The sequence below is a fragment of the Populus alba genome, chromosome 1 (assembly GCF_005239225.2).
Source record: "Populus alba chromosome 1, ASM523922v2, whole genome shotgun sequence".
NCBI classification, from domain to species: Eukaryota; Viridiplantae; Streptophyta; class Magnoliopsida; order Malpighiales; family Salicaceae; genus Populus; species Populus alba.
In genome coordinates, this window is record NC_133284.1 from 27976586 (window position 1) to 28048674 (window position 72089).

The 72089-nt window shown below is 32.2% G+C and overlaps 6 protein-coding genes across 9 annotated transcripts; all 6 read right to left on the reverse strand.

Annotated features, from left to right (window-relative positions):
- Positions 1 to 5127: 5127 nt before the first annotated feature.
- LOC118045657 (BTB/POZ domain-containing protein At5g60050) lies at positions 5128 to 7315 on the reverse strand. The gene is made up of 2 exons (XM_035054348.2): positions 6554 to 7315; positions 5128 to 6351 (listed from the first exon to the last, which is right to left on the reverse strand). The coding sequence occupies exons 1-2, from the start codon at positions 7109 to 7111 to the stop codon at positions 5398 to 5400; spliced, it is 1512 nt and encodes a 503-aa protein (XP_034910239.1). The 5' UTR covers positions 7112 to 7315; the 3' UTR covers positions 5128 to 5397.
- Positions 7316 to 13076: 5761 nt separating this feature from the next.
- On the reverse strand, positions 13077 to 16680 carry LOC118045659 (probable serine/threonine-protein kinase PBL5). The gene is made up of 5 exons (XM_035054349.2): positions 16409 to 16680; positions 15676 to 15932; positions 15319 to 15508; positions 14821 to 15212; positions 13077 to 13632 (listed from the first exon to the last, which is right to left on the reverse strand). The coding sequence occupies exons 1-5, from the start codon at positions 16515 to 16517 to the stop codon at positions 13360 to 13362; spliced, it is 1221 nt and encodes a 406-aa protein (XP_034910240.1). The 5' UTR covers positions 16518 to 16680; the 3' UTR covers positions 13077 to 13359.
- A 6452-nt stretch (positions 16681 to 23132) lies between these two features.
- LOC118045660 (receptor-like protein kinase HERK 1) lies at positions 23133 to 26996 on the reverse strand. The gene has a single exon (XM_035054350.2). It carries the CDS (start codon positions 26174 to 26176, stop codon positions 23678 to 23680), a length of 2499 nt encoding a protein of 832 aa, XP_034910241.1. The 5' UTR covers positions 26177 to 26996; the 3' UTR covers positions 23133 to 23677.
- A 4230-nt stretch (positions 26997 to 31226) lies between these two features.
- LOC118045661 (E3 UFM1-protein ligase 1 homolog) lies at positions 31227 to 40603 on the reverse strand. Of its 4 annotated transcripts, none has more exons than XM_035054351.2 (20): positions 40316 to 40602; positions 39912 to 40226; positions 39556 to 39822; positions 39019 to 39066; positions 38684 to 38749; positions 38441 to 38544; positions 37647 to 37740; positions 37505 to 37561; positions 36398 to 36785; positions 36140 to 36306; positions 35918 to 35983; positions 35724 to 35792; positions 35528 to 35620; positions 35360 to 35425; positions 34508 to 34554; positions 34337 to 34400; positions 33884 to 33961; positions 33743 to 33805; positions 32028 to 32120; positions 31227 to 31704 (listed from the first exon to the last, which is right to left on the reverse strand). In XM_035054351.2, the coding sequence occupies exons 1-20, from the start codon at positions 40487 to 40489 to the stop codon at positions 31603 to 31605; spliced, it is 2421 nt and encodes an 806-aa protein (XP_034910242.1). In that variant the 5' UTR covers positions 40490 to 40602; the 3' UTR covers positions 31227 to 31602. The 4 variants fall into 4 exon arrangements, 2 of the variants coding, with proteins under 2 accessions (XP_034910242.1, XP_034910243.1); XM_035054352.2 differs by having other exon boundaries at positions 31266 to 31704; positions 36140 to 36294; positions 40316 to 40601; XR_012167930.1 differs by lacking the exon at positions 31227 to 31704 and adding an exon at positions 32587 to 32666 and having other exon boundaries at positions 32038 to 32120; positions 40316 to 40603.
- Positions 40604 to 50585: 9982 nt separating this feature from the next.
- Positions 50586 to 52689, reverse strand: LOC118045662 (3-ketoacyl-CoA synthase 3). The gene has a single exon (XM_035054353.2). It carries the CDS (start codon positions 52584 to 52586, stop codon positions 51168 to 51170), a length of 1419 nt encoding a protein of 472 aa, XP_034910244.1. The 5' UTR covers positions 52587 to 52689; the 3' UTR covers positions 50586 to 51167.
- Positions 52690 to 56946: 4257 nt separating this feature from the next.
- Positions 56947 to 58879, reverse strand: LOC118045663 (3-ketoacyl-CoA synthase 3). Its single transcript, XM_035054354.2, has one exon. It carries the CDS (start codon positions 58772 to 58774, stop codon positions 57362 to 57364), a length of 1413 nt encoding a protein of 470 aa, XP_034910245.1. The 5' UTR covers positions 58775 to 58879; the 3' UTR covers positions 56947 to 57361.
- Between the last annotated feature and the right edge of the window lie 13210 nt (positions 58880 to 72089).

Here is a 72089-nt window from a genome sequence, read left to right on the forward strand (position 1 = left end):
ATAAGAAAACCATTGAGTATATCAAACTAGGCACGTGGTGCCTGTTTGAGCCCCTATAAGGCACATTGAAGCTTACACACATCCATAAGATACTGTTAATCAGCCATACCTAGTGGTTATGTCATATATATATCTTTCATGATGTTGCCATGTAAAAACACATTCTTGACGTCAAGTTGATGAATGGGCCAGTGTTTCACAAGAGCAAAGTTAAAATTATTCGAATTGTACCTGGTTTTATTATAGGAGAAAATGTCTATATATAGTCAATACCATCAATCTAATGATAGCCTTTGGCAACTAATCGTGCTTTTAGGCGATCCAATGTTCCATCTGGTTTTAGTTTGGTCTTAAAAACCCATTTAGACCCAATCGCATGCATATCTGGAGTGTGGGGAACTAATCGTCATGTATCACTGTGATGAAGTGTTGTAAATTCATCATCCATTCCAGCTTTCCAACCAGGATGCAACAGGGCTGCTTTAATGTTGTTTGGTTCACGAGGTATCATTGGAGATGATGTTATTGTCAAGGCATATTTAGGATTTGGCTTCACTACTCCATGTTGGGACCTGGTTAGCATAGAATGACGTGTTGTTGCTTCATGAGGAGGATAGGGCGAATGAGGCTATGCAGTTTGTGTATCATTAATTAGAGGGAAGAGTGCAGGTTGTATTTTATTGTTTAATACTGGTATTGAGGTCTGCATGGGGAAAGCTGTTGAAAGCTAAGTATTAAAATCAGTTCCATCATTTTCGAATGCAGTTGTTTCATGTGTTGAATTTGATGCGGACTGCCAAAAATATGGATCAACAGGTGGAAAAAGAAATAAGATTTATTGACGCAGACTGTTGTGGAAGAGCTTCTGTTTCTGCATCTGTTTCTAGAAAAGTGTTAGGCTCCGTTTGTTTGCTGGAAAGTAGTTTTCTTTTGGAAAGTGAATTCCGAGAAAGTATTTTTCGATGTTTGGTAGTGTAATGGAAAATGAGTTGAAAACACTTTTCAGTGTTTGATTATGTCATGGAAAATGAGTTGGAAAATAACTTATTAATATTTTATTGTTCTCAAGTTTATTAAAATAATGAGGAACAAATCTTACAAATTAAAAAGTTGGATAAGAATGAAATTGAAAAAAAAATAATTTCATAAATTATCTCAAATAAAATAAATAATAATCAATATAATAGAGATCAAATCTAAAAAATTAAAAAAAATGAAAGATGAAGAAATTAAAATAATAATAATCAACATTTCATAAATTATTTCAAATAAAATAAGTAACAATCAAAAGAATGAGGATCAAATTTGATAGATAAAAAATTTCAATAAAGATATGATAAGGAAAAAGCAAATAGCAATTATAAAAATAAGGACCAAAGTTAATATAAAAATAAAATTTTAAGAGATGAAATTAAAAAAATAAATATTCAAAACAAAATGTATATAGCAATCAAAAGTTTGAGAATCAAATTTGATATAATCAGCAAATAATGACATTTCTAAATTTTTCACAATTTCCGGAAAGTGTTTTCTCCCCAAATTTTTCAGGAAAACACTTTCCTGAAAACCAAGCCAAATTTTTCTTTTATTGGAAAGTGTTTTCCATTGACCAACTTTTCTACTGGCAAACAAACACAAGAAAGTTTGGAAAGTGATTTCCTGGAAACCACTTTCCAGAAAACAAACACAGCTAAAGGGAAAACACTTTTCTAAAAACCAAGTTAAATTTTTCTTTAACTGAAATTGACTGGAAGGTGTTTTCCATTGACTAGAAAGTGTTTTCCGTTGACTGGAAAGTGTTTTCCGTTGACCAACTTTTCTAATGATAAACAAACACAGGAAAGTTTGGAAAATGGTTTCTTGAAAACTACTTTCCAAGAAACAAACATGGCCTTAGAAAATGGCATCCAGAAATCCTGAAGTGACGTGTAATCAGGTTGTGTTTCATGTAGCATGAAATATGGAGTGTCAAAATGTAGGGATGATGATGGTATTCGATTAATAAGAAACACTGCTGTGGTGAAGGCTTCCACCCATAATGAAAGAGGTGCACTGCTATGAAACAACATTATCATACTTAATTTGCGTATAATTATGTGTCTTCTCTCAACCATACATGTTTGCTCTAGGGTATAAGGGCATGAGATCTGATGAAGAATACATATGGCCATAAAGTGTGATGACAATCTAGAGTTAACAAACTCTCCTCCTCCATCGAAGTGAAAGATTTTTATTTTTTTATTGAACTGTCTTTTAGCATGCTGTTCAAATGCTAGATAGGTAGTAAAAAAAATATGATTTGTGCTTCAAATGTATAATCCAAGTATATATTTAGAAATCGTCAACTAAACATGCATAAAACTTAAACTTGCCAATATATAAAACTGGTGCAGGTCCCCACAAATCGCAGTGAATCTTATAAAAAATGCTGGAGATAGAATGTTCAAAATGAGCAAAATAAAGTTTACTAAGTTTTTCTAATTGACAACTATCACATAAATGTTCTGTCTGTGAAGGACCTATAACGTCAATTAACCCTTTATTCTTTAATAATGGAACAACTGAAGCTTGAGGATGTCCTAAGTATTGGTGCCAAATAACTGCAATGCCAGATTTGAATTGATAAGAGAAGTGTGCTTCTGGTACATTGGATAAAACATACAAGTCACCCTTCTTTTTCCTTGTTATTAGCCGATGTCTTGTCTTACGTTCCTTTACACAAAAATCAACATTAGAAAATTCACAATTGACAGGAAATTGAGAGGTTAGTTGACTTATCGAAAGCAAGTTTTTTTTTATATCTGGAACTAAAAGAACATCATAAAGAGGCAATGTCTTATCTTTTTGTTTAATGCACGAATCACCAATAGTTGTGATAGGTATATAAGAACCATCTCTAATTATGACAGAATCAGATCCAGAGTATTTATGGATATTAGTCAACATACCTTGCATTGCTTTCATGTGATTTGAAGCTCCTGTGTCAGAAGTCCATTCTATTTCAGTAATGGAATTATCTAAAGTGAGTGCAGCAAGAACTTGTGGAATCACATCATTCTGAGTTGTTTTTTTGTGTATCCACCAGCAAATTTTGGCAATGTAGCCTAGTTTCTCATAATATTGACATGTCTCATTATGATATAGATCTTGTTCTGTTGCTGTCATGCGTCGTTCTTCCAGCGGTGGTGGTTGTCATTGTTGTGTAGCTGATGTTGAATTGTCTTAATAGCTATGTTGTTGGTTCCGAAATTGTTATGCTTAGAATCCACGACCAGCAGAAGTAAATGTGTTGTTGCGATTCCTTGGCATATTGCTTTGAAACTATTTATGTTATTGTTCATAGAAAGCTAAATGTGGGGTGAGTTGAGAAAAAGGTGCATCTAATTAGTTTGAAAACCAACTACAATGTTGATCCAGACTTTGCAACTGTGAAATCAGTTCTATGTATGTTGGTCTTGGTGGTTTCAATATTGTTGTTGTAAAGGTTTCATACTACGGTCCTAGACTTGTGAGAAAGCAAAAAACCTTTTCTTTATCTGGTAGGTGTTTTCCAATACCAACAAGATTGTCACATAAACCTTTAAAAATATATATGTGATCTACAATGGTCATGTTGTCATCCTTACGAAGATAGGTCAGTTGTTGTCGTAATGTAAACTCGCGCTTTTGAGAGTCTTGTGCATGAGCATCTTTTAGTTCTTCCCAGACTGTAAGTGTTGTGTCTAAGCCGATGACAAGTCCAAGTGCTTCTTCAGAGAGGGTTCCAATGATCTAGCCCCTGAGAAGACGATTAGACTTTTGCCAAGCAATGAATTCTCTTGTCAGCTATAGTGTAGTATTTCCTGCTTCTGTGGTGTTTGAATCTAAAGTGGTATATTTTGTTAGGATTGGCGTTTCTCTTGTGAGATGATCAACCAAGTCTTGACTCTCTACTAAACCTAAAACTTGTTCTCTTCATAGTGGGTAATTGGATTGTATGAGTTTAAGTGTGACAAAATTTCTGACATTTAAAGATAAAGAAGTCATGGTGTTTAGAATAAGAGGCAAAATTGTTCCTGCTCTGATACCAAAAGGAAAAATAGAATTGCTATAGAAAAAAGTCTGTTTTTATTATCACACACACAATACTTTACTACATTGACAGAGAAGCTATATATAAACTTATACATTCTTAGTTGTTAGACGAAATAAAAAAAAGAAAAGATTGCTATTCTATCTCTATAATTTCAACAGCTAAATACTGAGAGGATTATCAAGTGTAACTGTCATCTTGCTGGAGTTTCCTTTATCTGTTGAACTACCATTTACATAGGAATTTGTAACTCCTAGGAATTCTTATCACCAACCATATTTTCTTTGATATATCTATGAGTATAATCATCTTTATTACTCCATAATTCTTCATTGTCACTTCATGATTTGTGGAATGGACTCACACGATTATTGCTAACAAGAGACTGTAAGTTGCTAATATTTCCGAGTAAAAAATATTTTAAAAAACAATAGCAACCACATTCCCAAACAAGCTAAAAGAACATTATTCTTTGTTTTTTTTTTTTTTCATTTAGTTTTTTAAAAAATCTAGAATATTTCATCCTACAACAAAGTTTACAACCCAAACCTTTTTAATATTGTTCTAACACAAGCAATCTAAAATAAATACATCAAAAGAAATTTGCCTCTGAAATCTTATTTTAAAACTCCATTATCTTAGATATTCAAAAAATGTTTTTTCACATGCTAGACAAATCTAGAGAGGCCTTCAATTCTATAGAAAAAATTGTAAAGCCAAGGTGAAAGTGAGTACCTCTCGATCTTCACGAAGGACATGATTTTATTGTGATCATGCTATTAAGAATTGCTATGCAAGTTTATGTGCTATATAAGTCCTAAATTTGTTCGAGGTTATAGAATTATTATTATTATTATTATTAATTAAACTATTCCAGAAACTATGCTCGTTCTACGAGCGAACACCATACGTAATGTTGAACACCATGTTAACTGGGTTTTATTGAGACATTAGCTTCAACGCTCTTAAGTACATGGATAAAAGAGAAATTCCAAATAGTGGAGGGTAAAAATTTGGCGCTAATTTGGTCGTTGATAAATTTAATTTCAAACAAAAACAAATTAAGTATGACCTCTTTATAGATACAAAGAAAAGGCTAGTATCAGCAAGTCAAATGCCACAGCTTTCACTTCTCAATGCTCGTGCATTGTTTCATATTACACAGCCTTTGAATCCTTAGAGACAGCTCCAAAGAATATATTCGTGTCCAAGCAGATTTGAGGATCAAAAAATGAAATTACTGATATAAACCAGCAAAAAAGACTTCTTCGCGTCATTGGCACATATTGTGGCTTCGACTTCGTTCGATCTTGTTGACGTGTCTTTCAGTCTGGATGATCACAGACAGTTATTTGCAGGTGGGAATTATCCTGTTCAGCCGCATATTGTCTGATGAAAGCTCGTCTCCACCAGACCTCAAATGCTTTCTGGATATCGGGGCAGTCATCCCCCTTGCTAAGAAAACGGTCAAACCAAGTAAGCAAAATGGTCTGTTGTTGAAGCAATGGAAGGGTAAGAATTGTCTGGCTAAGTCCATCCTCCACCAGTTTCTTATCCACAGATCTACAAGACCTTGTCATCCACGCAAAGTCTTCGTAAAGAGCTTCCAACCAGGTAGACAGCAAAGAGAACCTGCAATCTTTTGGCACCAAGAGATGTCCTCTCCCAATTGCAATGCATAGTTGTGCAGTGATCTTGCTGATTTCATGTCGGTACATGGTTGGAATTCTAGAATGGAGAAGTGCAAGCTCCTTCTGATCTGCCCATAATTTCACAAATTCATCGCCAAGTTTTCTATCAATTAGAATGTCAACAATCCAGCGCATATTCTCAGCTTCTCGAGCTACTTGGGCCATTAAAACCCCTCTATCAACCCGGCAGTCATCTATGCCAGTAACTTCAGATAAGCATAGAATAAGAGAGCTAAGACATCTGTGGCAGAGAGAATAAAGGGAATCTTTAGAAACATCAAGCCTATTGCTGTGATCAGATGAATTTTCTCTAAAAAAGCGAGAAATCAGAGTTCTCATTTCTCGGCGGGCTTTGTCGTCTTTGGCCTGCATAACACCACTCAACAGTCTCAAGAAGATGTCATCAGCCCTAGTAGATGTAGATGGTTCGGATGACACTCTCTGGAGAACTTCAGATGCCAAGTCACAGAGCTGAAGTTGACTGAGTTGAGTTACAACCTTTTCCTCTTCATCCTCAGACCATGGAATAGCTTCCAAGCATTCCAAGCATGACTCAATCCCTGTTTCAAACATGATATCTGCAGATACCTAGAACAGAACACTAGTATTACCAATGCTTAAAGTTCAGCAAGCAAAAAAAGTAACATCATTATTCCACATACAAATCTCTCCCTTGAAAATTAAAAAAAAAAAAAAAAAAAGGACAAGATGCATCGAAAATCAAAACCCAGGAAAGACGAGATCTTGAGGACAGAAAGAAAACAAGAAAAGACAGAGAATTTAAGTATACCTTGAGGAAAGCCAAGACCCTGGAGACGTCCTCATCCATCAATCTCCTCTTCAGATCATGAGAATACATCAAAACTAAAGTCTCCAAATAAACCTCAACATCATCACAGTCACTGATCTCCACAGATTGCATAACAACCCCTTGTTCTCTCCCTCTCAAAGTATCCCTAAAGAAGCCACTCTTTTCCAACAGAACCCTTTTATGCACATCCATTGAAATCCGTGTATGCCCATCTTTCCCAATTACTGTCAGCCTCACATCGCCCCTTCCATAGCAATTCAAGTCCTCAAATTCTTTCATTATTTTTGAGATTTTACTTTGTTGGTTCTGTTCCTCTGACATCATCTGGAACAAAGTTTGGTTTTGGTGATCTGGATATGCTGGAGTAGTAGTATATGGTGGAGAGAGATTGTTAAGGCTCCTATTACTCCTACCATTATTTGAGACCATCTTCATCTGAGGTGGAGTTGTTGATGATGGCAAGTTAAAAGAAAGAGTTGGGTCTGAGGATAAAAATCCTTGCTTTATCATTCTTGACACTTGTCTTTCTGAAGCCATCTATTCGATCTACTTGGGTTTTCCGGCGAATGAATGGATACGGGGAGCAACAATTTTACTGCCTGGATTTGGTTAAAATGTGGGAAAGTTGAGGAGAAAGAAAGAAACGGAGAATCCAAGAAAGAAGGGGAGGTGTGGGGCTGTTATGTTTCTGTAATTATCACTTAATTTATTTTCTCTGCTGTGAGGTATATGATTATAAAATAATTCTGTATTTTTGATCCCTTGGATCGGATATGATCCATTTCATATACATCATTGGATCAAAATATATTAAAATCCCTGTATCTGCATTTTTCAAAAAGACAGTGAATCTAAATGCATAAAAACCAGCCCTAATAATGAGATTTAAGACTCAAAGGGGTTTTCTGTTATCTCTTACGAATTATCACTAGGGATTCAGTAAATATGTTGCTGAATTTGAAATAATTACTTCCTCAAATTACTGATCGCAACAATTATGTGCTTGGCATACCATGAGAATTACTTTGACCATGAAAGTTACTTTGACAAGGTTAATGCCATTTCAGATCCTCCTATACAGCTGCAGCTGGCAAGCTGGAGAAGCTTCAGACGGTAGATCACTCTAACCATACATTTTGTGGAGAACCCTCTCCTTTGGGGTATCTCAAGAACCTGAATACCTGTCAGTTTCAAACTTTTTTATACTTTGGTATTATTATTATTATTATTATTTTGGTTTCTTAGCCTTGAATAAGATATCAATTTTTTAGGACTCTAATTATGTATCTGTTGATTTTTTATCTAGTTCCAACAATCTGCTAGTTTATGAGAGAAAGTGAATCATCGTGTTCAAGTGATTGTACCTAGATAACCAGCTGCTGCAAATGTAAGTTCTTTTTTAACACCTCAGTTTGTGTTTTTCTGTATTTAGTGAATGATCACTAGATCTTAGCTAAACTCATTCTTGCTTTATGCGTGATAAATTCAACACTCGTTAGTTTATGAGAGAGAATGGAATCACTTTGTTCCAAGTTCCAGATAGCTAGAAAGAAAATGAAGCAGAAAAGAAAGGTTTTAAGGAAAAGATAATAGAAAGCAGCTTGAAGAGCAAATGAAGCAGCGAAAGAAAGGTTTTAAGGAGACCCAGGAGCGGACTCATAAGATCACGGTCACCCTTTCCTTCAAGAGTGTTGAAAACCTACGAAAGATTTCATCTTTAAATCATATTTTTACATGCTTGAAAGCTGAAACACTATCTGGCTATGGTTCTTTGTTATATGCACGTCGAAGTAAATCCATGGCGATTTGGAAATTCTCACTGCTTTCACTAATGATTTGTTTCCAAGGTTTGGTTTGTGCTTTCTTGTACATCTGTCACTTCATAATACTTAAAAAGTGTTTGTTATTTTCTTTCTTTATAGCTATTTCCACCTCAAATTTAGTTTTGAAATAAGACACTGTTATTTTTTAAATTATTTTTTGTTTTGAAAAATATTAAAATAATATTTTATTATTTTTTAAAAAAATTTATTTTTAATATTAATATATCAAAATAATTTAAAAATATTAAAAAATTAATTTAAAATAAAATAAAATTCAAAAACACTTTTACCCTGCAAAAGCATCGAAATAAATGCACATGCAACTTTTTGACCGCATTTTACTTGCTTTTTGAGGTGAGCTCGGTTTTTATTAAAAAGAATCGATCCAAATATATATATTGCTTTCGTGTTCTAGCGTGGATGTAGAGTTGAATCTTTAACAAGCATCCTTTTTTGAATAACTAGATTGTAGCATAGCTTTTTTCTCTTCTCCAGTTATCAGTGAAGCGCATTCATGAACCTTTTTTTATTTTTTTATTTGAAAAAACTATATTTTTTAAAAAGTGTATCTTATAAGTTCAGGTGAGTGAGTAAAATCCTAACTGTTCTACATTTATATAAAAAATACATACCCTGACTTGAACTGAAAACCTACTATATAAATTTCAATTTCTTTATGATCACACCACACCTTCATGCATTCATAAACTTGCTACCGCATAAGCCATGCAATGCAAATTGGCTAGCAGCTCAATGGATCGATCATGGAGGAAATTCGACCAGCAAAATTATAGACTCTTGACATAATAAAAGGTTCAAGTAATAAAGCTCCACTTTTCGATTAAAAAAATAACTTTTTGGGGTTATCCGAAACAATTCAATCAAATCTTGATCAAAATTTTAAATTTCAATTATTTTTATGAACATGCCTATTCAATTCAATACCAGAATTATTAGACTAGGCCCGGTCCATGATCCAGGCCATGGCTAAATTACAGGTTGGGCAATGGTCCATCTCAGTTTCATGGGGCCATGTTATTCAAATCTGGAGGAGAGTAATCTCTCCTAGAGAGACAAGAACCTTTCTTAACTGGTATCGAAAAGTTGATTATACTGCAGATGCATTCTGCACAAGGCCTGTGACTAAGCACCCTTGTCAGAAGCCCTTTGTTTTCTACATGAGCAGTTCTAAATATGATCGAGCTAGGAAGCAAGTGATCGGGGTACACGCTCGCAGTTATTTTTGGAATTGTGTAGCTTTTGTTACTGTAATTTAAAAAAAAATATTTTATAAAAAATATTTTTAGTTAGTATTGGTTTGAAAAAATACATGTATAATTAAAATTATGGTTGAAATTGAAATTAAACAAAAATAATTTAATATATTTGATTAAAAACGTTTCCATGACTTTCTGACTGTGCAACAATATCAAGTAAAATATTAACAGGAATATAATTGGGATTACAATCAAATTCTACAAATACTACTTTATTATATAATATTTTTTTTAATATAATTATGTAGTGTTATTGAATAATGTTAAATACTAATTTTTCGAATAAAACATAATGCCTGAAAAATTTTGTTAGATTTTTTTTATTTTACTGGTGGGATCCAGTCCAATACATTTAGATTAGAATCGGAACCCATCTAAATCATGAACAGTAAAGATGTTTTCCACTATTCATGTAAACAGTTGAGAGTGAATTACTCTCCCCTCCTCTATTATTTACATAAACAATAAAAAAATGAATTAATTCAAGTGAATAGCGAAACAAAAGCATAAAAAATTTGTTTTTGTTAAACCACGCCGTAATAAGTAAGTCCCACCAAAACAAAACTTAGTTTTTAACTTAATCAAAGATTAATATTTGTGATTGACTGTCAATCTTAGCCACGGTTTCAATGCCAAATGGACACTAAATCACGAACACCTCATTGCCGGTGAAAAATGGCATCCCCAGAAAGAATTTACTCTGTTGTAGTATTGTAGAGGCCCGATCACCTTCGATGGCTCAAGGTAATTATAAAGTTGCTTTTGAAAGAGTATGGTTTTCTTTAATAAAGCATTAATGTTATTCCATGGGCGCTAATTACACTGCTGTTATGCACACAGTCCGAGTCCTGACTCCAAAAAGAGTTGATTCAACTCACCTAATCGATAATTATATTCTGTTCTCCTTTCGGCAGCAACACTATGAGAAAGGAAGGTCCTCTAAGTAAACCTGCAACTGTAGCAAAAGATTCGTACCTCTACAAATTTCGAAGGAGACGACGGGAGGAAAAGGAAACATAAACTGCAGTCGTTTTGGTTAATACATACGGTCAAAAGCTACCGAGTGTTTCCATGATACTGATCCTTCTCTGCTTGCATGTGCAAAAGAAGCGGATGCCATTTCAATGAATGCTGAAGGCATATGGGAATAAGATTAATAGAAGGGGTAGTATAGAACAGAGATAGAGCTCATAACAATGTTTAAAATAGATTGAGCTGCTGCACCAAAGAACTCAGACTCTGGTTTTCAGAAGCCATTTGTTTGCTTCATTTGGTGAATAATTTCATACAAGATCATGATTGTCAACCATAGTTTTAAGACCCGGCCCGGTACAAGGCCCGGGTTCCTGGTCTTAACCGGGTCGCTGGGTCAATTTTTTTTAAAAAAATCAAAATAATGTCGTTTCAGTAAAAAAAAAAAAAAAAAGTTAACGGATTTGCAAACGGGTCTTGCTGGGTCATATTGGATTTTTCATTTATTTTTTTTTCAATCCCGATCTTATTTCAGTTCCGAATCGATTGAGTTCTAAATTGGGTTTCAAAACTATGTTATCAACGTTTAGATTTCTCTACAGCCATCTAGTTGAAACGTGTTTTCTCTTCTTCGAGATGAAAGCAAAAGCAAAGGATAAAAAATTTGTTATATGTTAAAACCTTCAAGGATAAAAAATATTATACTGGAAAGATTTTAAAAAAAAAAACTTAATTTCATTCAATAATATCTACACTTATCAAAAATTTATTACAATTATATATATATATATATATATATATATATATATATATATATAAAAACCTAGAAAACCCTTGAATAAGACAAAATAAGGTAGTTAAAAATATTCCCTTCAAATAGAAAAAAAAAACACTAGAAAAGTATCATAATAAAAAATAAAATATTTATTTTCCTAAAAAAACTCTTGCATCGGTATTCACATGTTAGAAGAAATTCATCATCAAATTTAGTTTTTAGTTAAAAATTATCTTTCATCAAAAACAATTTGTATGTGAGTCACTTCATTATGGTCTCTACCATCTCTGTGCTGGCTATCCTATTATGAATCCCTAGTATAATACTTTTATGTGGGTTATCTTATTATGAGTTTCAACGCCAAGATTTTATCATTTTGAATGATAAAACTGACATAGACAAAAATAACATAACTGAACATCTTTTTTTAAAAAAGGAAACTTTTTCATCCTCTCCTATATAAACACATCTTGTTGAGAAACTTTTTTAAGCTATGGTTGTTCTGTAATACACAACAAAGCAAAATAACTACTAAAAATTTATTAGGTTTTAATACTAATTGAAGCAGGTAAAAGCGAAGGATGAAGATGTTTGTTACACGGAAAAATCCTCACAAAGTAAAAACATATTAAGTATAGAGAGACTCTTAAAATACATAGTTTTATTTATGTATTTCTACTTGTTAAAAGACTATTATAACTTTTTATACAGGAAAATTAGAAAATCTTAATAATATTGAATAAAAAAAATAAACTAAGAAAAATTAGATAAATAACTTAATAAAAAATAGAAACAGAATAATATCTATTTCCCTAAAAAAAAATTATTGTATCATTTTATCTTATCAAAGTGCTCATAGAAAAGAATCCTTTAACCTTTAATCATATTTTGGAACCTTCTGCAACTAAAAGAAAATTTTGTGTGATAGTTTCCACCGTCTTATTAATTATTCTTGATTTACTTTGAAGAAAAAGACACGTATGAAAAACATATTCTTAACCCACAAAAAAATAATAATTTAACCATTTAGTTAATTATTAGTTACTCTTGATTACCATAAAAATTCTTAATTTTCTTTTCCAAACTAATCCAGGTCTTAATTTTTAATTTTATTTTGTGAGATTGAATGGTGCGCATGCACTCCAGACTAATCTTATGGGTCTTAATTTTTAATTTTATTTTGTGAGATTAGATGGTGCGCATGCACGCCACCAATTGCACTTGGATTGGATTCTGATAAATCTAAATTTCCATTTCATTGCATGGAATGGAGTGTTCGCGTCTCAGCAAAGCATCATCTTCCTCCAAGTTCATGGGTGCTCATCATCTTCCTCCAAGTTCTTGGGTGCTCTCCAACAGTCATACAGCTGAAATTTTTGGCCGTTACCTTCTGGTTAAAACTCCCACCAGCACCCAGCCTTATTGTGAAGGCTTCCTTAGGAGAATCTGATAAGAGATGCCTTTGCAACTTTGAAAATGTCTTCGTATTGTTGCCTTAGACATGGAATATACCATGCCAGTGCAACTTATGGCCAGAGGAAGAAGAAGATGATCAGTGTTCCTGGTAAAGCTTTCCCAATTCAACTTTCCATTTCTAGGTGCTAGGTCCAATTACACAGGAAAACAAATATATAGAGGTGTGCCAAAAAGAACACTTTGAGCCTGAAATTAGATGAGCGCACTTATTACTGTGGTTATTAAGGCTAGTCTATACAGAATGCGAAAATAATTCCTAATGAGAGGCATCTTACATACAAAAACCCAGCTCTCATGTACAAGGATGATAATTTCTGTAAGAGGATGAAAATGTAACTATTGCCTGCTATCTCCCATGTAACAAAAACCGATACCAGGCACTAGGAATATTAACACTGCAAAAATGTGTTGGCCGCTTCATTCCTAATTTTTGGTTCTCCAGATTGGTCATTTATGAGCAATTTATGTTCTACCATTGTCCTTATCCAATCCGGGATGAGATGGTTTCCTCCGAGGGTCTTGTAAAGGATGGATTCGGGGATCATATTTGTGAGAAGCTAGATAGTTCAGAGCCAAAACCACATCAGATACAGCAGGGCGCATATTGGGCTGCTCCTGCACACACATTGCAGCAATGGCGAGAGCTTGGTATAATCCTTTTATTGGATATTGACCTTGAAGGAAAGGGTCAACCATGCATGAGAAGTTCCTCCGGTCTTTGAACATGGGTCGCGCCTGCAAGAAAATCCAACAGATTTCATAAGCCTGTCACTGGTACTACTCTTGGGTTAACAAAATTCCATTTTCTACTTCAATTTGCAAAATACAATCATGCAAATCTACAATGATCACATTGGTACAAGAGTTCTTCCATTTGCTAAAAAAATTAATTATCAGGAAATAAGATTAAGAATTTGCTCAGGCATAAGATCAAGCCAACGCTTAATGAAAGCCAAGGGTGTAAAGTTTCTGCTTGTACCCTATTTGAAAACTTAAAAACAACTTGAAGATATTGATGTGGGACTAGACACTTCCTGAAAACTATCAAGAAGTTTCATCATTCATAATACTGCAATCTACACATGAAGTCTTGCTAACTGGAGGCAAGGCTACAGTAAAGCCATCTAAAGGACTATTGTTACCGACAGCAGGAAGGTTCAAGATATGAATTTTATAGGAGCAGCAAGAGAAGTGAAAACAAACAGTTTTGTGCAAGTTACAACAAAATTAGGGAGGAAAGGACTACAAAGGGAAGCTGAGTTTATTATGCAGTGCATTTAATTGATATCTTTTATCTAACATATAGAAAGGTATTCATGCTTTAGGAAAAGTTTCTACTTGCTGATACATATTGCATTTGCAGCGTGCTTAGTTTAATTAAAAATTGAATATGGAGTGCATAGCCATGCCCTTCTAAACATTTTCTCATGGTTAAGCATTGTTGAAGCAAGCCATGCGCCAATTATTTATCGTTACATTATGAAATTGAAGATCTTACATTCAAAATGCTTTTTCTGCACTGCAAGTTATCAAGATATTCCAGTTATAGTCAACTTGAATTGTAAACAAATGATTTCAAGACTAGTTAATTGTTCTACAGATCTTGATTCTATAAGCACCGGAAGCAATCTAGAGAGAGAGAACCATAAAATGATCATCTATATTTCACAACAATGGTGTCATCAGAACCAATTAAACATGCAGAGCCAGTTTGTTCAGACAACTTCCAAATGACATCAAAACATTAGGTTCTTCTTAATTTTATCATAACCAGTAAAGGTGCCATTTCAGTTTAAAGAACTAATACTTTAAGAGTGGACCAACAAGAACATGTTTCCTTGAAAGCACAGTTAAACTGAATTAAAAAAGCAAAGACCTTAGCAGCAATGCAAAAACAAAGACATCCATCAGATATTGTCTTACCCATGCAACCAGATTTTGCTCACTGCGGTCTTTTGTTTGATCAATTGCTTTCCTGCCTGTGATGAGCTCCAAAAGAACAACCCCAAAGCTATAAACATCTGATTTAAACGTCAGCTGACCTGTCATTGCATAATCTGGTGCACAGTACCCATATGTGCCCATAACCCTTGTAGAAACATGAGTATGGTCACCGCTGGGTCCCACTTTTGCCAGCCCAAAATCAGATAGCTTAGGATGATAGCCCTCGCCAAGCAAAATATTGGAGCATTTTAGATCACGATATATAACAGGGGGTGTCATTTCATTGTGCAAATACTCTAAACCCTTTGCTGCACCAGCAGCTATTTTCATTCTTGCATTCCAATCAAGCGGTTGCCTATTGGGCGGAATATCTGAACACAGAAATGAGAAAAACAAAAGTGTTAACATTTAAGAGAACAGTAATTGGTAAAACACAAATGTAAACAATGAGAATGAGATGCCAGGAGACTTAAATACCATGCAAATGATTTTCCAGAGATCCTAATGGCATGTACTCATAAACCAATAACCTCTGATCTCCCTCAGCACAAAATCCAATCAACTTGACAAGATTTGGATTGTCTGCTAGACTTAGTGTCAGTACTTCAACTACAAACTCCCTTATCCCTTGAAGTCCATTTTGATCAAGTTGCTTGATAGCGACAACCTATAACAAAAACAACAAAACACAATTTAAGTCTAACCAACTACTGAACAGTGAACATAAGCAAACTATAAAGGAGACGCTTTGCAAGGAAGGTACCCTGTAATGAAACATAAATCTATTGGCAGACAACATTTCTGTATGCAGTAAATGACTTATTTTGTACCTACCTGGCTGATTTTTTCCAGGTACCCTTTGTAAACTTTGCCAAAACCTCCTTCACCCAAAAAACAATCAGACCTAAAATTGTCAGTTGCGGCCACGAGTTCCTCAAAAGTAAATGTTTGAGCCGGATTTCCATTGTTTCTTATATCCTTAGAAATCTCATCCTTCAAATTTAAACTCTTTACATCCAACGACAGTTGATCATCCTTGGACGCCCCTTCTTCCCTTGAATCGTTCACATATGGCTTCACTTTCATCGACCCTAAAAAGAAAAGAATAACAAACAATCAAAAGGGACGGCCATGAAAGCTGAAAGCAAACACAAACGACAAGGAAAAAAAAATAGTGTACACCAAAGAAGGGTTTTGTGCTATGTATGCAAAACATAAACCCCAACAACAACGAAGAACTACCTCTCTTCATTTAGAGAAACGTTTCAAATTAAACGATTAGACATTTTACCAACCCATTTTAGCAAATAAATAAACAAAATCGAAAATTCTTCTTTTTTTTCAAATTAAAGCGAAAGAAAAAAAAATGATCAAAAATTTAAAAACATAAGAAACCCTTTGCGTTCCAGTCCATTGTGATTGATTTTCAAGAGAAAAGAAACCCTATAACATATCAATTGACTGAAAACAAGAATTAAAACGATAGTAGCAAAACAGGAAAACAAAGGGGGGGTTACATTTCAAAATTAAAAACGATAAAAACTTTGGTCATGCAAACTTTAGCTACCTGAAGTTAGTTGTGTTTGATCTTTGCGTTTAATGTTACTGTTATTTTCATCGATGCTGCTGTTCTCTGATCGCTTACTCGATTTTCCGGAAAAGCAAAGAAAACCCATATAGTATACAATTCCTCCTCCTCCTCCTTTTCCTATCCTCCGTTCTTCTCTTACTTTCTCTCGGTTTTGTTTGAACAGATGGAACAACAGACACAAAGAAAAACTAAGAATTAATAGGGTTTACAAATAAAAGAAGAGCTTGCTTGGCTTGGCTTGGCTTGGATTGGCTTCTAGGAGAGAAGTTTCTATTTAATTTATTTATTATATCAGGACATTTTTCAAGCTTCGATTAATTGCATATTGGTCCCTCTACGAGTAAGATTCTCTTAATATAATCTTCTATTCTGCTTTTGATTTATGTAATCTCCTCATCCAAGAAGCACTCTTTGTAATGCGGTCCCTTCATCAATTTTCTGTCGGATTCACCATTAATTTTTTATGCGTGACCTAACGTGTAAGCTAAAGCAGATACGCATAAAAAGTTTGTTGATTAAAAAAAAAAACTTATAAAATCATTAAAAAAGATGCACATTTTGAAAATAGAAATTAGATTGGAAAAATGAAGAAAAATATATTGCTTAAAAACTATTTGGAACATTATACCTAAGAATTCGGGATTCTTATTTTCATCTCCAAAAACCCTAAACTCACAAATCTCGCAAGATCTCTCAAATTAGCTGCAATTTAACTTCTCCTTGCTATATTAAATTACCTTGCCTTGTTATCTCATGACTGACAAGTCATATTTATCTTAAATACTTTGGCATGCGTTGGAAACAAAGTATAAATTTGGCAAAGGCACTATATTAAGAATTTTTCTTGAATAAAGGGACCATATAAATTAAGAGGAGGGTAAAAGGACCGCATTACTAAATTGCGAGGACTACCCTCGTAACCGGAGACAAAGTACATGAGATGATTAACCACTTCCCAGTTACGTCACTTAGACTCGTAGTTACCTTGTAAAAGAACACGTACCAGCAATACCAGGGGCTGTTTAGTAAAACCAGGTGTTATTGGTGCTGTCTTCTTACCGGATAGTTATTACAGTGATTTGGTGTTCCAAGTTGCAACAGAACAGATCTTCGTTTTTTTATTATTATTATTTTTCCTTCTAGAAGGAAATAAGCAAAGCAGTTTCACTGTTTTTATTTTTATTTTCTTGTATTACCTGCCCGTGACGTACGTATCACACCGACAGCGGTCTGGCTGGTCTTTTCTCGAGGCGAGAGAGCAAAGTCAAAGGCCATTTTTTTATATTGAAAACTTAATTTGGTGGCAACCGTTCGAGATTTGTTTCCTCTTCGAAGCGGGACCCGAAGATCCATCTTACGCGCTTTCCCATTTTCGTAACAGTAATTTGAACGGTGGTGATACCACCGCATTGAACATTAAATTAAAGTAAAAATCTTAAGGGCTTGGGATTTTAAATGTGGAACCAGTACTGTTCACACGCATAAAATACGATGGATCTGTTGTGTATTTTTTTAATAATTTATTTTGTTCTTTAAAATTTAATTCTAATTAAAAATCATTACTTTTAACTTTCTAGTTAATGGTGGAACTACATGAACAAAAATCAGAATAAAAAAGATATTAAACATAGATGACGTGCTGGAAATTTCAAGAAATATACATTTTAGTTCTCGTATTTTAAAAAAAAATATAAATTATATAATTTTGGTACATTAATACTTTTCCAATTCATTTTTTACATGAAAGTTCAATTTTATTATTTTTTTTAACCCTGATTAGAAAAGAAGAGAGAGAGTTTGCTGGATTCCAACATTAAAAAATATATATATATTGTTGACACCAATTTAAATAACCAAAACAGTTGATATTTGTGTTAACTATTTTTATTTGATTATAAGAGTTCATATTAGGTATTTTTTACCCTAAAAATTCATGAAAAAACATTTATAAACTCGGGTTGATTTTGATTTTTGAGATTTTATTTTATTTTTTTTTTAGGCCATAGATAGGTTTATCATGGTTCTTAAGGTATTTTTTAGGTGTTTTGAGTCAAACATGGGTTGAAAAACGAGTTTTTGAGTCAAAAAAATTAAATCCTAATTTTTTGGGCATCAGAATACCTAAAATTTGGACAAAACCAAAGAATACGTTGTTTGTCTCAACAAGCTACACACCATTTGATTTTTTTTTTTCAAAAACAATTGGAGCAGATAACATATCATCCACCTCAAATGTAAAAAAAATATAATAATAAGAATTCAGTCATACGGGCCTAAAAGTACAAACCCGTACTTGGGCCATAACAAATGGGTCAAGCGAGCTGGGCTAGCTTGGCTTTCTAGGCCCAACAACGCCTAACATTTTTTTTATTGTTTTTTAAATTAATGCTTATTTTTAATGTTTTTTTCTTCAAATTTTTTTATTATTTAGATTTAAATTAATACACACTCTCTTTTTTATTTTATTTATAGAGTCTCTTTTAATTGACAATTATTATTTTTTATCTATTCAAATTTTAAGAGGATTTTTTTTATTCATATATATATATATATATATATTTTTGTCGATGCACTTTAATTTTTAAATGAAAACTTTTTATTTTCAGATAATATTTCTAATAAATGCAGTTTTACATAATATTTTTTTATTCTTCTTCTTTTATTCAATCAATTCAATGTGTGTGTTTATTTATATTATTATTGTGATTGAATAAAAAAATATTTTAATAGACAAACTTAGTAAACATAATTAGATAATATATTTTATTTTACGAGATTAAATATCTTAATCAATATTTGTCTCTTGATTTTTCTATTTTTATTTTTGAGTTATCGTTTATGTTTTTTTTTTACATTTATTAACACACATGGTTCTTGATTTATTTAATTATATATATGCATATGATTTTTTTTATTTTTATTTGGAATTTATTTAGGTACAAAAACATGTTGAAATGGTTGTGCATAGAACATTTTATTGAAAAAATATATATCTAATACGCAGAGAAGCCCAAATCAAGTATTTAATATAAACTATAAGAGAGAGAGTTTTTATTGCACTCCTCCTCGCATAATATTATTCATTGTAATAATATATATATTTTTTAATTTATATTTTATTTTAATTTCATCATTTAACATTGGATTTATTGAAGATTAAGTTTGTAATTATTCAATGGAATAGTGCTTTTTTTTTTCTCTGCATTTATTTTTTTTCTAATTTAATTTCATCGTTTCAATTTGTTTTTTATTGAGTTATCATGATTTTATGATATGGGATGCAACTTTTGCAGGCAAACCTGAGTTGAATCGAGTTATTTTTTCAATTAGTTTTTTTCTAACTTCATCATTCAACATTAGATTTATTAGAAATTGAGTTTCATAATTAATTTTGATTTGGTTTTCATGGGTTTATCATGATCTCATAACTTAGTATGTAAATTGGCAAGCTAACTCGAATCAATACAATATATTATCATCTTAATATTTATTAAAAAAATCTCATTTTTAATATTTATTTTAACTTAAAGTATGTTATTTCTAGTCATCAAAATTGTTTTTAGATCTGTCAAGATAACTAAGTCACATCAAATCAATATCTATGTAATTTAATTTATTTTTATTAAAAAAAATTAACAATAACTAGATATTTTTTATTTTAAAAAAATTGATTCCAACCGCAACTTATCGCAGTACAATAATCTACTAATCTAGATAACAACCAAATATCGTCACCATCCACCACCGATTTCATATGGGGGCTTCGAGGCACCTGATTGCTGCTACTATTTCTATTAAAATAGCAGTCTTACCATTTTGCCCTCGAAAGGCGTTCTAGTATTCCACTTTTTCGGTGCGCATGGAAAGGAAAAACTTGCAGAAGCGGTTCATAAGTTTCGGTAAACTGACGGAAGGCCTTTGCACTAACAGTGTCTTTCTTGGCCACTCTATAGTTGTGAGAGGAATTATAGCAACACACTGTCAATAAAACGTGTCCACGTCGCAGATAAATGGGAGAAGTTAGTCGGATTGCTACAACCGGCCCTCTTTTTTTCTTTTTTCTATTTTTTTTAATTGAACCTCTTTTCCAGTTGAGCAAACCCTATCCATCCACTAATAAAATATTGATATTTGTTATATTTTTATAAGGATAAAAATACAAATTTAATTTCTAAAAAATATACATATTAAAAGAAACGGACATAAATTATAAACGAGACTAGTATCACTCTTCAAAAATAAAAATAAAAATACCCAAATAAAAAGAAAAAAAAAACCATCCATCCATTTTATACGCAAGCTCCCTTCCAAGCCTTTGACTCCTTGATTTGCTAGGTTGATACAGGTAAAGTTTTATTTTAAATTGTTTTGAATATTATTTTTTTTTTAATTTCACATATAAAAAAATTAATTAGAGAAGTGAGTTAATTTCTTTAGTTTATAAAATGTAAATATATAAATACATGCTAATTATAAAATCATTACATGCTATTCAGATATATGAAGTTGCAAAAAAATTCACTAAAAACAATCTTAGCTTGACTTGTTTAGAGTATTTATTTTGTTGAAGTACTTAAAAGATTAAATCTTAAATTTTATTCTTATCAATTATTAATAATTTATTATTGAGGCTTTATTGATTCTTATCCTGTGAAACATGACTTTTTTCAACAATTAATATTCCAACAAAACATTAATGTTTAAATACACCGTAAGTAAAATTTAACAAACTCAAATAAATTATACTTAATGTCTCTTTACAAATATCGAACCTAGGCTATTGAATAATGAATAGAAAAACAAGACTTAAAAAAATAACAATAAAAAAAGAAATAGAAAAAAAAAGAACACAAGAATTTCTTTTATCCCTCTCCACCCATCAAAAACTTATTTATAGAACTTAGAAACCAAAACATTTATGCTTATAATTTATAAATGGTTAAGTTTTAATTATGATACCACCAATATCATCAAAAGAATCTCGACAAGATAAATCTAACAACACTAAAAAATATCACTAATAATATAAATATCATATTTTCTAATCTTAATATATACTATTTCATCCAAAAAAATTAAATTAATTTACCATAATATTTAACCAGTAAATTTTTAAAAATAACAAATAAGAAAAATATACTTGTTTTGTGTGGCAATACTTTTTTTTTTTTTTTTTATTTACGTGGGTGTCCAGGCCAACTTGCACGCACCACGACTAATCCTACGGCTCACTGAACATCTTGCAAATCCAGTGAACATGTAAGGCACCGCGAAGATAACAGGTGTACACGCTGAGGCTTGAACCCAGGATGCAGAGGCAAGGAAGCCTTTGCCACCGCTGGGCTACAAGCCTCGATGTGTGTGGCAATACTTTCTTGATTGGCATATTGACAACACCACACTCCTCTGAAGTAAGTTAGCTGGATTGATTAGCGGGCACAATAGGACCTTTTAATCGGTGTCAACCAACCTTATAGTTTCAAGACCCAGCCCGATTCAAGATCTAGCTTTTGAATTTTGACCGGTTATTAGATTAATTTTTTTAAAAAAATCAAAATGATATCGTTTTAATAAAAAAATAAAAAAAAAAAAAGTTAATAAATTTATAATTAGATTTTACTCGATTAATCAGATGGCCGGGTCAGCCGGATGTTTACCGTGTATGTGACTTGCCAAGTCTTCTCTTCAACTTTCTAGCATCATTGCTTGCTCTCTCACAGAGGTCTTTATGGCTACTGGCTAGGCCTGTGTCACGCTCCGCTCGATTTGTTTCTTACTGGACCGTGTACAGCCCAATCCGGCTCGGCTCTACCTCAACCTGACGAGTCGTGAAGCAGTTTGACATTGTGGGTAGAAAAATATTTAAAAAAAAATTTAAATTTAATTTTTTTTTTTATTTTAAATTAATAGATTTTTTCATATTATCAAATTATTTTAATGTGTTATATCAAAAATAATTTTTTTAAAATAAAAAAATATTATTTTAATATATACACACACCTCTATGTGTAATTGTATTTATTTTTTAATAAACCTCCAAGCTTTATAAACGCGGTGGGAATCCTTTCAAATATAAAAAACAATATAACATAGACGTAACGTTATTTGTCGAAGAGTGTGGTAACATATCTTACTTATCTTTCAATTTTGTGAAAAAAAAGAAAAAGAAAAAGAAAACAATCAAGAATTCTGGATATTCTTCCTCTTCAAATTAAGCATAAAATATTGTTTATCCATTTCAAACAATGAGGGGCTGAGAGAATTGTACAAGGGAAACAAACAACTAGACCAAACGCACATTATTCCACATTTGCCTGTCTATACAGAACAAAATCACCAGTCCATAGATAAGAATGGCGAGACATGAAATCAACCAAAAACCAAGAACAAAGAAAAAATGGAGATGGCTTGGTCATCAGTGGCAGTAGTTGCCATGGAGGCAAAATAGACAAATGTTTTTGATCATCTGGTTCTGGTCATCATTATAGTTTAATGAACCCTCAACTGTGCTAAACCAGTAGGTGTAAATGTAATCCAATGGCTAAAAAATTGAAAAGAATATAGCAGCAGCAGCAAACTACATAATCTTAAGACCTTGCAATCATGGTTTGTCAAGCTAAAAAAAACACATCACATACAGGGCATGTGTTGTAATACTAAACACAACATCGTGAAGATTACTCACTGCGAACACAGGAAATATTCAAAAATCATCTGCTAGATAATGTTCCAGGGACAAATTTCTAGCAGGCACTCGACAGTGCCTTGCTCCCCATACTTGTAGATTCTTTAACATTCATACACTGACCAAATAAATGCACTGCATTTGAACACTAACAAGAATAAAAACACATACATGTTACAGGGTAAGATTCAACATCCTCGTCAATTTACTACCTGAACCACCTTGGCTGTACACAAGAGACTGAATACGTGGCTTGATTGCAGAATTCCCGAAACAATTTAGCATGGTTAAGACAACTTTATTGAAGCCGACTGGCTGTAGAGTATGGGGATGTCTCCTTATGCTCACCCCGGAGACCAATCTCAGGACAAATTGATCTTGGGAGATGCTCTCATAAATTGACTAAAGAAACAAATGCATCTTAACAAGTATAGGTTTTCCTTTCCCAGAAAAATAAATAGAATTTTCCCGTCTCCTCTGGTATGACAAGCAGTAGTTGGTGAGAGGACAAACCAGAGTTGTCAGAGGAGCTAAAAGCATCAAATTTACCATCTAGCAAGTCATCTGCCCTCAGACTTCACCAGCTGTGAGAATACCCTACTCATTGAAACACCTGAGAGGCCATCCACACTTGAGGCTTCGAACTGTGCAGCAGATACACTATCATCATTGTGGCTGAAATTGTTGATTTGTGGAGAGAGCTCGCCGATCATATTTGTACTGTTTTCTTCAGGATCGCCTGGTAAAACTGCTTCTTGCAGTTGAAGGGCATACTCCAGATTCCACAAGATATCTCCCATAGAAGGCCTGTCAACCCCAAAGTCAGCTAAGCATTTCTCAGCGGTTTCTCCAAACTTCCTAAGTGAATCTGGTCTAATTTTTCCCACAAGAGCGGCGTCTATTATTTGTTCCAACTGCCCTCTCTTCTGCCATTTCATTGCCCATTCAGCTAAGTTAACCATTTCTCTTGGGAGGGAGGGATCTATAACAGGTCTGGCACAAAGAACTTCAAGCAACACCACCCCGAAGGAATAAACATCTGATTTCTCTGTCAGTTGTTGCCTTCTAAAATACTCAGGATCGAGGTATCCAAAACTCCCCTTCACTGCTGTGCTCACATGGGTCTGATCAATTTCAGGTCCTGTCTTTGAAAGCCCAAAATCAGCTACTTTGGCCATGAGATTCTCATCAAGCAATATGTTAGCAGACTTTACATCACGATGAATAACTGCTTTTGCATATCCAGTGTGAAGATAATGGAGTCCTCTAGCTGCTCCAATACATATCTCAAGCCTGTCCTTCCAACTCAAGGTGGGAGAACCTGAGCCATAGAGATGACTCTTGAGAGTTCCATTCTCCATGTATTCATAAATCAAGATCATCTCATTCTTTTCATCACAGTACCCAATCAATGAAACCAGATGGCGATGCCGGAACTGAGAGAGCATCTCAATTTCAGTCTGGAACTCTGCAAGTCCCTGTTGGGAGCGTGGATTTCCCCTTTTAACAGCCACTTTTGTGCCATCATTTAAAACTCCCCTGTATACCTTTCCAAAACCACCAATGCCAATAACCCAACTCTCATCAAAACTGTTTGTTGCCTCTTGAACTGCCACAAAAGGAATGCGATACCCCAAATTATAACCAAGACTAGTGGCTGTTCCGTTCGAGTATTTACTACCCATGGTGTGAGAATTTCCTCCACTGATGGAAAAAGGCATCCACGTCTTAGAATGGCCTTGGCGTGCCAGCCTTCTTCTCTTTCTGCAGAACATAATGAAAATACCAGCCACCACCGCTAGGATAAGTGCTCCGATGCTCAATCCCACTATCACACCAACATTCTTCTTCGAACTTGAATTTGCAACTGCAGGAGCTGTCCCACTAAGGCTACCCAACGAGTTGTTCATTTTCATGATCTCCAACCCATTTAGAATTGCATTGGGGTAGGCACCGCTAATAGTGTTAGTTGGACCAATACTCACACGAAGTTTATTGCTAACCATTGCTGCAGTAACAAAATCCATATAAAATGCAACAGCCAAAATATTTGCAATAGAGCTTGGATCCACACCAGCAACAAGCCAGGAGTCAATGTAAACATTGAAGTAGAGGTCGTTAAGATTTCTACTTACTATATCACAGAAGTGAAACCTAACAAGATACTGAAACCCTGGCTGCACGTTGAACTCCCAGGTCACATTGAAGTTGCTGCTGGGATTATTATCTGAGTTCATTCTAGTGGCAGTACCATAAACAGCATTCGGAGCAGAATCTTGTGTTGCCCAACCAGCTACATACCTTACAGCTGCAATATTGGACACGTTGATAGCAAGATTATCTTGGATGAGAAAACTTTGGTCAGGAACCCAAGTTCTCCCAAGGGTATCATTCTCGAAGGAAACTGTTGGTCCACCCATGTTCACCCTATGAACAGTCTCCAGAGCCTGCCAGGACAGGCCTTTGAAACTCCCCACTGGATTAAAAGTTTCACCATCATCTGTAATGAGCTCATCAGGAACTGAAACGACTTCCAAGGCATTTAAGAAGGCAAATGAATTGCCTGAAGGAGTGATGGTGATAACAAGGTTCTTTGAGGTTACATTAACTGAAAATTCTTTAACAACAGAAGCCTTCACACTGAAATTGCTGAGGAAGGCATAGTTTAGGGTGGAAACACCAAAACTCGCATTGCTCATGTTGTAACTACCACTAACAAATGGATAGAAATATAGACGAATCCAATGCCTCCCAGGTTGGTTAATCAAAAAGGTGTACTTTGAGGTTCCATCAAAGATTCTTGCTGTTTGATAGAGTGGTGAATCATCCCCAGAAGTGACAGATATTGAAGCATTTGCAAAAGTGTTTTTCGGGGTTGAAAGAAAGTTGGAGGCAGAGTTATCAGCAACAAAAACACGGTTACCTACTGTAGTATTGGTGAGTGATCCGCAGTCTATAAGATAATTGTCTACAGGAGTGAATCCACTAGATAAACATACCAAGCTTAAGATTGACAAAAGTACACAAATGAAACGTCTAGATCCTACACTGCCCATCATTTCGAAATCTGGAACTTTACTGGGAAAATATGGAAATCTATTGAGCTTTAAGATAGAAACTAAGGACTCTTATCAAGGCAGAGCACTAGGGTGGCAATAATCAATAGCAGAACACTAGAAACCAAAATCCATGGAGAGGGATGAATAAGGAAGTGAAATCAAAATCCAAGATTGCATAATATAGCAAGAGCAAGCAAAGAAGTTGGTGCTTTTCAGTTACAGATACGGAAGAAATCTAAATCCTAAATACCAATGTATAGAATTGAACAAGAAAGACAAATCTAAAGTAGCCAAAAGCAATACAAGGATAGGAGCTTGTAGTTGTCAGTACTCACAAACAAATGAAGAAAAGATGGCACACCTTGAACAAAATTTGAGGTCCAATGGAAAGTGGGAGGGGGAGAGAGAGACCCAGATGGGAAATACTTGTGAGGAGGACAAGGTAAATATGGTATACTTTGAAGTGCTAAAAGGGCTTTCAGTTCAAATAAAGAGGAGTCAAAACAAAAGCTGGTGCGAACTGGGTGACAACCCCGGATGATGCCAGATTCCTAGATACTTTTATGTTTTGTATTAAATTAGTAATAGAAACCAAACACACTTGTGCGCAAGCAAACAAAACATGAGAAAACACAATTACAGAGTCAGAACCAGCTGTGGATGTAGAAGGCTGAGGCTTGATTGTTTTTGGTGAGCTTTGTTAATGCATACCATGGGGGTAGATGAAACCTCTTGTACAAGGCCAGAAAAATAAAGGAAAATGGGGGTTAGAAACAGCTATCTCATTGTTAAACAGAATAAAGTTTTTGGTTTGGCTTTTTAATGACAAGTGGGGTAAAAAAAGCAGGGATTAACCAACCGACACCTTTATTTATATAATTTATGACTACTTTCATATATGGCTTTAAAACCCTGGCCAACTTGTGATGTTGATTTTTAGTGAAGCGTGGTTATATTTATTTTTAAAGTGTTTTTAATGATAAAATATATTAAAATAATATTTTTTATTTTTTAAAAAATTATTTTTAATATCAACGTATCAAAATAATTTAAAATATATAAAAATAATTAATTTTTAATAAAAAATAAATAAATTTAAAAACATGAGTTGCCCGTGTTTTCAAATAAGCTCTTCAAATCTAGTTGATTCAGAGTTTTATTAATACGAGTTTAAAAATTTTAATATGAGTTGTAAAAAATATAAAATATAAAATTTCTTTGGTTAAATAAGTGGAGTGGAACCTAATTCACTTTGTATTGAAAAAAAATAAAAATTGATAAATTTAAATTGAATTTTTAACCTCTAACCTAGATTTGTTCCAGATCTGACTTGGAATCAGGTTATATAATTATGCTTGCGTATAGGGAAAAAAAATTAAAAAGGAAAGAAAGCTAAACTGGAGAAATGTGAACTAGTGTGCATTTCTTGGACATGGTCAAGAACGATTTTATACAAATGAAAATGATGCAAAAGCTATGAATATAAGTATTGAATTCACGAATACACATACAAGTTGATTTTTTTCTAGAATGTTTGACTTTGAGCTTAACCCACCATCAACCTTATCCTGAAAACCAAGACTGTAAAAAAGATCATCCCTACCTTACATTTATATAATCACACAAACAATAAGTATAGAACTAGCTACGAAAATTGATCAATTTTTAAAAAATACATCTATATCAAAATACAAGAATCACTTGCCACACATAAAAACATAGATAATTTACGATAATTTTGTTATTGTTGTCAAAAACTAAATAAAAATTCTTACACAAGGGTATTTATATGTAAATACTAAAACTGATGGGACATGCATGCACTGAATTTAAATAAAATCTAAACTAATTAAAATAAAATTTTAAAATAAAACAATAATAGCTTAAAATTATTTTCCATGATTTGTCGCATATGATAATGGAAAATACCCAACATATATAATTATTGATAAGAACTACAACAAAAACTTCCCAATCTTTGCCGAACAAAAACTTAATTCTTTATAAAATAAAAATTAATTTCTAATCAATTAATTTTTTTTTATATATGAAATTCTTATAAAATAAAAAAATCAAAGGCTGCCACACAAGTTTCTAATAGTATTAATAACTCCTTGTAGTTAATAGAATTTACAACTCTTAATAAAATAATATATTTTTTGTTTTCATATTTTGTTAGCATATTTTAAATTTAATTTTAAATACATTATTTTTTTCTGAATAAATTAGTGTGTGTGTGTATCATAATTGGAAAAGGTAAAGATGTTGATTCACAAAGGGATGATTCTTCTTTTTATCCCCATGGATTCCCATTTTGAAAATTTCAGTAATCAAAATCTCCTACGTGCTGGAAACATGTAGGAAAGCGGCATGCCTTTTATTTAAGCTAGCCTCGGTAATGATGCTGGAGACGTTTGGAAGTGAGGTGTGAATTGTTTTTTATAGGGTTTTTTTATTTAAAAATAATTATTTTTTATTTTTTAAAAATTAATTAGTAACACTAACTAGAAGGCTTAAACGAGCATCGCTGTATCCCATCGATAGTTGACGTGGGCAAATGTTTCGCTTTCAGCTTGTTAAAGATAACTTTAAAGGGAGGGAGGTACGTCTAGGGCAGCTGGTAACTAAATAACCCCACCCTAGTTTGGTGGCAAATGGACACCTTACCTCGTTTTTCATTTCCCCACAAGGAAAATAAAATGTGATATTTATTAAATAGAGTCCTTTACGTGTGCCCTTTACTGTGCTCACTTATATTTTTTACAGTATTTTCCAGATTATTATTTTTTATTTACAAAACTATTAAATTAATATTTTTTAAATTATATTAGAGTATGGTTGCGGTTATTTTTAAAATGTTTTTTATTTATAAATGTATCAAAATAATATTTTTATTTATTTTTAATTTTTTTTAATATTAATACATCGAAATGATTTCAAAATATTAATTTGAAATAAAAATAAAATTAAAAAAAATAAATATTTTTTTAAAAAAATTTGAAACACAACAATACACACAGATTAGTTTAATGGAAATTAAAAGAAGAGATTATAAAACCCTCTTGACAATCTGATGTGTTATAAAAGGAATAGAACGATGGTTTTTATTTTTATTTTCTTTCTTCTATACTAGCGGGACTTTTAATCGTAATCAACTAGCCACCATTACTGGTTTTGAAGTTAATTAATTTGTAATTGTTGCACAAAAAAAAAAAAGACAGAATATTTTGACAATAAATTGCTTTTATGTATATTTTCTATTTAAAAACTGAAAGTCATGAAACCGAACTACCAAAAAAAAAAAAAAGGTTTAATTATAAAAGTCAGTCAAAATACAAGATTCTTCTTTAATTTATGTATTAATGCTATTTAAGAGAAATTAAGAGACCAAACTATAACCAATTTTTTTTTTTATTTTGATTGTGATTGTGGTTATTTTTTAAAGTATTTTTTGTACTAAAATGTATTAAAATAATATTTTTTTTATTTTTAAAATCAGTACATTAAAACAATTCAAAACATAAAAAAATATATTTTTTAACAAAAAAAATTAATATTTTTAAAAATATAGGTTAGTCCGTATTTCTAAACATTCTCCTAGCAATGAGAAATTATTTTCCTCCCATTTTTTTTTCTTGATTTTTTTTTTTTAAAAAAATAACTATTTTCAAATAAAAAGGAGTAAAATCAACAGGTTTATCTCTCCTCCCCTCATTTTCATTCCTTCCATCACGAGTTTGACTTGGTCTTCATGCAGGAAACACAGTCAGAGGGCCGGAAAAATAAGCATTGACTTGATATTGATTTAAGCTAAATAATTGATGTTTAATTATTATTTATACGTTTCGTGTTGCTTTAGAAGGCCACTCACTTGCTAAATTCAAGCTATCTACGTGCACGCCATTCGTAAGCAAAAAAAATAAAAATAGAATAAACTTTTAAGGAGCTAAAAAAAAATAATAAAAAAACAATTTAAGCAACTGGACGTGGCGTCTGTAAAGTAAATCAGGAGCAAGAATCAAAACTATACACGTCAAGAAGATAATTAAATACTGTCACTTGGCAAATGTATTAATTGCCCGGAAAATTAGCTCCATTCATAATACAATGTTTTTTGGATGACAATAAAATTTAATTTTATGTTTTTTGGTATCAAAAAATTAAGCCTGTTGCATGGGATGTTTTTGTCTTTATCTTTTTTTTTTTTTATTACCGTATAATATTATTTTGCGCTCAAAATTAACAAAATATAAAATTATTGGCCAAAAGTTTTCTTGATTTTGCATAATATTCTTTAACAGTAAAAATATGTATGTGCTACTAGAGTTAAAAAAATTATTATGCTATTGGATAATAATATTTTGGAGTTAAAAAAATTATTATGCTATTGGATAATAATATTTTGGGGCTTTTAATTTTTAATATATAATGCAATTACATCTAATATTGGAAGAGAAAAAACATAAACTTAACATTTGAGGGGTATTTTTATACTTTTATATAAGCATTTTGTATAATTGCCAAGGTAATGGGAGGCATTTTGGTGTTTTTATATTTCTTTTAATTTTTTTAAAGTTTAAAGCTGCAAAAACATGCTCAACATGTTCTAATATGTGAGTGGCATTTATGTTGTTCAAGTAGCGTGTGTAACATCATCTAATAAACCTGAATGACCTTTTATTATTTTTTTAAATGTATTGTCGTATCCTTTTTTTAATTATAATGGTCGGATTGTAGCATGAATTTGATTCATTTTTTTTTTTAAATTTTAAAAAATAATAAAATAATATTTTTAAATAGATAATAAGTTAAAATGTATAATTATTGATAAAAATACCACAAGTCTTACAGAAAGAAAAACAATCGCTAACAAAATTCGTTGATTTGACATTTAAAGTTGCAGTCATCAATTATGGGGTGGCATGTGTACACATGACTGACTCCAATTTTTAAAAGATAATACATCGAATCACGTGCCACGTGTCATCTTATAGGGTGCAATTTAGCCTAACAATTATCTTTAGCTCTATCTGACGGAAACAACTTTCAAGAACAGCTAATGATATAATTTATTGTCCGCAAGAAAAACTTTTAGAGACAAAAGCAACGATATCAGATCTGTTTGCTTTTGTGATTGAAAAATGACAAGAATCATTTCAGTAGAAATCATTTGCAACCACAAGGATGTTACAAGGTTCCTCATAATTTTGCCTCAAATGCTGCTGCTACTTTAATCATGTTCCCACCTTTATAACCCTATTATGTATATCCATACCAACCAACAACCCTAATCTTGAACTAACTATTAGGCAGATCCGTCAATTTCTAAATCAAGCTGGTTACTGAGACCTACAATGGTAAATTAACACATTCACTTTCAGACTGCAAGATTTTTCCAGCTGCCAAAGATTTGAAATCAATTCAAGTCAAGATTGAGCGGTTCCCAAAACTAGGCCTTTCAATGCTGGCATCAAGTTCCCCAGAAGCTCCCTTTTACTTAAAATCCTGTCAGATGTACAGTCTTCTTCCTGAGGAAAACAGAAAAAACAATACAGACAGTAACAATCAGCAGCACATAGAATACTAATCATGTTTCAGAAACTAGAGCTGTCACAAACCTCTACTCATTACCAGGATGCACAAACCTTTTTTATCCTGTGTCGACACTTTTTTTTTTTTTTTTTTTTTGCAAAAGCAAGCGACTATGCAAGTTTTTCCTTGCAAATTTTGCGACAAGTGACAATTTTTTTTTAATAATTTACCGAACCCAGAATCACGAGGGGCAAATATAACAAAGATAAATGTGCCAAACCAAAAATAGAGAGTGAAGGCCGAAACAGATGTTACTCACATCACCAGTTGAAGCAGATAAAAGCGATAGAAGTGTTACTGCAGCAGTTTGATATTCTGTCAGGATCTTGAATGCTGAATCATCTAGTTTGTCCTGGAAAAAATGGCAGTAAAGCAGAAAGCATGTAATAAACAAAACTTCCCACAAAAAAAAATCAAGTAATGCTAGGAAAGTTGCCAAGAAGTGATATGGTACATAATAATAATAATAATAATAATAATAATAATAAATAATCAAGGTCATGAGTCCAAAACTGGAAAGTAAACGAATTCTTGGGTTTTGAAAGTCCAATTTAAACAGTCATAAAAAAACACAATACAAAAAAGGAAAAAAACAACTTTAAAGCCTGTTTTACATCACTACAATAGCATATGAACGGAAGAAATCCAATCTATTTGGGTGATTGAATAATCAGTGACTTAAATTACAGGCAATTTGCATTCAAACCCTGACTTCCAAGTTTCCAACAAATGGCAACACCAAAGAATCCAGGCCATAAACATGCAACTAAAAACAGAAGCATCTACACTGCAAATGATATAACATGTAAAGAAACAACCTGCAAAACTTCTACATTGCAACATCCCAATTTATACTCCAATTGTTTCAGGACAGTCAAGATGTCGCAGAAGGAACTACCTAGATACAAGACAGGCTGATAAAATAATATAACTACATTTTCTTTCCGTGGCATATAAGACATGACAAAATTGTTTTCCAATACCACCATATAGCAGAAAAACATTTCAACAAATTCAAAATAACATTCCCCATCTCCCTTGTGGAGAGAGAGCACTTGACAATTTTTGTAGTCCTTGAAAATGAATAGAAGTATGTCAAATCGAAACTGATTTTCAGCATGACATTACTTTGTAGAATATAGCAAAGATTCTAATGGGGAACCAGCTATATAAAAATAAGCTTCAATAACTTGTTTTATTTTATTTTAGTTTTTTTTAGTCAATTAGAATTCTTCAATCTTAATTACTTTTATTTAATTTCCTACATTAAACAGGATCCTACTAGGCTTTAGGTGCCTATTTAAGAATGCCTTTTCCATGATTTATGAAGACTAAATGATAATTGAATTGAGAATTGCTATTTGTATTTGCTACTACCATTCTCTTCTCTATTTATCGGTATGCTATGGGACTTATCTCTTCTCTGCTTTATCTTACTGTCTTTCTTCTATTTAATCCCTCTCCTAGAGGAATTCTGCTTCTCCTTTGTCATAATCATGTACATCACATTCACCTTTCATTGCCATTCAGATGTAAAAGGTACACACCACTTCTGGTTTTTTAAATCCATTTGCTTGTGCACATGGATAAACCAAAAGCAATTGATATCTTCACAACACCAGATTTTGAGGTGGTCCGGAATCTATCAACAAAACGAAAACATATGGCACTCATCCTTAAGTCAGTTTCCACTTAGACCAGCATCTTCTACCTCTCATCATTAAAAATTGTTGGCAAATATTTGAACACCTCATCCAAATAAGCCACATCTGGAGCTGGAGAGCGTAGCATAGCCTCCAAGCCCCGGTACATAATTGCACCATACATAATGACACTCTAGTTCTATCACCACAACAGATACCAAAGTAAAACTAAGTTTTGAAAAAAAAAAAAAAAAACTTCAAATGGATTGCAACACAAACGTACTTTGAAAAATGCATTTTTAATGAGTAAAATATTAGGAATGCCACATACCTTCAATCGAGAAACAGCTACAGAAATGGCCCTTCCGGGGGCCTGAAGAGCTTTATTGCGAACCTACAGCAGAAAATTCATGTTCAAGAAGTGAAAAAGCTATAAAAGTTGCCATACTTGCATAGAATCCAGAGATAGAACCTGAATATAAAGCAGGGAAACAACTTTAGGCAGAAGAAGAACTGGATCAGTTTCAGCAGAAACTTGAGCTGTCAAATCCTGACAATAGCAATCAAAACAGACATCCAAATGAGTGCATATGTCATATTTCCATCCAAAGTTGCAAGTCACCCACTTGCAAAAGACCCAACTGCTAAATATGCAAAAATATAAATTACAGAGATTCATCACAATGGAACTAGTTAGAAAAAGCAATGGATCTAATATTGGATTTTATGTCAACTTTATAATCAACAAATAAAAATATCAATACTTGAACACTGTAAAAAAGCTGTCCAAAATAGCTTCCTCGATATTTCATAGGATGAGAAGATATGATACTTATAGTGAACTTTCCAAGTAAACACATTTGTGGATATGAGCAACTCTGATCTTTTTCTTTTCTTTTCTTTTTCCTATACAAAGCATGCATACCTTGCGGTATGAGTGCAGAAGAGTTCTTTCCAATTTCTTGTCAAGCTTTTTCAAGAGCAACCCACTGAAAAAAATACAGAATCGAAAATGTAAATGTCAGGTTCCGAGAAAAGAAGGCAGTTCACATGAAATTCTAAAACAAAATTATAATAATAGCACAAACAAAACTACCTCTCCTCTGCCAGCTCTCTTAGTGAAGTCATGAAAGCTTCCACCCGCTGCTCAGTAGAATGATTGGGATTAAACATTGTACAAAAGTGCAAAAAGTAGATAAGATCAAATATCTCCTAGATTTTTTAAATTAAAGGCAGACGATGAGAGAGCTGGCTAGAGAAGTCTATTGGTAGTTGAATCCAATGATTTCAGCTGAAACATGCTCAGATTTGAATCAGGTCTAGGGTGTAAAGAATTGATGAGTTAGCTACTAGTGTTTCGTCCACCCGCCACAAGAGAGAGAGAGAAGCAGAAGCATTACAATATTTTTCTTGTTAATTATAGTTTTCTTTCAGTTATAAATCCCTATATTATTTGGATTCTACAGTGTCATGCCATTAGCATGTGGCTTATTTTATTAGAGATTTATTTTCCTTACAAGGATAAGATTAGGATTAGGGATTTTGACTATTATAAATGGGCTTCGTAGAACTATTTTACAGGATGTCTTTTGTTTCTTATCAACCTAATCAGATTTTAACAGTTTCTCTCTCAATACTAAACCTTATCATCCCGTTCCAACTTAAATTTTATTCACGTTTTACCCATCCTTTTGCTGTAAATGCTGATTTTGAGGTTTTTTTCTTCCCAACCTACATCAGAGCGAGAGAGGACCAGAATATTGTTGCAAGCAGCAAAATATAGTTTTTCCTTTGCTCTCTCTAATCCCCCAACCCCCAGTCACATCAGCACCTCTCTGCTCTCTACCCTCCACCCAACCAAAAAGGGAGCGAAGTGTTAAAGGACATGTTCTTCATTTAAATAACTCTTGAAAATGGAAAGAGCAACTTTTCACTAACAAGAACTGACCTTCCCTTCCAAAGCTTCAACTACTGCAAGAGCCTTTTTTGAAAGGGATCCTGGAAAGCTTTTTGCCTGCATGAGGAATGAGAGTACATAATAGAGGAGATCATTTAGCATATCCAAACTTCTGACCAGTTTCATATAGCACAAAGCAAGGCAGCAAATGTTTCATACAAGAGCAGTTCTTTCTGCAGAACCAAGCGTGATAGATTCTGAATTTGGAGACTCTTCAACATTAATTCCGTTCTTCAATTTGTTGTGCATGTCCTACATTTACATCAAGTCCAAGCATCAGACCATCCTTCAAATTATATATCTTAATTTACTGAAACCACATCAGTGGTAAGCAAAACAGAGGAATGGGTGCTACCAGGTTATGAAAAAGCATATCTCCAATAGAAGCAGCCATTGTTCTTAACAAATGCCTGTGCAAGACAGCCTGCAAACCATAAACAAGGCTTGTCTTTATTCCATTTCATCACAAAATAGCAAGTTGTTTGGGTGGTTAATCTATCCAATAATAACTTCTTTATATCAATTAATATAGGAAGAAGTAGAACTTACAGAGGTTGATTGGTCATCCTCAAATAAATCTAGTGCCTTTTCATACAGTTGCATATTTAAGAAAGCCTGCAAAAAGGAAGTTATATCTCAAAGAGTTGCCAGAATTATAAGAACCAATCACAGCCTCCATTACCAAGAAAGCACATTGTACAAAACACTAAATCAGAGGAATGTCAAAATACTGGATGTAGATAATTAATTTGCAATCATAACGGTGCTAACCTCATCAAGCTTCTTTTGTAAATTATCAAGCAGGTGCTTCATTTTCCCAGAATTTTCTGAAAATAATGTCTTTCTTTTCTCCTTTAAGGAACTAATTAACATAGGTCTCATATAGTTAGCTAAAGGTCCAAGAATTGTCTGTGGATCTTCCAAACCTGCCAGATCAGCTGACTTCACCAGTTAGAATATGATATGAAATCAGCGCCAAATCAGCTGAACAATAGCAACAAAAAGGAATCATTAGCAAAATGAACAGACCTTGCTCTTCAAAATCAGGAACCAGAGTCAGGATCTTTTGCATTATCCAATCATCAGAAGGAATGTTAAGATCATCCTCTTGCGTTCTAGCTAAATCTTTCTTAGTTCCCTTTTTTGTATCAGAAAGGACTAAAGATGCCTCCTTGCCTTTCCTTTGGTTTTTCTTAGATTTCAAAGGAATAATTTCCTCATCATCTATAAGGATTTCAGTTCTTGCTCCAGATGATTTCCCCTTTTTCTTCTTTTTCTCATTTACTTCACCAGACCGGCCGGAATCAGTTCTAGTTTTAGCTTCCATGACCAAATGAAAGTCATCACTCAGTATAACACCAGAGGAACCTGAGAGCCTAAAGACCTCCAGCTCTTTCTCCATCCGACCATAAACATCCTAGCAATAAAAATACATGGTTGCAGGAATCAGAATTCCACAGAGAGATCAAGCAGTTATAAACAACACATGCAAACCCTCAAATTGCAGGAGACAAGGTTGGAGGCATCGGAATCCCAATGAAAACAAAGAATAATATAAAAAAATGAATAAACTTGGTTCAACAATACACTGCACCCAAAATCAAAACAAATTATAGGAGCAAAACACTCATAGAATAGATCCACCAAGTGCACAAGAAGTGGGAGAGGGAGATAGAGTAGGAGGGTTTTGAGTGCTTTCCAGGAAAATGATCAAAATAAAAGACTTCCAAAAATGAAAAGTGATAGATCAAATACAGTATGAAGAAAACCTAGAAAGGATTATCATTACACATCTCTGACTTTACATTTTTAAAACATCCTGACCCTTACATAGCACCACCAGCTGAGAGAATTGGGTCAATCTAGCATGATAAGCCAGTAATACTAACAGGGCCAACCGGACACCATTGTCAGTACTCGTGCTGCTTCATGTATCTAAACAATGTATTTATATATTTGTCTACATGAAAAAAAAAATATATAGCATATGTAATGGATGCAAGTGGAGATGAACAACAATGAGAAACAATCTTTAAGTAGTTCAGAAACAATTTCTTATTATCAATGGAAATAGTGAAACATAAAGCAGTAAGCCCTTCTACCTTATGACATCAAATATTAATTTTAGAGTCAAACCTTGATAAAACCATTGCTAAATACATATGAATCCCCCAGGATCATTCCTTTATTACCCTGAAAAAAATCAGAAAGAAAATGAAAAAATAATAATTCACTTGATGATAGAAATGAATAATTATTGCCATGGAAAAAACGTCACCTTGAGTGCTGACTGAACAGAATTACAATGCGACAAAATCTTCGAAGCATCTTGGGATCCAAAAGAAGTGGGTAATACAGAAAGGGAATCAATCCTGCAATCATCCATAAAATCAATGAAGTCTTCAAAATGTGCTCAAATAACCTGCATTCGCATATGTGCTAAGAGACAATTCTGCTGTTCATATGAATACCCATAAGAAATGTGCGACTGAATTTTAAGTCATGTTTTTGTGAATAAAATAACAAGAAATATCAATGATGATCATAACACATGCCATAGCTGCAGTGAAAACTGAAGCAGGTACATCAGATTATCATCAGAAGTAATAAGAAACCAATTGATAGGAGCACAACGTGATGAAAGGGAGCTGATACAATGATAGATGATGACAATAAACATGTTGGATTATTTTTAAGTCAGAGCAAATAGTATAAGAATAAAAAAACTAGAACAGTACTTTGTTTTCTCTTGATAGATGGAAAGATAAAGAATATGAAATTCAACTAGAAACACATATATTCTCAAATTTCAACCCTCAAATATGACCTGTCTATGACTCATATTGCATTAGGAAATAGTGGTATAATTTTATTATCTTCCATTTCAATTAATATGGGTCAAAGAAAACTTGGACAATTCTGTCATATTGAACCAAACCACAAAGATGAAAACGGCATACAATAAAGATCGAGAAAACAATTTCAATCAACATTCTGAAGCAAACGATTTCATAGTTATATTAAATCAACAAAAAGGAAAAAAGAGGAAAGAAAAGGTAAATATTGCCTCACCAGCTACTACGGTCAATAGCATCCTCAACAGCAGCATCCAACATCTCAATCATGGAGGGATGAGCAAATGCAGTTACCAGAGGTATACCTTCAGCATATCTGGACTATATTGGATTTGAAGACCACAAATTTTGATAAGACAAACAAAGAAGAATTCTCAAGTATATAGAAGTTCTTCACATAAATTCTACAAACTTGAAAGAAAACAAATCCAAATTTCAGACATAAATTCAACATAAGTACCTGCAAGAACTGAACAGGCTGGGAAATTCCAAGCTTTTGCAGGGTATCATAGCTGATAAAAGAATTCTGCAAGAGGGAAAATAACAAGCGATTAAGATGGAGATGATAGCTAAAAAATCAACATCCCTGGTGCAATAGGATGGGAAAAAGATGATAAAAGACTGATCAACCAAGTCTTATAATTCAAAATACAGATTACATTCCAACCATAGAGACAGCAAACCATATGATCAAACAAGCTTTTGAGTAACATCATGTGTGAAACATGCAGAACATCAATATGGGTGTCTAGAAATTACAAAATTAATATTGGGTAGGAGAATTAAGTTCCAAACCTGAGAAAAGAAAGAATCTACACACTCCCTTTGAGCAGTGGCAAACACCTGTAGCACAATTAAAATCAATGAGGGAAAAAGCATGCTATTTAATGTGATAAAGCAAGAAAATAAGTCTTGAAGCAGTACAAATGTTCCTCACCACCCACAACTAAATTCACTATCTCATAGGTTTTTCCCCCTCAAACTATAAATATTTCCAGCCAAATTATCATGAAAACTGTATGCATCACAAGATATACTGAAGAGAAAAAATTATCTTGGTTAAGTTAAAACTGTAGATAGTACCCTTTAGATAGTCCTTAATTTTATTGAAAATGCTTACATAAATACTTCAGGAAAAAACAAAACCTTCATTAGTTAACAGACAATCAACTGCTCTAATTCTTCAAGAGCTGAAGCTTGAATCAAGAAAATAATTTTTGAAGCATTTCACGTTCCTTAGCACCCACAACCAAATTCGCTATCTAAAAAAGATTAATCTCTAGCACGTGTGATATAAAATTATAAACCAATACCAAGAAATCATAAACATACAGTTGGAGTCCAATGAACTCCTGCTCGAAGTGATCCAAGAATCTCCCCTTCCTTCGCCAGCCCATTAAATAAGGATTGGAAAAATGAACTTTCAGTAGCCACACCACCAGCTCCATCCATTGCTTGCAACAACTGCTGCAGGGTTCCCCACAAAAAAGACAAATTTGTAGGAACTGTAACACCCCTCGCAGCACCACGAACCATGGCGCTAACACGAGTAACATAAGCTGGTGTATACAATTGTCCACCTTCAAGCCTACCTTTCACCTAAATGCCAATAAAATCTCAGCCAAAACTTTCAACTTCTTTTCCCTCCGACAACCATATCACACTCAAGAAAGAAACAAGAAAGATACCAGAGTTCCGAGGCGAGCTTCCAACATGGAAGCCACAAGTTCAGAGCCAACATTCAAGTTAGCTGCGATTTCCGCCAATGAAATTTGACTGCATTCTTGAAGCCTCTCATTGATTTCTTCAGCAACACTGTCCCAATAAGACTGCGAAATAATTTCTCCTTGAATCAACATCAGCCCGCTCGGGTCATCCGAAACGACTCGTTGAGCTTGGTTCTCGACATGATATAAATCAACACCAGTAATATCCGCAAGATCTATCAAGGAAACACGCCCTAATTTCTTGATCTCCAACACCATTTCATGCCTCAATTGCTCCTTAGAAAAAAAAAGGAAAAATTAAGCAAAGAAAACAAGAAAAAGAAATTAAAAGTGTCAAAATCGATGACGACTATGATAATACTGACAGGAGTGATGTATTCTTTGCCGGAGACAGTGTGGAGAAGGTCGAAATCGATGATGTGAAGCTCGTGGAGTTTTTGGACTAATTCGACGACGTTTCTTTCAGATAATCGGATGCTCGATTTTGCTTGCTGCGCGGACTCAAATTGTTTCGCCAATTCTAACAATTCTGCGTCCATTTTGATTGAATTCAATGGAGGAAAATCGAGAGAGAGAGAGAGAGAGGGAGAGAGAGAGTTTTCGTTTTCTGTTCAATTCAAGTCCCCGTTTGCTTGTTGCAGTGTGAGTTTGAAAAAAAAAAAATGTTTTTTATTTTTAATATCATTTTAAAATTCTAAAACAAAATTACTAATAAAATATTAATTTAATATATATATATATATAAAATCTAAAAACAGTAAAGCTCTCCTAAACAGACTGGTACGGTACATGGGCCTTCAATTGTGGCCTTCAACTATGTGCAGCTTTATTCGTCAGTTTAGGGTGATTACTTTTTATACAACTTAATTTTTATTAAAAAATAATCAAATTAATTTTTTTCTTTTAAAAAAACTGAAACCAAATCGATACCAGCTCAAACCAACCAATTTTAGTTATTTAAAAAAAAATCAGTTCAAATCAATTTGGCTTAATTTTTTTCTTATTTAGCTCTTCTTTTTCTAGTTTAGCTCAGTTTTTTCTGGTTTTTTTGTTTAGATTCGGTTCAGTTCGATTCGGTTGTTTCGATTTTAGGCTTATAAAACCGAATCGATCAGTTTTTTAAAAAATTATAATCGGTTTAATGAATTTTTTTTCACAGTTTGGTTTTCTCAATTATTTATTTTTTAATTTTCTCAGTTTAATAAAATTTTTAGTTTTTTTAATCATCCATATTGTTAGCCTTGGTATCGAACTATGAGCGGAAATAAAGATTTTTTTTATTTTGTTATTTTATACGTGATTTATTTATTAAATAATGTTTAAAGAGTGGTGTTTGTTTCCTTTCATTATATGAGATTTATTAATAATTTTTTAAGCCAACTTTTCAATTAAATTTGATAACTGATAAATCAACCTTTTAAAGGTAGGGTGATAATCCATAAGTAGAGTTTATATTCATTCCAACATGCATAGAATTTGTTCATTTTTTTTTTTTAAGATTTTAAAAGAGCGTGAAAGAATGTAACAACTTTTGAATGGAAATGAAAAATAGATATCTTTAGGAGTGAGAAAAAAATATAAAAATTAATTAAACTGAAAAAACTGCAAAATAAATAAATGAAAAAACCAAACCATGAAAAAAACCGATTAAATTTTGAAAAAACCGACCGGTTTGGTTTCAATTTTATAAGTCTAAAAAAAAAAAAAAAAACCGAACAAACCGAACCTATACTGAAAAAAACTAGCTAAACTGGAAAAAAACCGAGCCAAACTGAAAAATCGAGCCAAACCGAAAAACTGTGCCAAACTGAAAAAAAACCGAGCCAAACCAGTTTTTGTTTTAAAAAAACTAAATGGAACTGAAACCAGTTTCGGTTCGGTTTTATTTTTTTTAGAAAAAAAATTTGGTTCAATTAATTTTTTTTTATAAAAATCAAACTAAACTTAAAATAATCATCTAATTTTCTTGAAAATGATAAAATTTTCGGTATAGGAATAAGGGATCATACATATATTTTTTTATTTTGATTGATTTATTTATTTATTAAGAAAGGAGGATGGAGTGTTCTGTATTGATGAAATTTATTTGAGTTTATGGTATAAAATATTTGTTAAAATAATTTTTTATTATAAAAATATATCAAAATAATTTATTAAAATTATTAAAAAATATTAATTTAATATTTTTTCAAGTTGAAAATATTTAAAAAAAAACAAAAAATAAAAACAGATATAAAAAGAAGAAGAGATAACAAGGTGTCTGATGCACTGCCTAGAACATCTGTGACTGAACTGCCAACTTCGGCAATCTGTACTATTTCCGTAGATCTTTTTGACAACTGCTGATTTGTCCATACATAAACTGATTCATTTTACTTGTTCATATTATCCATCCATAGCCAGCACTTGCTAGCATTTGTTTGTTGAAAAACGAGCAAATGCAAATGCAAATGCAAATGAAATCTAAAAGGGCAAACAGGCATCAGAATGCAAATGTTTCATTTTTCAGATTCCGTACCTCTGGATGGCCTCCAAGGAAAACAAAATGTCCAGGAAATTCCCCTGCATTGTAACTTCTTCGCAACACTTCTATTTTCTGGTCAGATGTCTCTACAATTGCACCATTACCCAATGGACTTGAGGTGTGTTGACACTGTTTTGGGTCGTCTGCAAAAAATCAAAGCTGCAAAACCTTTTTACAATTCTACGAGATACCCAGGTTGATCCTTCATCTGTGACAAATCCAGACAAGATAACTTTTTTAATAAGAAAATCTAGGTGGTATCTCTAATTTAGTCTCGATAAAATTCATCACTGATCATTTATTGCTTATTTCATTCAACGTTAAATATACAAATTTTCGAACAGAAGAGATATGCATCATTTCTCTTAATAAAAACCCTCCAACTACAGACAGACCACCACACAAGTGGCATTAAATACCAAGAAAAAGCAAACCACAAATTTATGAGCTCATAGGCATCACTGAGATGCTAGCAAGCAATAAAATAAGGTGTCGAACAGTCAAAAGCAAGCACAGACAAATCCTCTTCCGTGGTTGAGATTTCATATGAATGAAGAGATACCTTCTGATGGATTTAAGGAGGAACTTATCCCAAAAAGGATTTAAGTTTGTCCCCATAAAAATCCTGGATAGCAGGCAGATAGCATTGATTCTTCATTATGGTGGAGGAAAAATAAAAAGCATAAATATATCATGCTACAATACAATTACTGAAATTCAAGCATCAGTAAAATGCTCACACCAAGAGCAATAGTCAACTCATTAATAAGAAAATTTAGAACAGCTTCAGACCAATCATCGGAAAAATGAAAAACCCAGTAAATGAAAGGCTGGTTGAAAAAATAATTTCGACACTGGCATCCAGCTTCAAAATTATATCTGTCCACCTTAACCTATGACAACCCACTGCAATGAAAACTAAAGAAGTTGACACAGAACTCATGTCCAGTCAATATGAAGGGAGGGATGTTTAGTAAATTTGCAATGTCTCGCCTCCAGCAAGAGTTGTAGCGTCGAAGGATCATGAGTGTGCGACTGAGAATGATGCCCAGGTGTCATCTGGTTGAGATTAACAGTATAACGTGCGAGTTGATTTACAGTTATCAGTTTGCTCTAGAAAAGTAATAGAAAGTATTTATGAACTGAGGTTGTAAGCCATAACCATACACAAGAGAGGGAGGGAGGGAGGGAGACCTGTAATCTGTCAAACCAAGGTGGAGGCGCAGGCATGAAGATCTTGCTGTGATCCTGCTCTGTTGGACAGAGTGTACCCTCCATACTGGGAAGTTATTAACAAGAACATCAATTCATAAGAAAAGATAACAAAATGCATTAAAATTTCTAAAATATGTCGTGCAAATGCAGGGCATCAATTCTTTGTCTGTTGCATATAGCAACTATTATGTCTTGCATCAAACGCTGTAATGGAATCCCAGTTTTATTTGTAATATCAGTCCAATTATTAAATTCCCATTCTCATCAATATTATGGTTCCTCTTGCATTTTACAACACGAGACATTGCATTACAATCCATTTTGAAACTTGATAGAAACTCAAGAATACTTCCAAATGCGCTCGATATCAACTCGACAGCATTGGCAAAAGAAATCGTTGTGTAATATAAAGCATCAAAATGCAAGCAAATAGCAGCATTCTAAAGATCCTTTTGTTTTGGCAGTAAAAGCGAAGGTTTAATAAAATGATGAATAGCACAAAAAATCACAAAGTCCCCATCAATGGTTCATAGGCTTGTATCCTGTATCTTAGTTTGTTTTTGCGGTACTTTAAATTAAATTATTTTTTAGTGTTTTAGATTGTTGTTTTGATATGTTAATATAAATTTTAAAAAATAAAAAAAATATTATTTTAATATATTTTTAAATAAAAATACATTTTAAAAAACAACAAAAACCACATAATTATTATTTATTATTGAAGATTTAGAACAACATGCCCGGAACTTTTCCCCACTGTACAAAGATGCGTTCTTTTAACCATCCAGTAAGTAGTCTAGTAGTAAGAGTTTGAGATTAAAAGATTTGCTTCTCTTGTAGTTTTAAGTTCGAACCCTGTGTTTGCTAATATAATTGTTATTGAAGACTTATATCATTATTAATTTTAAAATTTATGAAATTAGTCGAGATGCACACAAGTTTTTCATACACCCCCATTAAATTTTTTTTTCCCTAAAAAAAAGAAGATGCGTTCTTCTGTACCCTTTGATCCCATATCTTTAAACCCCAGCAATGATAACAGTCAGATAAAGAATTCTATGGATTCCGCATGGCATTTATTACAATACAGATATAATTAAATCAGAAAACTAACTTACCTCAAAAATGGAGTTTTCTAATTCGGTGTCAGGATGGGGGATTCTATCGTAAGATAAATAAAAAGCCAAAGCTATAAATTTAAAATAACATAACAAACCTCTTAATTTCAAATTTTTATTATTAAACCATGTAATATATAATTTTATTAGGTGGATTTTGCTTTTACGAACCCGCTTCTTTTCTTTTCTTCTTCTAGTACAAGGAATCCACATTTCTTTTTTCTAATTAAGGATTTTATTGGTCTTTTTTCATTACAAGGAGACTTCTCAATGTCCATTTTTAAACCTGCCCATATACCTCAATTAATATGGATTTTCAAACATAATTAGTTAGTTACTATCAGATAGTCTTCCTGACATAATAATATCATACAGTCTAATGAACTAAAATGACATTACATCGGAAGTTATTGGTTTATTTATTTTCCTTTTTAGAGCCGGGAAATCATGTCTTGAAAAGGATAAGTAAAAAGATAAGACAATTGAAGAAAAAAGAAGTACGTACGTGCTCCCCGATGCTGCTCGTGATTAAATGGATCCTAAGACGCTAATTAATACCTAACGTACATTATTTTTATGCCAAGGATGACGAGGCAGCTTTGGAGTTTTTTTTCAAAAAATAAAAAAAATTTAATTTTTTTTAAAAATACTTTCAAAATATATTGTCAAACACACCCTTCATCCACAACCTTAAATGCAATAACTAAATTATTATTGAGTGTTATTATGATGAAGGTCGGATTAATTTTTTTAATATAAAAAGTATTTTGATATTCCTAATATAGTTTTTTATAAAAACAATATGTATAAGTTGATTTGATATAATATAGTTGATTTGACGGGTCTAAAAACAACCTAAATTACCAGTAAAAATATAGTTTGACTAAAATAAATTATTGACGGCATCTTTTTTAAAAAATATCGATATTGCATCCTATTAAATTGACTCGAGTCATGAGACCACAATATTCTAATAGAAAAAAATTATAAAATTTAATTTTCGATAAATTTAATATTAAAAGATAAAATTAAAAAAAAACAATATTTTGTTGATTAATTCTTTATGAGGAGGTGAATATATATTAAATTCACCTCCTCTTTTAATTTTTGTTGATGATTATTAGACATATAAAAAATAAATCGAAATAAATTATAAATATCAATTTTAAATAAACTTAAAAAATATTGTTTCAATGAATAATGTTATATGAGGATTTTAATAGTGAATTCACTTTTTTGTTTTGTTTTTTGTTAATAATTATTAAACACCTTTGATTTCCTAAACCCAATATATTTAAAAATATATCTACAAAACTTATTAGTTACTAGCACATTGGTCATGCTGCGTCACGGGTCGGAGGAAAGAAAAATCTAAGGGTAAAAAAAATATTTAGACATTGCTGATAACATGTCTTCTAAAAAATAAATTTTAACAATGAATTAAATGATATTTTAATCTAACATTAAAACGGAAAAAACATTTGATTTACTTGGTTAAACTAAGCCGACAAGTAAAACTTGTGGGAATAATTTTTAAAAAACAAATTGGAAAGCTCAATTATAAATTAACTCAATGTTAAAGGATGAAATTGATAAAAAAAAAATTTAATTAAAAAAACCAAGTGAACTCAAGTCAACTAAACGAACTCGTGACACAAGTCAGGGGCATTATCATATTCAATAAAAATTTTATCCCAGAGATTATTTTTCATTTAATTATTCAACAATAAAACACATGATAGTTTTTTTTTTTGTATGATTGAAATGGTTTTTTTGAAAAGAAAGTAACGGTGATAGGTATGTGGAGCCAATATAACAAAAGTAAATCATTGATAATAAAAGGTTAATTGCATTCTTTTATGTTTGAGTTGAATTAAAATATAGATCATCAATAATAAGGGGTGAAAATTGTATTTTTTAAAAAATAAAATAAGAAATGCGTGAAAAAAAAGACATTAAAAAAATAAATAATAGCTCGGATGCTGCAGGTTAACCTATTTAACTTGTGATCCAATTCATGGACTCAATTGGGTTCAATGATTTTTTTACCAAGTTTTTTAACACAAATATAAAATAGCAAAAAAAAAAGACTAAAAGGAGCCCTGACACATGGGCCAGGTGGCCCAAGGTGCCTGGGCATTAAAAGAAATAGCCTAGACAAATGGGCTTTCCAATGTGCCCGGACTTATCTTTGCTTTTTTATTTCTTGAAGGAGTGATGATCTATCGTCCACCCTAATTTCTTTTAAGAAAAAAATAGTAGATGTGCTGTCTATGACAACAGAAAATGTGTCACCTACTTTCTGTAAAATTCAATGACTAAAGATCTCTGAAAAAATAGAGCATCAAGTTTTTTCGGTAAAATACCTAGAAGAAACTTTACACACCTTGAAAAATCTATCAATGGTATAACCCCCCTAAAAACGTAGCTAAAATACCCAAAACCAACTTGAAATAAAAATATTCTTGTGATCATATATCTATCCCATCGGGCAAAGAAAAGTAAAAAACCACCTAAGTGAAACTCCATTCATGAAATAGAACCCGTTAACACTGATATTCACATTTGTTATGGTCATAATCATCATCAATGGTGATTTTATCTTTTTATACTGGAATTCAACGAGCCTCTATTTCACCTCTTATTAAAAAAAAATTGAAAAATAAGGGAAATAAAGTTTGATATTGAAATTGAATTTATGACAACTAAAAAGACCAATCACTTAACAATTAAAAAAGATACGGAACTAAAATGAACTTTGTCAATGAAATTTGAAGTCATTATCTGTTTTACCCGTTCTTTTCGCTTTGATTTTTTTCTTTCAATCCAACCATTTCTTCAAAGAAAATAAGCAATTTAGTGTTAATTTGGGTTGAAAAATGTTTAATTGTGCAAAAAAAAAAAAACGATATGATAAAATTAATTTTTTATAAAAAATTGATTATTCTAATCCATAAAGATTTGTGATATTATTATCCATGGAATGATTGAACCCTAGATCAATGACAATAGGTTAGAAGGAGAAGTATGGGGATTTAGTTCAGCACATTCAGGCAGTTTGGACTGAACGAAAAGGAGAAGTATGGTGGCTATGTTTTTTTTTCTTTTTTAATTTGAATAAAAACATTTTAATTATTAAATTAAAAATAATTGTAAATATATAAATAATCAAATAATTTTTATTGATTTTTTAAGTATGTTAAGTGTTAGCACGTATATAAAATTTAAAATATAAATTGTAATTTTTCAAAACTAAATAAACAAGTGTAATTTGAGTTAAATTATAGATGTTAAGGTAATTTGCTCTCTAAAATTTCTATTGAAAGAGAAACTTCTCTTCTTCTTTTTTGTTCAACGACTATATATATTATACAGCAAGCCTACTTTTAAATTGATGAGCTTCTTTGATAAAATATCTTATATAAAATAAATATAGAAAATAAATAAAATATTTTATTCCTTGAATAATTGGAACACACGGTATCCCAAAAAAAGGGTTTTTCCGGGGTAGGTTAATTACCATATTACTGTACTACTAAAAGTTCACAAGTCTACTACCAATAATAACGCTACCGGGCCTCCGGCAATAAAGAATACGTACAGCAGCATGTGCAGGGGACGAGGATTTGAAAGCAATTCTTCTCTTCTGAAAGAGAGAGATCACTGCAAAGTATAAAAATATTCTTGTGATCATGTATCTATCCCATCGGGCAAAGAAAAGTAAAAAAAACATATAAATTAAACTTCATTTATGAAATAGAACATGTTGACGCTGATATTGATGTTTGTTATGGTTGTAATCATTATCAATGATGATTTTATCTCTTTACACTAGAATTCAACAAGCCTCTATCTCACCTCTCATAAAAAAAAAACTGAAAAATAAGATAAATAAAATTTGATACTGAAATTGAATTTATGACAACTAAAAAGACCAATCACTTAACAATTAAAAAAGATAGGGAACTAAAATAAGCTTTTGTAAATGAAATTTGAAGTTGCTATCTATTTTACCCGTCCTTTTTACTCTGATCTTTTTCTTTCAATCCAACCCTTTCTTCAAAGAAAATAAGCAATTTAATGCTAATTTTGGTTGAAAAATAGCTAGGCACATGGGCTTTTCAGTGTGCCTAGACCTATCTTTGTTATTTTATTTCTTGAAGGGTTGATGATCTATCACCCACCCTAATTCCTTTTAAGAAAAAAAAAAAACAGTAGACGTTGTACTGCTGTCTATGACAACAGAAGATGTGTCACCTATTTTCTGTAAAATTCAATGATTAGAGATCTCTGAAAAAATAGGGCATCGAGTTTTTTTTAGTAAAATACCTAGAAAACACTTTACACACCTTGAAAAATCTATCAGTGGTCTAACCCCCCCTAAAAAAATAGCTAAAAAACACAAAACCAACTCGAAATAAAAATATTCTTGTGATCATATATCTATCGATCCCATTGGGCAAAGAAAAGTAAAAAAGCATCTAAGTGAAACTCCATTCATGAAATAGAACCCGTTGACACTGATATTGACCTTTGTTACGGTCGTAATCATAATCAATGATGATTTTATCTCTTTACACTGGAATTCGACGAGCTTGTATCTCACCTTTCATTAAGAAAGAACTGAAAAATAAGAGAAATAAAGTTTAATATTGAAATTGAATTTATGACAACTAAAAAGATTAGTCACATAACAATTAAAAAAGATAAAGAATTAAAATAAACTTTGTAAATGAAATTTGAAGTCGCTATCTATTTTACCCGTTCTTTTTACTATGTTTTTCTTCTTTCAATCCAACCCTTTCTTCAAAGAAAATAAGCAATTTAGTGCTAATTTGGATTGAAAAATATTTAATTGTGCAAAAAGAGTTTCGACGATAAAATTAAGATTTTATAAAAAATTGAATTATTCTAATTCATAAAGATTTGTGATATTATTATCCCATGGAATGATTAAACCCTAGTCAAGATCAATGACAATAGGTTAGAAGGAGAAGTATGGGGATTTAGTTCAGCACATTCAGGCAGTTTGGACTGAAAGAAAAATTAAGATTTTTTTTCTTTTTTAATTTAAATAAAAACATTTTAATTATTAAATGAAAAATAACGATAAATATATAAATAATCAGATAATTTTTATTGATTTTTTTAACAAGTATGTTAATTGTTAGCATATATATAAATTTTAAAATATAAATTGTAATTTTTCAAAATTAAATAAACAAGTGTAATTTCAGTCCAATTATAGAATGTTGGGGTAATTTTCTCTAAAATTTCTATTGAAAGAGAAACTTCTCTTCTTCTTTTGTTCAACGACTATATATATTATACAGCAAGCCTCCTTTTATATGCTAACATTATTTTGCCTGTTCATAAAATAGATCTTACTCGTTCATCAGAAATTAAGCAATTAGATTTAAAAGATAAGAAAATATTTTTTTATTTGTAAAACATTTCAAAAGCCAACTTCACAACATTTGATAAATAATAACGCTAAAAATGATAGTAAAAAAATGATAATGATTTATTGCAATAATAAGATATTGATGATTATAATAGTAATAATAATAATAAAAATAATGGTAATAAAGAACATATAAAAAGTTGATGATGATGTCAGCATTAATAATGATTAATTTTTATAAGTTAATTATTATTTAAAATATTTTATAAAATTTCTGAAAATATTTTTTAATAAATAAATTAGATTAATAAATTGACCGTAAATATTTTATATCGACGAGCTTCTTTGATAAAATATCTTATATAAAATAAATATAGAAAATAAATAAAATATTTTATTCCGTAAATGATTGGAACACACGGTATCCCCGAAAAAGGGTTTTTCCGGGGTAGGTTGATTACCACATTACTGTACTACTCAAAGTTCAAAAGTGTACTACCAATAATAACGCTTCGGGGCCTCCGGCAATAAAAAATACGTACAGCAGCATGTGCAGGGTACGAGGGTTTGAAAGAAATTCTTCTATTCTGAAAGAGAGAGATCACTACAAACACTTTCCGGGAAAAACAAATAAAACAGTACCGTTAAACATACCAATCTGTGAAAAGAAAGCGAAGGAAACAAACAAAACTAAAAAAGGATTGCAGCACTCTAACAGGATGCAAATTCTCATCATAATGGAAGCGCGCAGAACACCTTATTGGGTTATGAAATGCTCCGGAGGATTCAACAATATAACAACTTAATTTAGTGGTGTACGTAGCTTTCAGGAAAGAAAATAAAAATACAGAGTAACAAAGATATGGCTTTTTGTGATCATGAGAGCAGAACAAAAGGAAAAGAGATTGAGGAACGTGTATGTGAAGCTCGAAGATATTAAAACCTTGAGCAATGTCTTAAGAAGGGAAAGGAGAAGGAGAAGGGAATGCAAAAGTGCTGGGATCATCTTCATTGTTAATCCATCCATACTTCTCCAAGAATGGGTTGGCCAATGAGTTTGGTGGGTAGCTATGAATGCAGTCCGTCCACGCATTACCTGCATCCCCCAAGTCTCTAAGCACCTCCCACAAACAGCTGTTGCATTTAAAGCCCGCACCGAAGCTCATCATCAAAACCCTATCTCCTTTCTTTAGCCTCCTTTTGGCCTCCATGTATCCCAAAACATACCAAAGACTACTCGCAGATGTGTTGCCGAACCTATGCAGAGTCATTCTTGCTGGCTCCAAGTCATGCTCGGTGAGATCAAGGCTAACGCCAATCCCATCGATCACTGCCTTACCCCCAGTGTGAATGCAGAAGTGATCAACACCTGTCTTGAAGTTTATCACAGGTTCAGGACTAGAACCAGCTGCTCGTTTTGTGGATTTGTGGCTCCAATATTTCCTAATTAATGACACCACCATAAATCTAAGCAGCTCCCTTACAGGCAAGATCTTAGGGGCTATTTCTCTAAGGTTGTCGACCAAAGCTCGTGTAGCGACCTTTGGGAGTGACTTGTCCAGGTGAAACCCTGAGCGCCCTTGGTCATCTTCTCTTTGATGGCAACATGCATACGACTCGTCTCTAGCTCCGTGGTGTGTCCTAACTAGGCACTTCAATTTGAGCATGGCACGGTGCTTTAAGGCCCTTTTGTTAGTCAAGAGCATGGCACACCCACCTGATCGGAACAAACAATTTGCAAGAATCATCGATCTATCACTGCCTGCATACCAATTTGGACTTAAAGACTCCGAGGTGACAACAAGCGCATAAGCATTTTTGTAAATCTTAAACATGTTTTGAACAATGTTGACGGATACAAGGCTTGCACTACAACCCATCCCAGTGAGGTTGAAAACCTTAACATCCTCCCTTAGTTTATAGTGATTTATAATCATAGCGGGTAGAGAAGGCACAGCAGACTGCATGGAGACATTAACTACAAGAACATCGATTTCTTTAGGAGCTATGCCTGACCTAGCCAAGAGCTTTCCGATGCTGTCATGAAAGAACTCCTCCATCTCCGAAATTAAATCTTGTAATGTAGGGTTCTCCTCTTGACCGTTGAATATGATCCCGGGACCATAGGTTTGCTCGCCAATTCCAGAGCTCACAATAGCTCTCAACAGAAACTTGTACTCGTTCAGACCAAGATTCTTGTTCCTCATTATCACTTGCCCAGAACACTCTGTGTCGAGTTTCCTGTCATCGGTTGGTTTGTGGCACTCATAGTCTAGTATATAACATTCTCGGTCCCTTTTCCTATCAATCCGCCTCCATAACATGAGGAGGGGATAGAAGATGAGAAAAGCATATACTAACATGGGAACATCCATTGTTTAATTTTGAGAGAAACAGAGAGAGAGGCGGGGCTTGAGAGTTTGGTGTGCCAGTATTATTATTTTAGAAGATGGGAGGTCATGAAATGAGAGCAGGTGATCTTATAAGAGAAGGGGATGTGCGAGCAGTACACATGAAGATGTTTAAGATCCATTTCCATCTCTCAACTCCCACCAACTTATTACGTTCAACTTTGCTAACAACTTTATTTTTTTTAAAAAAGCATTAACAGGCCACTTCGTAATGTGGATGTTTTTTTTTATTAATATAGGTGTTCGGATCAATTTATATGTACCTTAATTAATTTTATGGGTCTTAAAATTAATGATCATATAAATTTCTAGTGGCTATCATATTAGAAACCGAACTTAAAACCTAAAAAAACAAATCCATTAATTCTAAACTTTTACTATTAAATTATTTTTTATATGGTTTTATTACGTGGATTTTGCTTTTGCAAGTAGCGAACCCACTTCTTTTCTTTTCTTTTTCTAGTACAAGGAATCCACATTTCTTTTTTCTAATTAAGGATTTTATTTCATTACGAGGAGACTTCTCAATGTCCATTTTTAATCCTGCCCATATACCTCAATTAATATGGATTTTCAAACATAATTAGCTAGTTACTATCCGATTGTCTTCCTGACATCATAATATCGTACAGTCTAATGAACTAAAATGACATTACATGGGAAGTTATTGGTTTATTTATTTTCCTTTTTAGAGCCTGGAAATCATGTCTTGAAAAGGATAAGTAAAAATATAAGACAATTGAAGAAAAAAGAAGTACGTACATGCTCCCCGAGGCTGCTCGTGATTAAATGGATCCTAAGACGCTAATTAATACCTAACGTACATTTTTTTTATGCCAAGTATAACGAGGCAGCATTGGAGTTTTTTGGGATACATGATAGTCCTTATTTTTTAAAGTATTTTTTTTTATTTTAAAATAATATATTTTTTTATTTTTAAAAAATTATTTTTAACATCAGTATATCAAAATAATATGAAAATATTAAAAAATATTAATTTGAAGAAGAAAAAATTAAAAAATTTGAATTTTTTTCAAAAAACGCTTCTAAAATTTATTGTCAAATACACCCTTGATCCACAACCTTTAATGCATCAACTTTATCTAGTGTTATTATGATGAAGGTTGAATTAATTTTTTTAATATAAAAAATATTTAGATATTACTAATATATTTTTTAATAAAAAATATGTATAAGTTGATTTGATATAATATAGTTGACATGATGAATCTAAAAACAACCTAAATTACAAGTAAAAACATAGTTTGACTAAAATAAATTATCGACAACATCTTTTTTAAAAAATATTGATATTGCAACCAATTAAATTGACCCGAATAATGAAACCGCGATATTCCAATAGAAAAAAAAATTAAAGTTTAATTTTTGATAAACTTAATATTAAAAGATAAAATTAAAATTAAAAATTAAAAAGAAAAAAACAATGTTATGTTGATCAATTCTTTATGAGGAGGTGAACATTAAATTCACCTCCTCTTTTAATTTTTGTTGATGATTATTAAACACATAAAAAATAAATCAAAATAAATTATAAATCTAAATTCAAAATAAAATTAAAAAAATATTGTTTCAATGAATAATGTTATATGAGGATTTTAATAGTGAATTCACTTTTTTTTTCTTGTTAATAATTATTAAACACCTTTGATTTCCCAAACCCCGTATATATAAAAATATATCTACAAAACTTAATAGTCACTGGCAGGCATTGATAATATGTCCTCTAAAAAAATAAATTTTAGCAATGAATTGAATGATATTTTAATCTATTATTGTGATGGAAAAACATTTGATTTACCTGGTTAAACTAAGCCGACAAGCAAAACTTGCGGGAATAATTTTTAAAAAACAAATTGGAAAGCTCAATCCTAAATTAATTCAATGTTGAAGGATGAAATTGACCAAAAAAATATTTTTTAATTAAAAAATACAAGTGAACTCAAGTCAACCAAGCGAACTCATAACGCAAGTCATGGACATTATCAGATTTAATAAATTTTTTTTATCCTAGAAATTATTTTTCCTTTAATTATTCAACAATAAAACACATGATAATTTTTTTTGTATGAAATGGTTTTTTTTGAAAAGAAAAAAATGGTGATAGGTACGTGGAGCCGAGATAACAAAGGTAGATCATTGATAATAAAATGTGAATTGCATTCTTTTATGTATGAGTTGAATAAAAATATAGATCATCAATAATAAGGGGTGAAAATTGTATTTTAAAAATAAAAAAAATTGAGACAAAAAAAGCATTAATAAAAAAAGAAAAACAAATAATAGCTCGGATGCTGCAGATTAACCTATTAAACATGTGATCCAACTCATGGACTCAATTGGGTTTGATGATTTTTTTTATCAAGTTTTTTAACATAAATATAAAATAATAATAATAAAAAAACTAAAAGGAGCCTTGACACGTGGGCCTGGTGGCCCAAGGTGCCTGGGTATTAAAAGAAATTGCCAAGCACATGGGCTTTCCAGTGTGCCCGAACCTATCTTTGCTTTTTTATTTCTTGAAGGGGTGATGATCTATCATCCACCCTAATTCCTTTTAAGAAAAAAACAATAGATGTTGTGTCGTCTATGACAATAGAAGATGTGTCACCTACTTTTTATAAAATTCAATGACTAGAGATCTTTACAAAAACAGGGCATCGAGTTTTTTTTGGTAAAATACCTAAAAGACAGTTTACACACCTTGAAAAATATATCAATCGTCTAACCCCCCCCTAAAAAAATAGCTAAAAAACACAAAACCAACTCGAAATAAAAATATTCTTGTGATCATATATCTATCGATCCCATTGGGCAAAGAAAAGTAAAAAAGCATCTAAGTGAAACTCCATTCATGAAATAGAACCCGTTGACACTGATATTGACCTTTGTTACGGTCGTAATCATAATCAATGATGATTTTATCTCTTTACACTGGAATTCGACGAGCTTGTATCTCACCTTTCATTAAGAAAGAACTGAAAAATAAGAGAAATAAAGTTTAATATTGAAATTGAATTTATGACAACTAAAAAGATTAGTCACATAACAATTAAAAAAGATAAAGAATTAAAATAAACTTTGTAAATGAAATTTGAAGTCGCTATCTATTTTACCCGTTCTTTTTACTATGTTTTTCTTCTTTCAATCCAACCCTTTCTTCAAAGAAAATAAGCAATTTAGTGCTAATTTGGATTGAAAAATATTTAATTGTGCAAAAAGAGTTTCGACGATAAAATTAAGATTTTATAAAAAATTGATTATTCTAATTCATAAAGATTTGTGATATTATTATCCCATGGAATGATTGAACCCTAGTCAAGATCAATGACAATAGGTTAGAAGGAGAAGTATGGGGATTTAGTTCAGCACATTCAGGCAGTTTGGACTGAAAGAAAAATTAAGATTTTTTTTCTTTTTTAATTTAAATAAAAACATTTTAATTATTAAATGAAAAATAACGATAAATATATAAATAATCAGATAATTTTTATTGATTTTTTTAACAAGTATGTTAATTGTTAGCATATATATAAATTTTAAAATATAAATTGTAATTTTTCAAAATTAAATAAACAAGTGTAATTTCAGTCCAATTATAGAATGTTGGGGTAATTTTCTCTAAAATTTCTATTGAAAGAGAAACTTCTCTTCTTCTTTTGTTCAACGACTATATATATTATACAGCAAGCCTCCTTTTATATGCTAACATTATTTTGCCTGTTCATAAAATAGATCTTACTCGTTCATCAGAAATTAAGCAATTAGATTTAAAAGATAAGAAAATATTTTTTTTTATTTGTAAAACATTTCAAAAGCCAACTTCACAACATTTGATAAATAATAACGCTAAAAATGATAGTAAAAAAATGATAATGATTTATTGCAATAATAAGATATTGATGATTATAATAGTAATAATAATAATAAAAATAATGGTAATAAAGAACATATAAAAAGTTGATGATGATGTCAGCATTAATAATGATTAATTTTTATAAGTTAATTATTATTTAAAATATTTTATAAAATTTCTGAAAATATTTTTTAATAAATAAATTAGATTAATAAATTGACCGTAAATATTTTATATCGACGAGCTTCTTTGATAAAATATCTTATATAAAATAAATATAGAAAATAAATAAAAATATTTTATTCCGTAAATGATTGGAACACACGGTATCCCCGAAAAAGGGTTTTTCCGGGGTAGGTTGATTACCACATTACTGTACTACTCAAAGTTCAAAAGTGTACTACCAATAATAACGCTTCGGGGCCTCCGGCAATAAAAAATACGTACAGCAGCATGTGCAGGGTACGAGGGTTTGAAAGAAATTCTTCTATTCTGAAAGAGAGAGATCACTACAAACACTTTCCGGGAAAAACAAATAAAACAGTACCGTTAAACATACCAATCTGTGAAAAGAAAGCGAAGGAAACAAACAAAACTAAAAAAGGATTGCAGCACTCTAACAGGATGCAAATTCTCATCATAATGGAAGCGCGCAGAACACCTTATTGGGTTATGAAATGCTCCGGAGGATTCAACAATATAACAACTTAATTTAGTGGTGTACGTACGTAGCTTTCAGGAAAGAAAATAAAAATACAGAGTAACAAAGATATGGCTTTTTGTGATCATGAGAGCAGTAAAAAAGGAAAAGAGATTGAGGAACGTGTATGTGAAGCTCGAAGATATTAAAACCTTGAGCAATGTCTTAAGAAGGAGAAGGAGAAGGGAATGCAAAAGTGCTGGGATCATCTTCATTGTTAATCCATCCATACTTCTCCAAGAATGGGTTGGCCAATGAGTTTGGTGGGTAGCTATGAATGCAGTCCGTCCACGCATTACCTGCATCCCCCAAGTCTCTAAGCACTTCCCACAAACAGCTGTTGCATTTAAAGCCCGCACCGAAGCTCATCATCAAAACCCTATCTCCTTTCTTTAGCCTCCTTTTGGCCTCCATGTATCCCAAAACATACCAAAGACTACTCGCAGATGTGTTGCCGAACCTATGTAGAGTCATTCTTGCTGGCTCCAAGTCATGCTCGGTGAGACCAAGGCTAACGCCAATCCCATCGATCACTGCCTTACCCCCAGTGTGAATGCAGAAGTGATCAACACCTGTCTTGAAGTTTATCACAGGTTCAGGACTAGAACCAGCTGCTCCTTTTGTGGATTTGTGGCTCCAATATTTCCTAATTAATGACACCACCATAAATCTAAGCAGCTCCCTTACAGGCAAGATCTTAGGGGCTATTTCTCTAAGGTTGTCGACCAAAGCTCGTGTAGCGACCTTTGGGAGTGACTTGTCCAGGTGAAACCCTGAGCGCCCTTGGTCATCTTCTCTTTGATGGCAACATGCATACGACTCGTCTCTAGCTCCGTGGTGTGTCCTAACTAGGCACTTCAATTTGAGCATGGCACGGTGCTTTAAGGCCCTTTTGTTAGTCAAGAGCATGGCACACCCACCTGATCGGAACAAACAATTTGCAAGAATCATCGATCTATCACTGCCTGCATACCAATTTGGACTTAAAGACTCCGAGGTGACAACAAGCGCATAAGCATTTTTGTAAATCTTAAACATGTTTTGAACAATGTTGACGGATACAAGGCTTGCACTACAACCCATCCCAGTGAGGTTGAAAACCTTAACATCCTCCCTTAGTTTATAGTGATTTATAATCATAGCGGGTAGAGAAGGCACAGCAGACTGCATGGAGACATTAACTACAAGAACATCGATTTCTTTAGGAGCTATGCCTGACCTAGCCAAGAGCTTTCCGATGCTGTCATGAAAGAACTCCTCCATCTCCGAAATTAAATCTTGTAATGTAGGGTTCTCCTCTTGACCGTTGAATATGATCCCGGGACCATAGGTTTGCTCGCCAATTCCAGAGCTCACAATAGCTCTCAACAGAAACTTGTACTCGTTCAGACCAAGATTCTTGTTCCTCATTATCACTTGCCCAGAACACTCTGTGTCGAGTTTCCTGTCATCGGTTGGTTTGTGGCACTCATAGTCTAGTATATAACATTCTCGGTCCCTTTTCCTATCAATCCGCCTCCATAACATGAGGAGGGGATAGAAGATGAGAAAAGCATATACTAACATGGGAACATCCATTGTTTAATTTTGAGAGAAACAGAGAGAGAGGCGGGGCTTGAGAGTTTGGTGTGCCAGTATTATTATTTTAGAAGATGGGAGGTCATGAAATGAGAGCAGGTGATCTTATAAGAGAAGGGGATGTGCGAGCAGTACACATGAAGATGTTTAAGATCCATTTCCATCTCTCAACTCCCACCAACTTATTACGTTCAACTTTGCTAACAACTTTATTTTTTTTAAAAAAGCATTAACAGGCCACTTCGTAACGTGCATGTTTTTTTTGATTAATGTAGGTGTTCGGGTCAATTTATACGTACCTTAATTAATTTTATAGGTCTTAAAGTTAATAATCATATAAATCTCTAGTGGCTATTATATTAGAAACCAGAACTCGAACTTAAAACCTAAAAAAACAAATCCATTAATTCTAAACTTTTACTATTAAATTATTTTTTATATGGTTTTATTACGTGGATTTTGCTTTTGCAAGTAGCGAACCCACTTCTTTTCTTTTCTTTTTCTAGTACAAGGAATCCACATTTCTTTTTTCTAATTAAGGATTTTATTTCATTACGAGGAGACTTCTCAATGTCCATTTTTAATCCTGCCCATATACCTCAATTAATATGGATTTTCAAACATAATTAGCTAGTTACTATCCGATTGTCTTCCTGACATCATAATATCGTACAGTCTAATGAACTAAAATGACATTACATGGGAAGTTATTGGTTTATTTATTTTCCTTTTTAGAGCCTGGAAATCATGTCTTGAAAAGGATAAGTAAAAATATAAGACAATTGAAGAAAAAAGAAGTACGTACATGCTCCCCGAGGCTGCTCGTGATTAAATGGATCCTAAGACGCTAATTAATACCTAACGTACATTTTTTTTATGCCAAGTATAACGAGGCAGCATTGGAGTTTTTTTTGGGATACATGATAGTCCTTATTTTTTAAAATATTTTTTTTATTTTAAAATAATATATTTTTTTATTTTTAAAAAATTATTTTTAACATCAGTATATCAAAATGATATGAAAATATTAAAAAATATTAATTTGAAGAAGAAAAAATTAAAAAATTTGAATTTTTTTCAAAAACGCTTCTAAAATTTATTGTCAAATACACCCTTGATCCACAACCTTTAATGCATCAACTAGATTATTATCTAGTGTTATTATGATGAAGGTCGAATTAATTTTTTTAATATAAAAATATTTAGATATTACTAATATATTTTTTTAAAAAAAATATGTATAAGTTGATTTGATATAATATAGTTGACATGATGAGTCTAAAAACAACCTAAATTACAAGTAAAAACATAGTTTGACTAAAATAAATTATCGACAACATCTTTTTTAAAAAATATTGATATTGCAACCAATTAAATTGACCCGAATAATGAAACCGCGATATTCCAATAGAAAAAAAAATTAAAGTTTAATTTTCGATAAACTTAATATTAAAAGATAAAATTAAAATTAAAAATTAAAAAGAAAAAACAATGTTATGTTGATCAATTCTTTATGAGGAGGTGAACATTAAATTCACCTCCTCTTTTAATTTTTGTTGATGATTATTAAACACATAAAAAATAAATCAAAATAAATTATAAATCTAAATTCAAAATAAACTTAAAAAATATTGTTTCAATGAATAATGTTATATGAGGATTTTAATAGTGAATTCACTTTTTTTTCTTGTTAATAATTATTAAACACCTTTGATTTCCCAAACCCCGTATATATAAAAATATATCTACAAAACTTAATAGTCACTGGCAGGCATTGATAATATGTCCTCTAAAAAAATAAATTTTAGCAATGAATTGAATGATATTTTAATCTATTATTGTGATGGAAAAACATTTGATTTACCTGGTTAAACTAAGCCGACAAGCAAAACTTGCGGGAATAATTTTTAAAAAACAAATTGGAAAGCTCAATCCTAAATTAATTCAATGTTGAAGGATGAAATTGACCAAAAAAATATTTTTTAATTAAAAAATACAAGTGAACTCAAGTCAACCAAGCGAACTCATAACGCAAGTCATGGACATTATCAGATTTAATAAATTTTTTTTATCCTAGAAATTATTTTTCCTTTAATTATTCAACAATAAAACACATGATAATTTTTTTTTGTATGAAATGGTTTTTTTGAAAAGAAAAAAAATGGTGATAGGTACGTGGAGCCGAGATAACAAAGGTAGATCATTGATAATAAAATGTGAATTGCATTCTTTTATGTATGAGTTGAATAAAAATATAGATCATCAATAATAAGGGGTGAAAATTGTATTTTAAAAATAAAAAAAAATTGAGACAAAAAAGCATTAATAAAAAAGAAAAACAAATAATAGCTCGGATGCTGCAGATTAACCTATTAAACATGTGATCCAACTCATGGACTCAATTGGGTTTGATGATTTTTTTTATCAAGTTTTTTAACATAAATATAAAATAATAATAATAAAAAAACTAAAAGGAGCCTTGACACGTGGGCCTGGTGGCCCAAGGTGCCTGGGTATTAAAAGAAATTGCCAAGCACATGGGCTTTCCAGTGTGCCCGAACCTATCTTTGCTTTTTTATTTCTTGAAGGGGTGATGATCTATCATCCACCCTAATTCCTTTTAAGAAAAAAACAATAGATGTTGTGTCGTCTATGACAATAGAAGATGTGTCACCTACTTTTTATAAAATTCAATGACTAGAGATCTTTGCAAAAACAGGGCATCGAGTTTTTTTTGGTAAAATACCTAAAAGACAGTTTACACACCTTGAAAAATATATCAATGGTCTAACCCTCCCCTAAAAAAGTAGCTAAAAAACCCAAAACCAACTCGAAATAAAAATATTCTTGTGATCATATATCTATCCCATCAGGCAAAGAAAAGTAAAAAAAACATCTAAGTGAAACTCCATTCATGAAATAGAACCCGTCAACATTGATTTGACCTTTGTTATGGCCATAATCATAATCAATGGTGATTTTATCTCTTTACACTAAATTCGACGAGCCTCAAACTCACCTCTCATTAAAAAAGAAATTAAAAATAAGGAAAATAAAGTTTGATACTGCAATTGAATTTATGACAACTAAAAAGACCAATCACTTAACAATTAAAAAAGATAAGGAACTAAAATGAACTTTGTAAATGAAATTTAAAGTTGTTATCTATTTTATCCGTCCTTTTAATTCTAATCTTCTTCTTCCAATTTAACCTTTTTTTTAAAGAAAATAAGCAATTTAGTGCTTATTTGGGTTGAAAAATGTTAATTGTGCAAAAAAACGTTTGATGATAGAATTAAAATTTTATAAAAAGTTGATTATTCTAATCCATAAAGATTTGAGATATTATTATCCCATGGAATGATTGAACCGTAGTCAAGATCAATGACAATAGGTTAGAAGGAGAAGTATAGGGCTTTAGTTCAGCACATTCAGGCAGTTTGGTTAGAAGGAAAAGTAGAAGTGTAGTACTGTAGTGGCTACGTTTTTTTTTTCTTTTTTAATTTGAATAAAAATATTTTAATTATTAAATGAAAAATAACAGTAAATATATAAATAATCAGATAATTTTTATTGATTTTTTTAGTAAGTATGTTAAGTGTTAACACACATACAAAATTTAAAATATAAAGTATAATTTTTCAAAACTAAATAAGCAAGTGTAATTTCAGTAAAATTATAGAATGTTGTGATAATTTTCTCTAAAATTTCTATTGAAAGAGAAACTTCTCTTCTTCTTTTGTTCAACGACTATATATATTATACAGCTAGCCTACTTTTATAAGCTAGCTAGCATTATTTTGCCCGTTCATAAAATAGATCTTACTCGTTCATCAGAAATTAAGCAATTAGATTTAAAAGATAAGAAAATATTTTTTTTTTTATTTGTAAAACATTTCAAAAGCCAACTTCACAACATTTGATAAATAATAACGCTAAAAATGATAGTAGAAAAATGATAATGATTTATTGCAATAATAAGATAGTGATGATTATAATAGTAATAAAAATAATAAAAATAATGGTAATAAAGAAGATATAAAAAGTTGATGATGATGTCAGCATTAATAATGATTATTTTTTATAAGTTAATTATTATTTAAAATATTTTATAAAATTTCTGAAAATATTTTTTTAATAAATAAATTAGATTAATAAATTGACTATAATATTTTATATTGACGAGCTTCTTTGATAAAATATCTTATATAAAATAAATAAAATATTTTATTCCGTGAATGATTGGAACACACGGTATCCCCAAAAAGAGGTTTTTCCGGTGTAGGTTAATTACCACTTTACTATACTGCTAAAAGTTCACAAGTGTACTACCAATAATAACGCTTCCGGGCCTCCGGCAATAAAGAATACGTACAGCAGCATGTGCAGGGGACGAGGGTTTGAAAGCAATTCTTCTCTTCTGAAAGAGAGAGATCACTACAAACACTTTCCGGGAAAAAAACAAATAAAACAGTACCGTTAAACATACCAATCTGTGAAAAGAAAGCGAAGGAAACAAACAAAACTAAAAAAAGGATTGCAGCCCTCCAACAGGATGCAAATTCTCATCATATTGGAAGCGCGCAGCACACCTTATTGGGTTATGGAATCCTCCGGAGGATTCAACAAGATAACAACTTAATTTAGTGGTGTACGTAGCTTTTAGGAAAGAAAATAAATATACAGAGCAACAAAGATATGGTTTTTTTTTTTTTTTTTTTTTTTATCATAAGAGCGGTAAAAAAGAAAGAAAGATTGAGGAATGTGTATATGAAGCTCGAAGAAATTAAAACCTTGACTAATGTCTTAAGAAGGAGAAGGAGAAGGAATGCAAATTTAAAATACCAATCAGTAATGAATAATTGAATAGCCACTTAGAGGAGGCTAAGTCCTACTAGTATTTTGTATTGATAAAATTCTTTTGTGTTCTTATTAAATCTCACAACTTAAATAGTAAAACAATTACTGAAATTAAGCAACAATTAACAACCCATAATTAATACTATTTTATAAACACTACTAAAAACAGAGGCTATTAGCATCTGAATTTAGCAACGGATAATTCCGTTGCTAAATTCAGTAACAGATCTGCAACGGATTATATATATATATATATATATATATATATATATATATATTATTTTTTTAATATTAGCAATATATTTTAGCAACGGAAAATCCGTTGCTAAAAACATTGTAAAGTTTGCAATGGATTATCTGTTACTAATTAAAAAAATAATTATTTAAATATTAATATAAAATTAAAATTATATAGACTGTTGATTACTTATGATATGATAAAATCTCAACCGTTTTATTTTGCTGCCATTGCTAATTCAACACCTGCAACCCCCCCTCCCGCGTTTCTAAAACAGAGAAAACAAAACCAACAGTTGAAAATTAATTAATTCCCGATCTCCTTTGTCCCTAATAACACCCATAACTGTAGAAAAATCACCCTCTCTTCATCCATTTGATTTTCCTTTTGTCCCAAACTTTTCATCTTCTTCTCATTCGTCTTCAGCATCGTTAATTTTTTTTCTTCATCTTCTTCTCCTTCATCTTAACAGTTTCAATCTTTCTCTGTAAACCACTAAAAACACAGACCTATGACAACATCGCACCAAACCCATCATTATCACCCTTTCTCTTTGTAAACGGGTTGGGTTTTACACTCTTTTCTTCAATAAATCAGGTAATTAATTTAGGATTTATGTTTTTCTCCGTTGCAATTTAACTTACACTAACAAGTTTTAACCTAACTTTCACAATCTCAGGTATTGTTCTGGATTATGCGAAAGCAATACAGGAAAGTGTTTTTAAGCAACTTCGTGTTGTTCGTGATGGTCAACTATGGATAGTCTTCTCTCTAAATTTGAAGGTTAAACTTTGGAGAAATTCCCTTTCGCTTTTATAAGCTTCTAAATTCTTCAGGAAGTGTTAGCTGAATTCCTGTCTTTTAAATTCTTTAGGAAGTGTTGGCTGATTTCTTCTGTCTTCTGTTCCTCCATTCTTTTTCCAGATATGCTCATAGGAGTTTTGTGCTCGACAGCATGAAGAGCTTATACCTCGAAGATTGTTGATACCACAGGTTATCCTCACTTCACTTAATTAGTTACTTTTAATTCCTGTTGGAAACCATTTTTTACCCACATTATTTTAGCTGATTGACACTGATATGTTCATTATTCAGTAATATATGTACCTTTTTGTGCACAAGTTATTCATTTTGATGATGGGTTAAGTAGGTTAAGAATTGCTATTTTAATCAATCTTTTTCAATCAACATGCTTGATGCATGTGGAATAACATTGATCAGTGTAATCCTTATATGTTGTTCATTCGAAGTGAAATTAATTGAATTTGTTTGTGGCTTTTGGTGTTAGCTTGTTAGAAATAATGCTCAGAATCAGTTTTGGTATGAAAGAGCACCATTACTAAGTTTTTATTCTTTCTTCTTACTTGTCATGTCATCTTTATGGTATGAAAGAGCACCATTACTAAGTTTTTATTCTTTCTTCTTACTTGTCATGTCATCTTTATGTTATTCTTTCTTCTTACTTGTCATGTCATCTTTATGTTCTGATGCTTGTTTAATTCACAGCACTAGAAAGATTTGTGCTTCCATAAAGATGGTCAGTGGATCAGGATCAAATAAATGAATTGAATTGGACCTTGATGTAGCTGATTTTGTGATACTTGTGTTATAGTTTGATTATATATTTGTTGATTCTATATGGACATGCTGTTAGCAAAGCCTGGTTCGTGGCCCTTTTCATTTCCATAAAAGGCTAAAACAACTTAAATATCTAGTTTATCATGTACAAACATTGATTTTAAGTAATGCCCTGTGGAAACTTTTTGCTTGTGTGGTGTGTTTATTATGTGTTATTTTCTATGTGGTTTATAGCCCTATGGAAACATTGATCAAGAATTCAGGTTTTTCTGTGATATGGTATCTAGGGGCTCTAAGATGATTCCTACTTACAAATATAAATCAAGTATTCAGTGTTTTTCCTTATATTTTGCAGGTAAGTCAGCTTGGTGTTGCAGCTTAAAAGTATCAGGCTACCACTCAAACTGCATCATCCAATTTATCTATCCTAGAGTTGCAAAATAATTGTACCATGTAAGTTGTCTCACTACATTGTGTTTATTCCATGAGCCTTTGCTTGAGCATGCAGTATCGATAGTGACAAAGCTGCTGCAATTATTTGAGTACCATTGCTCTGGCAATCAAGCTTAATGATTTTCAATATTTCCATTAGATATGTACATCGATCTTTCATTCATTTTATCAAGCTGAATTTATATGGTGTGATTGTGATAGTGAACACAAATGTAAATTAATACGTGGTTACAATGTTTCTTCTCATCTTTGCTTAGGATGTCCATGAGAGATATGAGACTAGACTATCAGTTATTACATTTCAAACATAGTTTTTCTATTCTTCATTAGATGATTTAAGAGATGGTTGAAGGGATGTTTCTAGTTATGTCTTGATTGAGTTTGCATTTACTAAGATTTATGACATGTAAGGGATAAAATTTACATTTATCACAAAGTGATAAAAATTATGTACCTTCCCATTCATCCTTTATGGTTGACCATTTGTTTCATAGTTTGTAGACTTATTTTCTCTACATCTGCTGGAATTTGTGTACTTATGAGTTCTGCATCCATTCATTTATGAACTGTTATACATGAAAGCAATGGGCAATGTCATTTTTTGTAATACATGTATGGTGTTGTACATGCCTTTTATTTGTTAATTGATGAGTTATCCTTCTTTAGGTTTGTTGCATCAGCTCGACAACTGGCAAAAGCCTTGGAAGTGCCATTAGTAAACGATCTAAGATATACTAAGAGATATGTACGGTGCCTTCAGGTGATTTCCTAAATTCTTTTAGGGTCATTGTGGCTCATGAATTTCCTTGGTGGTTGCTTAGTGTTAAATGTCATGAGTAGCGTGCATTTTCTATAATTAGTTCCATGACAGGATGTATGTCTGGGGTCTCTTAAAATTTTAAAGAGAACATTTTTGTTTGAAATATTGTAGTGTCTTCGATTTGAGCTTTACTTGTTCATTTTCACTTTGTTTTTTTTTTTTTTTTTTTCTAGAGGAAAGCATTCTTATTTTCTTTTTCATTCTCATTCGTCGTTTAGATTTGGAACTTTTTTCCCAGTATTTGATGCATATGTGCTCTCCTATGCTGTCCTTTTGCTCATTACAATGAATTTGTACCAAGTAGTCATGCCTAGACAGAATTGCCTTCCATAATATGGTTGCTTGTGAATCTTTGCTCAACTTTCTCAACTAGATCTTTCAGATGTTAATTTATCTGTTATTTTTGGTATGATTGTACTTGAGGACATATTACATGATGAACATGGATGGCTCACTTTCCTACAAGATTTGGCAGTTGCTTTACTTTTTCAACAACTTTCATTATACTTTACTAAATTCCATTAGATACAACATTTTAAGAGTTAATTTTATACTGGAATATCATGATTTCTGTATGCTTCTAGCTCGCCTCTATGCAAATATGTTTTCTTTTTACCCTAGCTTACATTGTATTGCATCATCCTTTATTCATTATAGTAATTAATATCCTCCATTCACTATAGATTAATTAATATCTCTATAATATATTGTGGCATTGATTTGCCACTGTAATTATAAATTTCCTTATATACCATGGTTGTTTGAAATTGTGGCTTGGAAATATCTTTAGGTCTGAACTAGTGGTTTTATTGCAACAAACAACTTTTGCAATGATCTGGGGTTGTAAATTTTTGATAATGTAATGAATGCTGGTTGAAGTTGGATGGCTTCTACCTGCTTATCCCATGCTTTAACAAATCTGTCACAAACAGCTGAAAATGATCTCTTAATTATTTTGTCAACATTTACCTATGATTCCTTAAAGTCTGGATATGGCACTGAAAAGATTTTTAACTGTAAGAATGTCAAATGGATAATGGTGATTTCAAGGATGTTTAATGAGGTTGCTGAATTTATCTGTTGTCTGATTGATTTTTTTCTCTCATAATTATTTGTTCCATATCATTGCAGATATCAGAAGTGACAAATAGTATGAAAGACTTGATTGATTATAGCCGAGAAATAGGAACTGGACCAATAGGTATGTTTGACGAGTTCTTACTTGGGCTATTATTTTATTATTTTTACTTTTATGTTGGTGATTTTTTGAAGGTGTCCCCGTGAATGTTTCTTGCAAAAATTCATGCCCATGGTGTTGTTGCTATGATAATCATACTTATCACCATCATACCATACTTGTCCTATGTTGTCATGTTGGGCACTGAATTATTTATTTACTTATTTTGTTTCAGAGAGTTTGGCCAAGTTCCCTCGGAGGACAGTTCTTCATCTGGGTTCCATAATCAAGCTCCACAACCTGAGGGACAGCAGCAGCAGCAGCAACAACTACAAACAATACCACAGAACTCAAACAGTGATCGAAGTTCAGCCCAAGTCCAATGCAAATCACTACTAGTAATGGTATGGCTAGTGTAAATAACTCACTCACCATAACATCTACAACCACGTCTGCTGATTAGTACTTAAGAGTGCATATTTATCAAAGTTTTATATCATCATTTTGCACTTAAAGTATCAATAACTCCTTAACTAAAACATGTTTTATAATAACAAGTCTAAAACTATAAAATACCTTAATATATGGTAAATGTTCATCTTAAATGCAGGCCTATCACATAAATCAAAGGATTGACTGATGAATTCAACTACTGAAATTTGTGAAGATAAAGAGAGGGTGAAACTTAGAAAAGAGATGTTGGTGCAGTCCAAACTGGAACACTGTTCGGTAATTGGGTCATATCTCGAGTTCTAAATGTCCAAATGACCTCAATTTTTTACAAAGATTCAGTAAGACATAGGCCTATAACTTTCATGTTTTCATCAAGATCTAAGAAGGCCGTTTTCAAGTCCAAATTATAGCAACAATGGAGAAGTCTGAATCTGTCCTGCAGCCCGAACATTGTTTAGTGTTTGGCCCATATCTGGAGTTCTAGAAGTCCAAATGACCTTCATTTTTTTCCTGGAAAGCTGAGTCAATTTCCTACAACTTTCATGTTTTCTAGTGGACCCAGTTTGAATGGTAACATTTTTGTTTTATTCAGACAAGAAGATAAGGATTTTCACCAAGTCAAAAGTTGGTCACCCACTCAACAATTATTTATCAAATCAATAATTTTGAATTTTGGCCTATAAAAGGATGCCTTTGCCATGCATTTGGGAGCTTGGTTGTTCAGATCAAGTTCATGCTCTTTATTTCTCTCTTTATATTTTTTTGTAATTCTTAAGTTTTGCTTTCATTAATATCTTGTTTATGCTTTTCATTTCATTTCCTTTCCTTAGTTAACTTATATGTTATTTATGTTTTTATTTTGTTTATTTATGTTTCTCTTCTTCATTATGTTTAGCTAAGTTTATTATGTCAAGGTGAAAAGGTTACATTAATGGTGTAAGAATAAGTATGGTGTAAACTCAACATGGATCTTATTGTTTAATATTAACATGTCTTATCTTTTTATCTTACTAATTCTTAATACCTTGCTTGTTAAATGGTTAATCTAGATTTGTGTTGTATAATACTTGGTATAACAAATGCTTGGCACTCTCATAGCCCAACCATATGGTATTACCTACACCTGGGCTATGAAAGGAACTTGATTTATTGTTAACATCAATTAACATCATGAATTCCTGACAATATTTAAAAGTTTGGTGTTATGTAAATAAGATAATTAATATGATCATGTTAATAATTTATAATGAGCTATTAATGACAAATCATTCGATTAGAACCTTCTCTTTGTGTGGTTTCCAAATTGAGTAATAAGAGTTTATACCATACTTGTTTGAAATACCATTGGTGGATCCTCTAACCTTAACATTTGTTTTTATCATTGTTTAATCCTTACATTAATCTTTCACCTCAAAGTTCTCATTAATTTCTTCATCTTCTTCTTTTACTACTACTACTACTACTACTACTACTACTACTACTACCACTATTATTATTTACATTCTGTTTATATATAATATATCTTTTTGATCTTTTCATAAACTCAGTATATAGGCTAGAAACCTGTGACCCGATCTTTTAGATCATTCTTAGGTATAACAACGCCACGTACTAAGTATTATTATTGTCATAACCCAAATTTTAAACAAATAATAAAATGGGGTTAAGACAACAAATTTTGAAGTTTAGGGATAAAATTATCAGATTTGAGAATAATTTGGTCAGAAATTGAAGAATTAATAAGTTGGGAAATTTATTTAAAATTTGGATTAGTTTAATTAATGAAATTAGAAGAATTAATAAGTTTGGGGACTTAATTAAACTTTGATTTAATTAATTAAATAAATTCAGGGACTTAATTGAAATTTATCCAAAAAAAGCAAAATTAAAAGAATTAATTAAGGATCAAATTGAATAATCCAGGAATTAAGGACTGTTTTGTAAACAATGCACCAATTTAAGGATTTAATTGAAATTTATCCAATAAAAGGGCAAAATTAAAAGAAATTTTTATTTGTTTAGGGGTCCAATTGTGAAATGTCCAAAGTTCAGGGGTCAAATTGAAAATCCCCATTTTTTCTGAAACGTTGTCGTTGCTGGAAACAGCTGTGGTCGTCTTCTCCATCCCGGCTCAGCAGGCTGAAGATTTGCAACAAATTCGATCCGATCGTGGACCACGTATCTTGCCCATGATCCCGCTCGTGATTTGAATAACAGTCCTGCAAAGATGGGATTGATTTAGGGGGAAGCTCGAGCTCTATAAAAGGGGGGAAAAGACGAAGATGAAAAAAAGGAGAAATGAAAACAGAGACGAAGCCAGCATAAACAGAAGAAACCATAAAACAAAGACAAAAGAAACAGTACACACAGCAGAACAAAGACGAATACAAGCAGTGAAACCCAGGAAACCAATGTTAATACCATCGTCTTCTCAATCGCCCCTTCCCTGCAAATCAGAAAAAGGAAGAACCCGAAGTTAGTAAAAAACTTAGAGAAAGCTGGCATATCCATTACCTTCCTTAAAAAATTGAGAAGAAGAGAGAACAGTGGACACAGCGGTAGAGAACACAAACAGAAGAGGAAAGCAGAGGAGAGTAGAGAGTAAGTAAAAAAACCTAACAAGCAGAAACACACGAACCAAAGGGAAGAGACTGAGCGGAGGAGGAAGAGAGAGTTCTCCGAGAGTGCTCGAGCTGTTGCTATTGCCTACGTCTTCGAATCGCCAGGTAAGGCTTCCTTGTTATCTTCATTTCTGCGCCTTTAATTTAAGAGAAGAAAACGGGGCTAAGGTAATTTAATTACCTTTGCCCTGTGCAGTGCACGCGTGGTTTGAACCACATGTGCCTGCAGCCCAGCCGGGCCACTGGCTTGGGCCAGTGGCCAGGCCGGGCTGGCCGGGCTTAGCCCAGCCCAACCCAAAATATTTGCATTCGTAAATAATAAATTTATTATTATTTATTTATTCACTAGCGTCAGAGTCGGGAATAAAATAAATATTGATCTAATTTATTTTATAGCTACGTAATATTTACCAACGCCAGAGTTTGAAATATTCGTAGTTGAATATTCACTGGCGCCAGAGTCAGGAATATTATAAGCAAATTTTCATAACATAAACTAATAAACATTTAGCAATTTAAGACGAAACTAGCAATGCAGCCTGCCTTAGGCAAGACATTTAAGGGGTGATAATATCTTTCCTTTTACGTAACCAGTTCCGAACCATAGAATCTCTGTTGACCAGTTAGGGTTCCTAGTGACCGTAATACTAGGTGGCGACTCCTTAAACAAATAATATTCTCATCAAAGAGCAGGATGCCAGAAATCCGTTCTTTCCAAAGATTTTCCATAATTCGAGAATTAATTTTTTAAGGCCCCCGCGATGTCGGGTGCGACTATTACTATTACTATTACTATTATTTTTATTGTTGTTGTTGTTGTTGTTGTTGTTGTTGTTGTTGTTGTTGTTGTTGTTGTTTTTGTCTTGTTATTTATAATTTATACAATTAACCTCTCTATGGTTCGACCTCGGTCTTACCGGGTTATTTATTACTTCGACACTCCTGCACTTGGGAGGAGACATTAATTTTTTAGTCGTGTCAAGTTTTTGGCGCCGTTGCCGGGGAGGTAAATTCTTATATAAATTATAATATTTATTTTATTTTTTTCTTTTCACTTTTCTTGTATGTAACTTTGTTTCTTTTTCTTTTCTTTTCTTCTTCCTTTTCTTCTCTTT

Coding starts and splice junctions, on each gene's coding strand:
- LOC118045662 (XM_035054353.2), bottom strand. CDS start 52,586: ATGGATGTTCCCATGTTAGTATATGCTTTTCTCATCTTCTATCCCCTC.
- LOC118045661 (XM_035054351.2), bottom strand. CDS start 40,489: ATGGACGCAGAATTGTTAGAATTGGCGAAACAATTTGAGTCCGCGCAG. Junction 38,750..39,018: donor TAGATTCTTTCTTTTCTCAG/GTTTGGAACTTA, acceptor TCCCTCTTGCAG/AATTCTTTTATCAGCTATGA. Junction 35,621..35,723: donor ATATGCTTTTTCATAACCTG/GTAGCACCCATT, acceptor ATGTAAATGTAG/GACATGCACAACAAATTGAA.
- LOC118045660 (XM_035054350.2), bottom strand. CDS start 26,176: ATGATGGGCAGTGTAGGATCTAGACGTTTCATTTGTGTACTTTTGTCA.
- LOC118045663 (XM_035054354.2), bottom strand. CDS start 58,774: ATGGATGTTCCCATGTTAGTATATGCTTTTCTCATCTTCTATCCCCTC.
- LOC118045657 (XM_035054348.2), bottom strand. CDS start 7,111: ATGGCTTCAGAAAGACAAGTGTCAAGAATGATAAAGCAAGGATTTTTA. Junction 6,352..6,553: donor GGGTCTTGGCTTTCCTCAAG/GTATACTTAAAT, acceptor GTTCTGTTCTAG/GTATCTGCAGATATCATGTT.
- LOC118045659 (XM_035054349.2), bottom strand. CDS start 16,517: ATGGGTTTTCTTTGCTTTTCCGGAAAATCGAGTAAGCGATCAGAGAAC. Junction 15,933..16,408: donor TCAAACACAACTAACTTCAG/GTAGCTAAAGTT, acceptor TTTTCTTTTTAG/GGTCGATGAAAGTGAAGCCA. Junction 15,213..15,318: donor TCTGGAAAATCATTTGCATG/GTATTTAAGTCT, acceptor TTCTGTGTTCAG/ATATTCCGCCCAATAGGCAA.